We start from the raw sequence: 72089 nt of genomic DNA on the forward strand, positions 1-72089 counted from the left end.
ATTTGCTTAAGGTTTCGAAGTTGGGGGAATAGTTTCGGGGTTCTGTTCGTTTTCGTGGAGAGAGAGCACGATCCACTCATTTGTTGTGTTTTTGAGTCCCTTTGTTTATTCAACAATTTTTTAAAGCCAAATAGCCAATTCCATGTCACCTTGTATTTTACCCTGTCCGTGAGCCTGTGTGAGTAGCACGATTGGTTTATGTTTTGTACGTCAGACTTTCAGAAATTAGGTTTATCAATTTCTCCATTTTCATATAATAAAAAGATCAAATAAATTTAAATTATCTTTAATGTGAATTGTGGAATAGAACATGCTTTATTATTTAAATACTAATAAATGTATGAAATTAATGAAATTATTTTAATAGATACGTGAAAAAGTTTAAAGAAAAATTTGAAAACCATTATTTTGCTGCTTCTCAAAAAAAATTATACAAAATTTTCTGTAATTATTATTATTTAAATATACTAAACGCTTAAAATAATTTCCAATTCTTTGACCACAAGTTGGGCTTCAAAATTAATCCCAGACAAGAGAGAATTAATGAATTATATGCAAATCTTTGACCTTGTATATCGAGCCATCAACAGGGACAGACTCACATGGGGTCATGTGGGGTCAAATGACCCCACAAAATTTGCCCCAGTTCTTTTTTTTAACCCTTTACGATTTACTTTGATACACTCGTTACGAGATACCAAATGAAGTTGAAATATTATATTTTTAATATCATTTCGAAGTGCTTATGACCTAATTTTTTACTCATTAATGGCGTGCGAAGTGGTCAATTATAGCAAAAGTTACGGCGTGTCAAAGTAGACTGTTTGAAATTAGTATTTTGAGAATTTCGATAATATCTGAACTTATAAAATTTGTCGGCAATCATATGCTATCCGAATTCACAAATCGTCTATATCATGTAAAAGCTCGTTTCGAAAACTCTATCATTGTCATATCGAGTGGTTCAAACGAATATCGAAAATAGTTAAATATGTGTCAAACATACGTCTAAAAAAAGACGTCTAACTCATTTTTTTCTCTTAAAAAATTCAATTATTTCATTAATATTTATTATTTTTGCACGATAATTTTTTTAATATAATTTATATTATTTTATTAGAAAATTTTACATAGAATATGACATAAAATTTTTTAGGATCGTTACAAATTAAATGTAATTTAAATTAATTTCAAATTACATTTTCTTTAAATTTGAATTTCATGGATTAAACTTAAAATTTATTTCAATTCATTTACGAAATGGTAAACAAAACTATACAAATAACAAAATTTATTAATAATATTGATAATGATGTAATTATACGACATTTTTATAGTATCAAAATTTGTATTAACTCATTTCCATTAATATTATGTTGTTTTTAAAAAAATTATATTTAAATTTTTGATCCGACAATAGTAAAAGTCTGGGTCCGCCTCTGGCCATCACCATTATATTTAAAGAAAGCTTCGCATAAGATCAGCTAATTTGAGAATAACGTTAATTATCAAGAGTTTATGCTGTGTTTGGTTTGCATTTTCGTTCTCTATTTTGAATTCATTTTCCATTTTCTATTTTAAAGGATTATTTTAAGATTGCACAAAATGCATTTTGTTTGTTATTCTAAAAAACAATTTTTTTTAAAAATTTTAGAACTAGTTCTATGATTTTTATTTCAATTAATTTCATTATTTAGTAAAACATATCAATTTTATACTATATGTGATAAAAAAATAAAAAAATTAAAGTTGGTAAAGATAAGAATAATTGTAACATTGAGAGACAGCACCAGAGAGATGAATTCTCCACTATGGTTCTTGGAAGAGCTGGGGCGAAAGAGACAAAGATGAGTATTTGTATTTTAGTATGTTTCATGTGATTTTATTAATTATTTTTCTTGTTTTGAGTTTTTTTTGAATGTTTTAAAAATACTCAAAACGTTAAAAAGTCATTTTGAATTATATGTTGCAAAATTTTCCTTGTTTTGTAAAACTCATTTTTGAAAATATCATATCAAACACGTTTTTATTTTTTAATTTTGAGTGTTATAAAAAACTAAAACCTAAAAATGTGACAAATTAAACCCACTCTTGACTTTGACAAATCAATTTTAGTAAAATTAAAAATCAAAATTTCTCAATAAATTTTTCATAAAGAAATCGTCACATCTCAGAGACACCACGGTACAAATTAGTGAATCTGATTGATTCATACCCTACTGGGCATTGATATATGCACCAAAACAGGCAGCATTTTCTCTTCCCCAAGAAAAGAACAAAAAGGGCCAAATCTTGAGCTATTCGAGGAGCTCTCGTTGAGCCTATCTAGAGATCGCGAACCGCTCCGTGTTCGTGGATCGATTCATCCATCCAGCTATCGTTTGGATTCTTAGATTCTGCTGTTTGGAATTCCCAATCGGATCCTATTAGGAAAAATGTTCTTGGTGGATTGGTTCTATGGAGTCCTAGCTTCACTAGGGCTGTGGCAAAAAGAGGCCAAAATCCTCTTCTTAGGTCTCGATAATGCCGGCAAGACCACCCTCCTTCATATGCTCAAAGACGAGGTTCCTTCCTTATTTTTTACTGGCTTAGTTTCACACACACGTTTATCGTATTACGGCTTTATATATGTTAGAGTCCATGTCCCTGTTAAATGAATTTTGTGGATCATTTGGTTGTTATTTATTAAATTGTCGATTTGTGAATTGACTTCAGAATAAATCAGTTGTTTGTCATTTTGTAGATTTTTTTTCGGCATGCTATTTATTGACACTTCTGTTTCTGAATAAGTTTATTTCGCGTTTGATAACAAATTCGATTTTTTTTGTTATATATGAAATTGATTAAATCAATGAAATCTAAGTCTAATATAGGGCTTTGTTCTTTATGTTTTCTCTTGTTTTCGGATTGACATCATCAAGTAATACTTTGTCTAATGTATGCATCAGTAACAACAATTATAAAACAGCTGTGACTAGTTATGGGATTTTTGTTCTAATTTTACTTTTTATTCCTGTGAATAGAATGAGTATAAATATTTTATTTGGTATCGTTTAGATATTTATTTTTCCTTGTTCTGTGGAGAGATTTATTTCCTTACTGAGTCAAGAAGTGAATTAAATTATGTAACTGGAGTTTTTTGATTATAAGCTTAATGTGTACCTGATACTGTTAAATTATTGGAAATGAGCAGAGATTGGTGCAGCACCAGCCTACACAGTATCCAACATCAGAGGAGTTGAGCATTGGAAAAATTAAGTTTAAGGCTTTTGATTTGGGAGGCCATCAGATTGCACGAAGAGTTTGGAAAGATTATTATGCCAAGGTATTAAATTTTGTCAACATGTTGTGTTTGATTGTTATAGATCTTCAGTAACCACTGTTCATGTACAAAAATTTCCTTCCCCTGCCCCATAACCAAGAAAAGAAAAGAATTTACCCGGACAATTTTAATTTAAGAGTGAAAATTTCTGAATTAAAGAATTGAATGTGCCACACATTTATTCTGATACAAAGAGGTCATTATATACAAGAGGGCTGAGTGATTTCTGCCCTTATTTCTAGCAATTCAGCTAATTCTTAGGCTGTAATTAGCAGAGAAATCAAGGTGCATAATTCCTGATTTTACTCAATCAACTAATTAAGGAAAAAACAAAATACGGAAAGATTGAATTTAGGAAAACAGTAGCTGTACAACAGCTATATTACTAGTGGATTTTCAACACTTCCCCTTAAGCTGGGCAGTAGATGTTAATCATACATAGCTTGGCGTTTAAATCTTCAAAGTTGGACTTAGGCAAGGCCTTAGTCAGAATGTCAGCTATTTGGTGTTTTGTTGGTGTGTATTGCAGCAGAATTATCACATCTTCTATCTTTTCTTTGATGAAATGATGATCTATCTCAACATGCTTAGTCCTGTCGTGATGAACAGGGTTCTTAGCTATGCTTATTGTAGCTTGATTGTCACAGTACATGTGTAATGGCTCTTCGTCTTGAATTCTGAGTTCCTTCAGTAATCTTTTAAGCCACATTCCCTCGCAAATTCCACGTGTCATAGCTTTGAATTCGGCTTTTGCACTGCTCCTTGAAATCACAATTTGTTTCTTATTTCTCCAAGTGACCAAATTTCCCCATACGAAGGTGCAATACCCTGACGTGGATCTTCGATCAGTAATCGAGCTTGCCCAATTTGCGTTGGTGAAGATTTCTAAGCTCCTCTTTGCATTCTTCTTGAAGTACAGACCTTTGCCTAGAGTCATCTTAAGATACCTAAGAATTCGGTAGACTGCTGCCATATGCTCTTCCATAGGATTGTTCATGAATTGGCTCACAACGCTAACTGAGAAACCAATGTCAGGTCTAGTGTGTGAGAGATAGATAAGCTTTCCGATGAGTCGTTGATATCTCCCTTTGTCAACTGGTGTCATGTTCTTCCCATTTCCTAGTTTTATATTCAGATCCTTGGGCGTATCTGCGGGTTTGCATCCGAGCATTCTTGTTTCTTTTAGGAGATCCAGAACGTACTTTCGCTGAGAGACTGATATGCCATCTTTTGTTCGAGATACTTCCATCCCCAGAAAATATCTGAGTTTCCCTAGGTCTTTGATCTCAAACTCTTTCTCAAGAAAGTTCTTCAGTCTATCCATTTCTTCAAAAAAATCCCCTGTGAGAATGATGTCATCTACATAGACAATGAGAGTGGATGATTTTCCTTGAGTTGATCATTTGATAAACAGGGTATGATCTGATTGACATTGCAAATAGCCAAATTTCTTCATTGCCCTAGAGAAACGATCAAACCAGGCGCGAAGAGATCGTTTTAACCCGTATAATGACTTCCTGAGCCTACAGACTTTATTATTTATAGCTTGATTTTCTAGCCCAGCAGGAATCTCCATGTACATTTCTTCTTCAAGGTCTCCATTAAGGAAGACATTCTTGATATCAAGTTGAAATAATGGCCAATCTAAATTGGCTGCAAGGGATAGGAGCACTCTCATAGTGTTGAGTTTAGCAACTGGGGCAAACGTCTCGTGATAATCAATACCATAGGATTGTGTGAATCCCTTTGCTACTAGTCGGGCTTTGAATCTTTCTACACTTCCATCAGCTTTATGTTTTACAGTGAATATCCATTTGCAGCCCACTGGTCGTTTTCCTTATGGCAAGTCCACTATCTCCCATATATTGTTCTTCTCTAAGGCCCGAATGTCTTCCATAATGGCAGCCTTCCAGTGTGGTATCTCCAGGGCTTCATGAATGTTGTTGGGAACCTGTATCTTGGTCAAGATTGGAGACAAATACACTATATTCTGGAGATAATCTTCTGTAAGATAAGTAGGTATAAATAGGATGATTTGTGCAAGATCTCACTCCTTTTCTTAAGGCAATGGGCCGACTATCAGGTGACTCATGAGGAGAAGAGTCTGAATGAGAGTTATCTTGTGATGTTTCAGATGAACTTGGAGTTGGTTCAGACTCATGGAGTTGCTCAGGAAGTGCTCGTTGTGCCGTCTCCTTTTGGTGCCAATTTCCCTTGGAGTAAACACGAAGCTCACTATTTTTGGCAGAAGGGTCGGGAGGATTTTGAGGTAGAGTTTTGACAGGAGATTCAGGAGACTCGATGACAAGATTTGGAGATTCATCGACATCGTACGAAATTTGAGATTGACTTTCGACAGGAGAAGGTGGTTGTCGGTTTTTAATGATATTCCAAGACTGATGTTCTTTTGATGTACTCTCCCCCTGAACATTGGTTTTGGTGTAATAGGGTTGTTCCTCAAAGAAAGTAACATCTAATGAGTTATAGAATCTTCTTATGATAGGAGAGTAACATTTGTACCCTTTTTGACTTGGTGAGTACCCAAGGAAAATGCATTTGATTGCTTTGGGATCAAGTTTGCTCCTGTTATGAGGATATACATGAACAAAGGCTGAACATCCAAATATTTTTGGTGGAATGGTGGAGATTATGCGATGTTCTGGATGTGTTATAAGAAGAATTTGACTTGGAGTTTGGAATTTTAGGACACGAGATGGCATTCTATTGATAAGATAGGCTGCCGTAAGGACAGCTTCTCCCCAGAAGTGTTTTGGGACATGAGTAGTGAACGTCAACGACCTAACAACTTCAAGGAGGTGCCTATTCTTTCTTTCAACAATCCCATTTTGTTCATGGGAATCAACACAAGAACTCTGGTGAATTATGCCCTGGCTATTCAAATAATCACTCAAAACAGATTTAAAATATTCTTTTGCATTATCTATTTTGAAAAATTGGATTTGTGTTTTGAATTGATTTTGGATCATGGCATTGAAATTTTTGAAAATTTGCCCTACTTCAGATTTTTCTTTCATGAGAAATATCCAAGTAATTCTTGTGTGATCATCAACAAAAGATACAAACCATCGTGCCCCAGTGATATTTTTGATATTAGATGGTCCCCAGATATCACTATGAATCATTGAGAAAGGATGTGTTACTTTATATGAACGACTAGGATAAGAATTACAAATATGTTTTGAAAACTGACACACTTCACACTGAAGATTCATTCCTCTTTTATTTCTGAATAATGAAGGAAACATTTTTTCAAGATAAAAGAAATTAGGATGTCTTAGTCGATAGTGTAATAACATAATCTCACTATCCTTATTTGTGGAAAAACAATTTTTGTGAAACTGACTCAAAGAGACTGCCTTGTGAGTTTGTTCCTCCAAAGGATGGTCATCCTTGAGGAGATAAGAGTCCTGAGTACACCTCAGCACTGCCAATCATCTTCCCTGAATCCGAGTCCTGAAATGCACAAAAATTTTGGAAAAATTGAGCTACACAATTCTTATCCCGGGTGAGTTTACCGATTGACGGTAGATTACAATTAAGGTTTGGTACAGGTAAGACAGAATGAAGTGACAGTCTTAGAAATTGTAACCGAACCATAGCCTTCTACTTTTGAAATAGACCCATCTGCAATCATGTCCGAGTAATTTTCTTTGTAAGGTTTAAACTCAGTAAGTAGAGTCTTATCATCCATCATGTGATCTAATGCTCCCGTGTCAATAATCCAAATATTGTTTCTTTCCCTGTAAACATTTAAGGCTTTTGAGAAATTACCTTTCTGAGCCAGGGATCCCGCAGCAACAGTGGAAGAGCTAATGGATTGGCTAATCATCTTCTGTAGAAGTTCAAGTTGCTCTTTGTTAAAGAGAACTGGTTCAGAAGTGCCATTTTTGATTAGTTGAGGATGTGGCATTGCCGCGACTTTCATGAGATAAGCGTGAGGGCTTCCAATCGGCTGGTTTCCCATGGAGCTTCCAACATGCTTCTCTGGTATGCCCTGGTTTTCGGCAATGATCACATCAGGGCCTCCCCTTTTTTATCCTGCTATCTGGGTTACTTGGTTGAGGGCCGCGTATGGCTAGGGCTATTCCTTCTGTTGTGGGCTGATTGTTTGGAGTTCCCAACATCACCTTTTTTCGGCTTTCTTCTCTTCTTACCTCCGAGAAGGCTTCTCTTAGACTTGGTAGAGGCTTTGTGCCCAAAATCCTTCCACGTACCTCATCCAAATCTTTGTTAAGTCCGATTAGAAACTTGAGCACCCGTTTTTTTCTCAATGATCCGCCTATACTGACTTCCATCAGTTGGACTTTCCCAAGTGTGCTCTTCAAACATATCTAACTGCTGCCAATAACGAGTTAGATTATTATAGTATTGGGTAATAGAAGATTCGCCTTGTCGGAGATCATGAAGGATCGTCTCCACTCCAAACAATTTGGCGGTATTTTCATTATTGGAGTAAGTTTCTTTTATAGCATTCCAAATCTCCTTGGCAGTACCATATAGAAGGAAAATTTCACCTATATCATTGATCATGGAATTGATCAATCAGGACATAACCATGCTGTCCTCGGCTTTCCATGATCTATATTTGGGGTCTTTCTCTCCTGGTGAGGTCGAGAGACCTGTGAGATTATCATCCATGCCTTTTCCTCGGACAAACATGAGAATGGATTGAGACCACTGCAAGAAATTGTGCCCATTCAGCTTGTGATTTGTGATTGAAATAACACCGCTGCTATCTCCACTGTTTCGAGTCACTGGAATTTCCTGACTGGAGTTGGAGCTTTCTCGTTCGATTGTCATACCATATTTCGTCATAGAGAATGATCACGAGATGACAGTGATGAAAGAAGGAAAAAAAGATGAATAGAGCGAGGAAAAAATTGAGAGAATAGGCTGGAGAGGGATGATTAGTTCAGAGAACCTGGCTCTGATACCATGAAAATTTTTGAATTGAAGAATTGAATCTGCCACACATTTATTCTGATACAAAGAGGTCATTATATACAAGAGGGCTGAGTGATTTCTGCCCTTATTTTTAGCAACTCAGCTAATTCTTAGGCTATAATTAGCAGAGAAAATCAAGGTACATAATTCCTGATTTTATTCAATCAACTGATTAAGGAAAAAACAAAATACGGAAAGATTGAATCTAGGAAAACAGTAGCTGTACAACAGCTATATTACTAGTGGATTTTCAACAAAGAGTTATTGAACTCCTGGATTTTTGACCTTTTGACACTTTGTTGCTGGTGAATTTCAATCACTACCCTGACATTCTACTCCTTTTCGTTTTTTGATTTTGTGCTGTGTTTGTCGAAATTGATTCTTTCAGTCACGCTTCTCTACAGAAAGGTAAATGTTCGATCATTTTTGTAATATGGTAATTGCACGCTCAATTTTCATGCATCAGTTTCACTATTTCCTAAAAATCTCTAATTACAGGCAAATGTGTTTATTCTGTGGTGTTTAAGCATTAGAATTTGGCAATGATTTTTCTGTCATAAACTCTTGCCGAATTTATGTTTCCCCCTTTATTTGGAATCTTTACATGAACCATATGAAGTCGTTCTTCGTTGTTGGTGGATATTGTGAGGTTTCCACTACAAAGCTTGTGGATAGTAATTCAGAAGGCGAGTTCTTATTCTCTATTGTAGCTTTTTCTGGAAGAATTCACCCTGACATATAGTTATGTATCGTAGACATGAGTAACAGTAAACTTCTAACTGGAATGTGCTCTGCCCGACAGAGTGCATATTCAATTTTTCTTGCGTGATCTTTTAAAACGTTAGACATTACATGTTTTCACTCTTTTATCATGTTTGATAAAATGGTTAGGTAACATTGGATTTATTATTTTGAAAGAATAAAAAGCTACAAACTCGTTGATTATTTGTTGAGTCATGTTTAATACTATGCCCTTTTTTGGTGGGTATTAAAATAAGATTTTTTGTAAATTTTGATAAAAATTGATGAAATGTGTGATTGAAAAATTGTGGATTTTATAAAATATATAATTAAAATTTATTATTGATTTTAACTTAAATTAAAATTTTAATTTTAATTTGTACCAAGCAGGGGCTATATATCAAATATTCATTTCATGTACACCATCATGCATCACCCGTCACATGGATAGTAATATCTCAAGCTCTTTTACTTCTTCTCATGTTATTCATTAGGATATCGAAATGATTAGCTTTGGACAACTTTTTATATAATCTCTCACGTAGTACTTTATATTATTTTATAGGGAAAATTGCAACAATGGTTCTTAACCTTTCACTTTTTTGTAGATTTTACCTTAATTTTCACTTTGTACTACCCACAGTCCCAAACCTTTTAAAAATATGCATCTGAGGTTCAAATGGATGGTTTACCATTAGTTGATAAAAAAAGTCAAAATTTATTTAATTTTGACTTAAAAATGTCAAAATGGTACTTTTGCTATTAATTCCCATTTATCCCTCATAATAATTAATTAAAACAAAATAAGAATAAAATACAATTATAATATATTTCAAAATATAAACCAGCATCACCCTTCCTCCTTTCCCAACCCACCCACATTATGATCGTCATCGTCATTGCCATCACCCACACAATGTCGGCACCTCCATACCTAGTATGACTCCCCACCCCCACATCCGGCTCCACCACCTGTCAACATCTACGGGAAAATCCCAAAATTACCTAACCCCAAGTTGAGAAGTAAGTTTTGAAATAGGGATAAAATCTTCATCTAAACTAAAATCTCAATCCTCAAATACAAAACCAGGCGGTAATGGAGTCGAGCCTTTTGTAGAGATCAAGAATTGATTTTGAATCGTATGGAGAGGTAATGGAGACAGTGTTGGTCTAGGTGGTCATTTCTAGATCTGGGTTCTTGTTATTTGGGGTAGATGTTCTGTGTACCAAGTACATTGACTGTGTTTCTACATTCCTCCTGCGTTAATTGATGGTTGGTGGCAGTGGTTATGGCAACGACGATGGTGGGTTATTTGCATCTACTGAAAGCGTTCCAAATGAAAAATCAGTGCGGCAACGTGTTGGTGACTAGGTGATTTGATTTTTAGTTTTGATTTGGGTGGGGTAGGATTTGATTTTTTGTTTCAAATTGACGGTGGTGGGCGTGAGCGATGATTTTTCTTGGAATGATTTTCGAGTGTGGGGATGAGTTTTCTTGGTTTGATTTTCGAATGTGCTGTGGGCTGGAAGGTGACAATGGTGAGTGGAAGCGTTGGGGTGGTAGTGGTGGCAATTTCTAATAAGGTATCGCCTGAGAAGAAGAATTGCTATACCGTTTTGATTTGGGGATTGTGTGGGGGCGTGGGGGTGGGGTGGGTTTATATATTTATATTTATTTATATTTTTTGGATTTTTTAATTTTATTTTTTAACATATTTAATATGAGTAAATACAAAGTACCATTTTACCCTTTCTAAATTTGTCAAAATTAATTAAATTTCGACTTTTTAGGTCAACTATCAGTCGAAAGTTTGAGACTGTGGATGATACAAAATGAATGTTAGAGTAAAGTTTGCAAAAAAAAAAAAAACGATTAGGGACCGTTGTTGCATTTTTCCCTATTTTATATAAGATCTAATGTTAAGAAGAACATAAAATTAAATTTTTGACAAGCACGAAATATTTTACACTATAAAAACTACTACCTCCATCCCACAAAGATAGGTTTGGTTTCCTTTTTAATTTGTCCCAAGTTATATGTCACTTTCCTTAACTAAAGTATAGGTATTTTTTAGTTTTTTAATATGCCCCTGTTTAATGTACTTTGTTATCAACAAGTATAAATTGATCATATTTAAACTATTATTTAATGTAGGGGTATTTTAGGAAAAATGTAAGAAAAATTTATATTTTCTTAATCTTCGTGAAAATAGAAACAGGCCTATCTTTATGGGATGGAGGTAGTATATATTTTTAACTCCAACCTTGTTACTTAGTCTTTGACATTTCTTTAATCTGTTTTCTTGGTAAATGGCTCTTATAGCCTCTAGAATTCAATACAATTAAAGCAACTCGCAGAAAATATTAAGTCTTCAAATTTGCAGAAAATTCAATGTTATTAGGTAAGTGATGTGACAAAGCTACTTTTCATGATCTCGTAGGTGTCATTGTCAACTATTTTGTGATTGCAGTTTTGTAAAATTATGACAAGATTATATTTCTGCACTTAATTGTTGTAAAACAAATCTCAGAACATTCAGGGAAAATTTGAACTAAGGAGCTGTGAAAACATATTATCTGTTCTGCATTCTTATCAGCATTCTGTTTTTGTTTTGGGCAACAGTGTTATGAGCCACACTGTCGTGAGGGAAAAAGAATGAGTACTCGAGTCACTAATTTGGAAGATCTCTTGACAACTTGAACTGCACAAGAAATAAATGATTACACGATTGTTGAATTCTCTTGGTGATGATGTGATAGCACATTATATGAAAGGTCCTTAAAAAGATCATTTGAAATCTGAAGTCACACTATTCAATGCGCAGACACTAGCTCCATGCTTTTCCAAGAAGGAAATTCTCTTGCACAAGACAGCATATTCTAATATTTTATTTTCCTCTTTTTATTTTTTTAGTCATTTACGGGCATCGAATAAATGACTTGGACCCCAGGCCTCTCCTCCTCGTGTTGTGGGGAAATAGGAAGAAAAACCAAAAAGTGGCGTAATTAACAAAAAGGTTCGGTACCATGGTATTACGCTCTTTAATTTGTCAGTGACTTTGGGTGCACTTAAATTGTTTTATTATTTTCCTCTTCTATTTCCTTTTTGTGAGAGTAAGTTTACTAGTGGCTATCATTTGTACTGTGAAGCTTTTTTAACTGCATTGCACTAGATGTCATAGCATTATATGGTATTCTTCAAGATTTATGTTCTCTTTCCGATGCCTAATATAGTAATATGCTACTTCTTGGGTGTAAAGGTGGATGCAGTTGTTTACTTGGTGGATGCTTATGACAAGGAGAGGTTTGCGGAATCAAAGAAAGAACTGGATGCTCTCCTTTCTGACGAGTCGTTGGCTACTGTTCCCTTCTTGATTTTGGGCAATAAGATCGACATCCCTTATGCTGCCTCTGAAGACGAATTGCGTTACCACATGGGGTTGACAGGTATCACTACTGGCAAGGGGAAGGTAAACCTTGCAGATTCAAATGTCCGTCCACTTGAGGTTTTCATGTGTAGCATTGTCCGCAAAATGGGCTATGGAGACGGCTTCAAATGGGTCTCTCAGTACATCAAGTAATTGGCATAGGAAGCTACATATTTTGGATGTTTTCGGATTATAATCTTGTGTTATAATGGACCTGTGCCGGAAATGTTGTCTTATTTGAATTTGTTGGATATTTACCCCTTATATTTTTGGTGAAATGATGAAACAGCCTTTTTACAGTATCATTTATTGTTGAGGCATTGATTGTGTTCTCTCTTGATATTAAGGAAAATAATTATTTCTGGCGAAAGGATATGCCTATTTTTATTTCTTTTTAGAATGGATAATTCAACATGCACATTATGGTATTCATAAGGGTGTTCATAATGTACATGTGAAATTTTATGATTGGAGGGTTGAAAAAATTGTTTTTCAACTCTCCAATGATTATGTCATTCGTAAATTATGGACACCATAATGTACTTGTAGCATAACCCTTTTAGAATTATCAGTTTTAGAAACGGATTATTCCCCTTGTACATTGATGGTGTCAAAAGGATGTCCATAATGGACACTCGTCACCCTCCTATGGGAGAGGCGTCAGTGGGGCCCAGGCGCCTCTCCAATAGGGGCTGCCGGGTGTCCATTATGAATACCCTTATGGCACCACCAATGTACTCATAGCATAAGCCGATAGAAACTGGCTTGGTTATTAACCCGAATATGTAGTAGATTATTTTTTCTACCTTTTACGTATAATGGGATTGGTTCTCGCCTATTTTCCAGTTATTCTGACGATCAGGTTCTGACAGTATTGGTTTTGCATCTTGAACCTCGTTACTTGTCTCCCACTCATCTTTCTAGGATGACATTGTGCCAGTGCCTTTGGCAAAGAATTTTGTATGCTCTGAATAAAATGAGAAAATATTCATCTACAGACTTTTTCAAATTTTTCTTGGCCGTTTTCCATTTCAAATTTTAATATACACTACGAAACAATACTATTAGTATAGATTAAATAACTTAGTTTATTGATCGTTGTACAGAATTCAATGTTATCATATATTGATATACGTTAGCCTCTACTTTGCAGGGTTGGTTCTGATGACAAAAAAATCTTTTAAAGAACTGGCACTGGCAGGGCTATCCTTTCCTGTAACCACTCTGGTGTGAGAATTAATAGGAGATGATGATTAAATATTAATCATGAAAATAGTAATGTATTTGACTTTGAGGGCAAAAGCTGAGGGGCCAATTCCTTATCTGAGAGGACTCGTCTCTATTTATAGTAGCTATTTCGGAGGACAGTATCATACCTTGATACCAGGGGTTAAATGTAAGAACGTGGTCACTTGAACAAAATATGTCGACCTAACATGGGGACACGATTATAACTTCATCAAAAGTGGTGGGTGAAAATTTCATGAAGCCATGAAAATTAAGTACAAGCTCGCTTGTCTATTAGTGTCCTATTGTGTGGGCGAGCATCCGGACGGCCATTAGAGTACTTGGGACCAGTTGATGGGCTCTACACCACAAAGATTACGGTGACTACCAATATGCATATAGCTCACATGTTTCTTTTGATACCTGATAGGATAGCGACTGCTACTTCTACAATCATCATAGTTTAAATATCTCATGTGGTCATTTGGATAAGAACAAATACACGTATGCCCTAGACGAATTGCATTGACATAGAGACAGCGGTATACTCCTTCACCACCTATTAGATTAGGTCGACTTTATGGTAGTTGGCTAGGTGGATTTATGCTCAACTATAAAGGGAGGACGCTCCTCTAATTTATTTCATCCTTTCTATCATCATATATATCGAATTTATTTAGATTATTAATTACTCTATTGTGCACAAAAGCAATGTCTTCATTTTCTAATTCTTTTTCTAAAGGTTTTGGGGTTATAGAGTATACACTTGAGTTTTTGCGTTCATATTTCTTTCTTATAATTTTGAAACGTGAACTAGATATGATATCTTTCTTGGTGTGATAGTTAAATGCAAACCCTGGCGTGTGGCTTTAGAAATTTGAACAATGTAAGAATGTGAATGATTGGTTACGAAATTTGTGAAAATTCATTGGGAAGCATTTTGCAGCAAATCAATATGATTTATAGCTGTTCCATATTTGGCAATAACTAAAAAGCCACAAAATGAAAACGTCCTCCCATAAGGATTATTATTATTATTATTATTTTGTAAAAAATAAATGTAAGTTTATTCCTTCATTTCATTAAGCATTCCACCAAAAATTTCACACATTTTCATTTGACAAACTTGTAAGGAACTATGTTAATCTTTAATAAATCATGTTCAATGGAGAAAACAACCAATTTATTCAATATTTATGATCACAAATACAATTTTATCAACCTCAACTTTGAATAACTCCTTTCCATGCAAGCCACTTGTTAACGATAAAAACTAGATCAACAAGTTCCTCTCACATAGTTAGGATTTTCATCTCCTAAAATCAATCGTTTTGATGCTCAAATTGGCGCAAGATGGGAAATGAACTATCTGGGAGGGAGATATTTGAATTTTGCATGGTTTCCTTCTCTTAACTAGGAGTACTTATAGATTTCTCTCAAGATTTTGGGACAATTCGATCATTTAAGGAAATTTGACAGATGATGGCCTCTTATTGGCTAGCTTGTAATTGATTCTGTTATAATATCACGTTTTATTTATTGGCTTACGCGTCTTGCATTTATTAGCTTTGAAATCAAGCTTTACCACTCACCTACGTGCACTTTAATAACGATTTTTAGCTAGCCCGGTTAGAGGAATGACTCGTTTATGTTTTCTGCAAAAACCTTTATTTACCTCGCGTACTACTTATGTGTCGGAAGAATAGGTGAAGTTCACAGAGCTTATTCCTTAGTTTAACAAATAGTTCTTGAATTTCGATTTATTATTTATATTAAATCCAGGACTTAATTGTACAATTGCTATGGACCGCAAACTTATTTTTGATGGCTTTACCTGATCATACTTTTTTCCTACTTTTTTCACTTGCAATTCATGCTTGAGTTAGATGGAAAGCTTTTAAATCACACGACTTTAGGAAATCCATTCCATGCATACGTTATGTATGCTTGCTTATGGCCATTTGTTTGTATGTCTTTTCGTATTCAGCGGCTGAGATTTAGTGTCATTTCAGATGATGAGTTCGGTAGATTTCAATGATTGGGATAGGCTCTTCTTGACACTATATATATGTGTCATGCTATTGCTTGTCTATATTCTTCCTTATTGTAAAAGATGTGTCTTGATATTCTCTTCATTGCCGATTCTATGGGGAAACATTTTATTTCTACCAAAATCCTTTTAAGTGTTCTTATTGGTTCTTTATCTTTATTGATTCTGCTATATTTTCCAAACGAACCTTCTTTAGTTTTCATGCCAATATTTTCTATAATTGAACAAGATCTTGAAATTATCCTAATTTCTCTCTTGTCATGCAATGGTTGCATATCTACGATTTTGATTCTAGTGCATATAATTCAACAGCTGACAGAGAATGATTTAGAAGCTGGAGTTTCTTTTTTCTTTTTCCTTTTTCCTTTTTTTTTTTTCATGCTTATGCATTTTCCACATATATGCATCCACAAGTGATCACTGTGGCATAATTCCAGGTACAGTGATAAGCTCTTATTCATTTCCTTCTTGACAAATGCCTAGTCAACTTCTAGAGGTTGCTTTAGATAAAAGATCAACCTCATTTTCTGGTTCAAGAGATTCTTGTATATCAGAATAACGGATGTGTCGAGTAATTTAGTTCGCAGAATATGCCTTTTGGTTAGGTTACTCTTGTATATAATAGATTTAGTTTGCAATTGTTACTCGCCTTATAACCTTTCTTTATATGATTATATCAATGAGAATTTTCATTCATCATACTCTACTTAGCAACCGTTATGAAGCATCATTTGAGCTTGTACAATAAGAATTTAAATAACCAATCGACTTTGTTAACTTCGCACAACAAGAATTCAACCAACTTGGCCAAGTTCGTATATAATAAAAGAGAAATTAACTTTGTTGAGTTTGCTCGATAAGAATTTGTTCACCATTTTATTGATAATATTTTCTCAAGTAAATTTAATTTCAGGGATATTTAAGGGGTTCGCCATCCTTACTCACGTGTTTATATAGTTCCTAATACTACAACTTCAATTATTGTATATGGTGTGGAAACCGGATCCTATCAAATAAAGATGGGAACCAAATTGATTGTAGAATAATTACGTTCCATAATTGGTGTGATAAGTATTGATTTCTTTCTTATTTAGGAGAGTAGATTTTCTTCCTTATTTGCCAACTCTTGTACACTATAAATTGTAAACCCTTTCATTGTATAATTAATTATGAAATAAAAGCACAATTCATATTTCATAATGGTATCAGAGCCAGCCCAGTTTTAACCTAACCAATACATGGCTGAATCGGCTCCTCACAACAGGAGCTTCATGACTTCTAGACTCAGATGTAGAAGCCACGTCTGCCATGAACACAAGGAGAATTGAAAACTCAGCCTTCCAACTCTCAATTGAGAAACTGAATGGGAAGAATTACAAAGAATGGGCACAGTCGATAAAGCTAATAATCGACGGAAAAGGGAAACTTGGATAATTACTGGAGAAACCAAGGTGCCGGCCTCAACCAACACGGATCTCCTTCAGAAGTAGGAGTCGGAGAACTTGATGGCGACTGCCTAGCTTGTCAATTCCATGAAGCCGAACATCGAAAAATCATATTTATTTCTCCCAACTGCAAAAGAGGTTTGGGAAGCAGTTAAAGAAATGTATTCAGTCACAAAGAATTTTTCTAGAATTTTCGAAATCAAATCGAAGTTATGGCAGACAAAGCAAGGAGATCGAGATGTGATGGATTATTACGTGGGGATGAACGAATTATGGCAAGAATTAGACATGAGTACCGAGGAAGAATGGAAGTGTGCAGAAGATAGCGTGCGGTATACAAAAAAATTGGAAACTGAAAGGGTGTTCGAGTTTCTAGCAGGTCTTCATCTCGACCTAGATGATGTTCGTGGTCGAATACTTGGCCGGCGTCCTCTTCCATTGCCACGTGAAGTGTTTTCAACGGTGAGAAAAGAAGAAGACCGGCGGAAAGTCATGTTGAGCGAGTCTAGTGCGCCGGCACTAGAAGTGTCGGATCTCTGACAAGCTTGGGCCATTTGGATATGGCTTAAAGAATAAAGATAGCAACAGGGCTACTGTTGGGACAACTAATGGGACCAAATAACTTAAATGATAGAATTTAGACGATGGGCTTATATTCTAAGGGAGGCACATCCGGGACAGGTCCAAAACAATGAGGTCGGCTGTGGTGTGAGGATTGTCGAAAGCCAGGACATAAAGAGGATACTTGTTGGGATTTACATGGGAAACCGAGTGATTGGAAGCCAAGACAAAATAATAAAAATAGTGGGTATCAAGTATCTGTTGATTACCAAACGGAAAAGACAGAGTCGACCTGTGCATTCAATGCTGAACAAATAGAGCAACTATACAAAATGTTTTCTAGCCTCCAATTATCAAGTCAAACATCCACAAAAAATCCCTCTAGCTCATTAGCCCATAGAGGTAATTTTTTGAGCACATTAGAGTCTAAATCTAAAATTCCTTGGATTATTGACTCAGGAGTTTCAGACCATATGACGGATTCCTACAATCTGCTCACTACATACTCCACCTGTGCCGGCAATTTGAAAGTTAACATCGCAGATGACTCACGGTAATTGGTTGCAGGGAAAGGGAGTATAAAAATTTCAGACTCTATAACTCTAGAATCTATCATTCACGTTCCAAAACTATCATGTAATTTGCTTTCCATGAGCCAATTTACAAAAACCTCAAATTGTTTTGCTAAATTTTTTTCATCTTACTATATTTTTCAGGACCTATCATCGGGGAAGACGATTGGCAGTACTAAGAAAAATGACAGACTCTACTACTTTAATGAGGCTGATGTGGGTAAACAAAGTCAAGTTACTATCTTTAATTCTACATCTGTTTCTAGCAATAGTGATATTTTTTTATGGTATTATAGAATGGGTCATCCAAACTTTCAGTACCTAAAACGTGTACTCCCATCAATTTTTATGAATAAAAATTCCATTGATATTCATTGCGATATGTGAGTTTGCAAAACATCAGCGTACATCATTCCCAACCTCCACATACAAACCATCCAAACTATTTACTATGATACATAGCGACTTATGGGGTCCCTCACGAATTCCCAATCGAACTCATGAAGGTGGTTTGTGGCATTCATTGACGATTACACCCAAATTTGCTAGGTATACCTCCTAAAAGACAAATCAAATGTTTGCTCTATATTCATCAACTTTTACTCCATGATCCAAACACAATTTAAAACACAGATTCAAATTTTATGTATGGATAATGGCACCGAATACTTCAATACCACCATGGGTAATTTTCTCCAATTACATGGAATAATTGATCAAAGCTTTTGCGTAGATTCCCCCCCAACAAAATAGGATCGCCGAATGCAAGAATAGACACATTCTAGAAGTTGCTCGTGCATTGATGTTCACTTCTAAAACATGTTTTGGAGGAATGCAATTCTGACATCAACCTACTTAATCAACAGAATGTCGAGTTATACCTTAAATTTCGAATCTCCCCTTAAATAACTTCAAACACTGTTTCCTGCCTCTCGCCTCAACTCCAACCTATCCTTACGGGTTTTTGGATGTACTGCCTTTGTTCATATTCATTCTCATCACCGAGGTAAACTGGATCCTTCAGCTATTAAATGTGTTATGTGCCACGTGATTTATGCAACGTGATTTTTAAACCGCAAGTGTATGGTGTCAAGTTTTGTAATATAGTAAAGAAGTTAGGATGTCGAACTCACAAGGATTGATATTCGAGTAAATTGAGTACTATAATTATTTTAGCCCTCACTTTATTTAGACAATCAAATGTTGAAACGATGTTTTATGCTAAATTAAAATAAATGGGATGAACGACGCAAGTAAATGAGGATAAATTATAGAATTTCTTATCAAATTATGAATGCCTATGGAATGATTTCACGGTACATTCGACAATGTTTTTCAACCGTATAACTATTTCTATCGATATTTCCAAAATTTATAGGCAAGAACGCTAAAGTGATTCTATTTCTCTCTCTCGAGCGCCAAGTCAAATCTATTTCTATATTTTAATTCCAATAACTCTATTCCGAATTAATGATATAAAAATTATCAAGCACGTGGTTCTTAATTAAAACAAGCCTCGAAGATTCGCACCTTCTCTCGAAACCTACGAAATCTAGGTAATGTTGTCTTAGATCACGCCTCAATTTGCCTCTCTCGAGCGCCAAATTTTAGAACATCAAATCAATCAATTAGTAGCCAGTTCATTGAAAGCATTGCGCACAAACAACATAAATAAATAAACGAAAAGATTAATTGAAATAATTAAAACGGAATTCAAACATGTCTAAAGCAAGCTACATCAACCCTAGGATTAAAGTTTAGTGCATAATTGAAAGAATTAACACAAGTAAATTAAAATGAAAGCACATGGAAAAGAAAAAGGAATGGAAAAACTCGTTTGTAGCAACTTGATTTCTTCCCCAAAATTAATTCTTTCAATTGTATTTGTATTTCCAAGCGTGCCCCTTTTTCTCCTTTCTTCCTTCTCAATCCCAGAAGTTTGATCCAATGAAAATCCCCTTCAATTGTTTTGTAATTGTCGACTGTTTTCCCTAGAATTCTCTTGCTTGTTCCCCCTATACGTGGCTGGTTTCCACAGATTTGTAACGTGCGGCTCTCCTCTTTTTAGGTTTTTGGGTGGTATTTATAGTTTCTAGGAGTTTTGGACGGGTTGGAGTCGATTTGGACCGAGAAATATATTTTAGAAATCTAAATTTCCCTTTCTCGGAATGCAGTGCCTGGGCGCTACGATTTGGAAGCCTGGGCGCTGAGTTTCTGTTGGAATTACAGCATTGTGGCACCTGGGCGCTGAGGGTATCGCGCCTGGGCGCCCGGTTCGTCGGAAACGGCATTCTGCGCGTATTTCAGTATTTTCAGCATAATTTTCTCGTTCGATATCCAATTAAAGTGATTCAAGATGCATTGAAAAGCTAATTCAAAGTGCTACAATTTTACTTCAGGTATCATTCCCCAATTAGATCGTTTGCTATGTTGAAAATGAGTCTGAATGTGGGACTAAAAATCCGGTGCAAAACTTTTCGATCGGAAAATGATTTATGATCATATCTTGATTAAATTTGATCTTCATTGCAAGTTTTGATACAACTTTTGATTATGTGCACTTTAGTCCTCGAACTTTGGATCTCTTACATTTTGGTCCTTTCATCCAATTTCGCCAACTTTTGCCTATTTCTTTCATTTGGCCTCTTTTAGCACTTGTTTTCTCCACTTCATCCATCCTTCAAAATAGCGTGACAATCTCATGTTAGCACCTCTAAAATACTCTCCAAGATAGCAAAATCATGAAATTAATGGCATAATATAATGAGTATAAATCACTCATCATTATGATCGGTTATTCCCCTACTCAAAAGGGCTACAAATGCTATGATCCTTCCACGAAAAAAAATATTTGTAAGTCTTAATGTCACCTTCTTTGAAACGACCTCGTATTTCAAAAAAAAACCCCCTTTAGGGGGAGACATTACATGAAGATCGGTTCCTAGACATTAACCTCATTTATCTCGAACCTACATTTACCAACAACCCTATACCACCATCTAGTATGCTATTAACAGAGGACAACTTACAGCAAGGGAGAGATGTAGAAAAACAAAGTAATAAAGACTTGCTGGTTTACTCACGAAAGACAAAATCAAAGTACAAAGAAACCATCACATTCGAGGCACCAAAAGAATCAGAACCGATGATGGATCCTCAAGAAGCTTCAGATATTCCTGACTTACCTAATGCTCTCAAAAAACATACTCGGTTCATCCTATTTAATGTTTTATCTACTAGATTTCGTGCTTTTACATCTCATCTTGACAGTATAGAGATCCTGAGAGATGTTGGAAAAGCCTTGGGAAGTCTTAAATGGAGGGAAGCCGTATTGGAAGAGATGAGGGCAATAGAGAAAAATGAGACTTGGAAGGTATTAGACCTACCGAAAGGAAAGAGACCAATTGGGTGTAAATGGATTTTCAATTTGAAATACAAAGCTGATGGGACCATAGAACGGTACAAAGCTTGTTTAGTTACCAAAGGATACACACAAACCTATGGCATCGAATACACAGAAATATTTGCAACAGTAGCGAAATCGAATACAATCCGGGTCCTTCTGTCCTTAGCAGCCAACTTAGATTGACCACTTCAACAACTTGTTATTAAAAATGCTTTCTTGAATGGAGAATTAGAAGAGGAAGTTTTCATGACTTTACCACCTCGGTTCAGTAAAGCTGATGAAGGAAATAAAGTATGCAAACTTAAGAATTCTCTATATGGACTCAAACAGTCACCAAGGGCGTCGTTTGATAGATTCACAAAGGTGTTAAAAGGTCAAGGATATCGACAATGACAGTCAGATCATACTATGTTCTATCAACACTTCGACGATGGAACCAAAACAACTTTAATTGTATATGTTGATGATATTGTTCTAACGGGAGACAATGTAGTGAAAACTGAAAGACTAAAGAAATGCCTTGCCATCGAATTTGAGGTGAAGGATCTGGGACAAATGCGATACTTCTTGGGAATGGAGGTGGTGAGATCAAAAGGTGGAATTAATGTTTCACAACGAAAGTATGTCATTGATCTCTTAACAGAAATAGAGATGTTAGGTTGTAAATCGAGTGATACACCTATCGAAGCAGGAAAAAGACCTGAAGAGGATGGAAAAGAAGTGGAGAGAGATGGTACCAAAGACTGGTTGGAAAGTTAATATACTTATCACACACTAGACCTGATATTGCATTTGTAGTAAGCCGTGTAAGTCAATATATGCACTCACCAAAAGAAAGTTACTTGGAAGCAGTCTATAAGATACTGAGATACCTCAAGGGATCCCCAGGAAGGGGATTTTTTTCAAGAAAAGTGAAAAAAACCGGAGATTGAAATCTTTACAGATGTAGATTGGGCAGGTTCAATAAAAGACAGAAGATCAACTACTGGCTATTGCACCTATGTGTGGGAAAACCTGGAGGAGTAAGAAACAAAATGTGGTTGCCAGAAGTAGCCCTGAAGCTGAATTCAGGGTTGTAGCATAAGGAATATGTGAAGGGCTGTGGTTGAGAAAACTCCTAGAAGAATTGCATGTTAAAGCAAAATTTCCCATCAAAATCTTTTGTGATAACAATGCAGCAATCCATATTTCACTTAACCCAATCCAACATGATCGTACCAAACATATAGAAGTTGACGGACACTTCATAAAGGAGAAAGTTGAGGAAGGAACCATTTGCATGACTTATGTTCCTACACAAGAGCAAGTTGCAGATATCTTTATTAAGGGACTACCTCGTCGAAGCTTCAACGATTTCATATGCAAGTTGGAAATAATTAATATCTATGATCCAACTTGAGGGGGAGTGTGGAAACCGGATCCTATCAAATAAAGATAGGAACCAAATTGATTGTAGAATATTTACATTCCATAATTGGTGATAGGTATTGATTTCTTTCTTATCTTAGGAGAGTATATTTTTTTCCCCCTTATTTGCCAACTCTTGTACACTTTAAATTGTAAACCCTTTCATTGTATAATTAATTATGAAATAAAAGCACAATTCATATTTCATCATATGGTCCTTCCAACTTCAGACCAATGAACTAGAGCTCATTTCTGTATCTGCGACAAATACTTTCTTTATTACGAAGTCTCCTAATTCTTCTTGCAAACTTTGCAATTGAAATATCTTTCCATCATTTTCCAGTATGCAGCGAGCTTAGCTTGAGAGTCATCTCGCCTTTCCTCTAAGAGATCTAGATTAGCGCGTGTAGCTTCCTCATTTTGCTCTTCATCATATTATATTTTTCTTGCCGAACTTACTCTGATTTCAACCGATACTATGGCTACCATAACATAGACTATATAGAAAAGGTATTTTTTCCTTCATATAGTGGTTTTCATGATAGTTTGGTATGACCATAGGATCTGTGGAACTTCATCGACCTATAACCCATTCGCCATATCTTTGTATTCAATCAAATGCTTCATCCTATAGCACATTTTTTGTACTTTCATTATCTACGTATGTGTGGTAAAAACATTCGCCATCTATAACTGCCTAGATCATGAGTAACTCATCTTCAGCGCTTGTGTTTTTTTTTTCATTTTTAGGCTCAATTGATTTGATTGAAAAAGTTAGAGAGTGTGGATTACCTATTTTCCCAATGGTTTTTGAAGCTATAATTCTTTTAGTACATTTTATCTTTCAGGTTTTGTATTTTTACACATAGAGCAACGTATTCTAACGTCAATGCCTTGAGGTCCTCCGCCTTCTTCTTTTGCAAATGACAAAGCTGAGTGAAGAACTAATTTTCTCGTAGTTTCTCTATGATATCCTCTCGATGATGCTTTGAGTTTACCTTTGCATTGGTTAGGACACCACCGATCTTTCGGCTTTTATCCTCTGATGCTTTAGCTACTACTTGATTTTCCTTTGCTTGGCTTATTTTTACAGATATTAAGGAATCCTCCATTTTAATAGACTAATTCTTAATTTTTTTTGGTTTATACTTCTCTCATACGGCGCCAATTTGTCGACGATAAAAATTATATCAACTTGTTCCTCTCACCTTGTCTGGATTTTCACCTCCTTAACTCAACTGTTTTGATGCTCAAACTTGAGTAAGAGGAGAAATGGCTTTTGTGATGTAAATATTTGAATTTTACATGGATTTTTTTATGTTAGGTGGGATTATTTATATATTTTCCTCAAGGTTTTGGGACAATCCAATCATTGAAAGAAATTTGATAGATGACCTCTTATTGGCTAGTTTGTAACCCAGTCTATTATAATATCAAGTTTTAGTTATTAGCTTACGTGTCTTGCATTCATTGACTATGAAGTCATGATTTAAACACTCACCTACATGCACCTTAATAACGATTTTTGGTCAGCTTGGATCGAGGAATGACTCACTTATATTTTGTGTGAGCCTTTCATGCATTTATATCCCGCACATCACTTATGTCTCGCAAGTAGAGGATGAAATTCACGGAGTGTATTCCTTGGTTCAACACCACTGAAACACAATTTGTGAACAATATTCTATAAGCAATATACGCATTTGAAAAAAAAAAAATCTACACTGTTTCAAATTTATATCATTGCAGAATAATACAAATACAAATTAAATAATTTAAAAAAAAAAATTGGAATCCGCACCCCCGCCCCCCAAAAAAAAAAAAGATGGAGGACGAAAATGAATGATTCTTTTTCTTTTTTAATTTTGACTTTTAATTATATATTTGTGATTAATTTGTAATATTTTGAAAATTTAGGACTATTGTTGCAATTAATTATTTATCATTTCATTTTTGTTTTATTTGAATCGGAGGGTAAAATCGTCTTTTTATTAAAAAATGGATGAAAAAGACTTATTGCGCAATGACATTTGAAAATAGGAGCGAAAATACCAAAAAATGAAAAGTAGAGACGTTTTTCATAATGACATTGAAAAGTAAGAATGTTTTATGCTATTTGCCCTATTTCTAAAAGCACTAATTACTAGTGCCATTGTCTTTACCTAACATAGTATGGAAAAAGAGTTACACTACACTGACAAAGGGTGTTAACAAAATTTGATAACAAAATCACATTAATACCAATTATTTCAAAAGTAGATTTTTAAATCGTTTGAAATTAATGGCCTGAATTTTGCCAATACTTTTATAAATCAACTTTGTACAAGTAACTTTATTGATGGAAAATAGATACTGCCCATATCCATGTCCATGTCTTTTTCCTCTTCTTCTCTTATCCAATTATGTTTCTAATTTTTTTTTTTTTTTCATGCATCAAGTAATATAGACAACTATTATGCAAATAACGATCTATCTTGTAACAGCAAATACAAATACAATGTATAGAATTTTGTTGGTGCTACATCAATCAACGATTAAAGATTGAAGTACCATTGATCATACTTAACAAAATCAATGATGAGATTTTCCTTAGTAATTGCTATCGGAGTTCGTCAGTGATCATTGATGGTATTGTTACTTATAATTCCGTCTGAATCTCCCATACATATCGATCTCCGTCATAATCTTTCTTATAATACCGTTGACAATCACTAAGTAAACTTTTTGTAGTGATTATTTACTGCAATGACTTTCTTTTCTATTATTTTTGAAATATCAACTCATCGATTTTGCCTAAGACTACCCCAAGTTTCTCGCTCGCGTTCTATATTATAGTCACAAAATACAATAACTAAATACAACATACACACGAAAGTTGACGGAAAATAATGAAATAGACAATTTATTGAGATAAATTTTAATCATATGGTTTTAGTTTTAATCTTTTTTATATAATAACATATATATCTAGTCAACATTGATTAAAGAATGCTGAGCAGTATAGCAAAGTACCAGAAAATTTCTCATTTTTCAGAGAAAAAATAAGAAAAATCATATAAAAATGAATATGAAATAAAATATAAAGATGTAATTCTACTAAATTGACGAATAATTATTTTTAAAAAGAAATATTAGTTACTAAAGGTAAATTATAAGTTGATTCAAATCTTTGTTCACTCTGTCGTATTTGCATCAATTTGTTGTTGTACTTTTTCGCTGTAAAACGATGCTATTGTACTATTAGTTTGACTTTAACTAGGGATTTGAACAAAGGAATTAATCATTATTATTTGGGGATGCTATGTGTACATAATATTTTGTACATAATGGTGTCCTCCATTCACATGATGGACCCTACAAAATATTATGTACAACAAGATAAATTCTTATTATTTCCCTATAGAACACCAATTTTAGAGATTGAAATGATACATTGAGAGTCATTTTTTTAAACTGGGATTTGTAAATTTAGTATATATATACATTTTTTTATGAGAATGGAAACAGCTTTGAGATTGTTGCATCTCGTGTCTTGATTTTATTTGATACACTTCCATTTTTTCTTTTTGTTACTTTATATATTCGTTAAGAATTCAGGTTGTCACAATTGATATCAGAGCGGGTGTATATATATATATATATATATATATTAGTTGTTTTATTATTAATTACCTATTATTACCCCTACCACTACCGCCACAATTACTACCATTGCCGCAACCGCAGCCGTAACCACAACCACCACTATCACCAGGGGCGAATCTAGGATTTCGATTCAACTAGGGCGGCTTTGATCATTGGCCGTTGACTGTCGATAGTCAACAGCCATATAGCGATATTGTTTATTAATATTAAATTAAATAATATTAAAAATTCTTCGATCTATATATAAATATACTAAAACGTAAAAATCGTATATTTATATTATATTATATTTTCATACAATCCGAAATAATTTAAATTACATGATACATAAGATTTCTTTGTACTATAAATACTTGACAAATCATTTGCTTGACTAAAAATAGTTGAAAGTTTAGATACACCACTACAAGAACTAGATTGAAAATCAGTTGAAAAAATCATCCCATAATCAATATGAGAATTGAACGTTAATCAAAGATTAAGAGTAATTAAAATTAATTTTAAAATATAATTAAAGTTTTAATTTCCAATTCTCAACACCAATTCATCATAAATTATAAATTTCCCAATTTTTCATTATCAATTTTCATGAATCACATATTCATATTTCACGATACTCAAATTAATTTTTAATATCACAATTTACAGTAAACAAATTCTCAAATAAATTAAAACTCAATACTCATAAATAATATCTTATAAATTATTGAAGCATAAAATATTTAAAACGACGGAAAAAAACCCTTTCCTAAAGTCTTAACATATATTATTTTGTTAAATTTAGATTCAAAATTCAACTATTGCCATGATAGTTAAGCTTCCAATTATCCTAATTCTAGAAGTTATAGGTTCGAATCCTCTCCTTAGGGAATTAATTTTTGTAAATATTGTAGAAATAAAAATTTTGCACAATAAAATGGAGGGGTAAAAATCGAACTCAAGACTCACAATATAAAAAAGGAAGCTCTAACCAACCAAATAAAATAAAGGTTTAAAAACAAAATGAATTACTAGTTATATAACCTAAAATTTTTATCTATTATTAAAAAAAAAAATAATAAAATAATTTTCTCCCCGACAAATCCAGTTAGGGCAGCCGCCCTAGCTGGCCACCTACTAAATCTGCCACTGACTATCACTATTATCACTACCACCCAAAACACTACCATCACCCCAACACTACTACTACCAAAACCATGGGCGGATCCAGGGACGGCTGGGTCGTGCTGCAGCAAGTCCCTTCGGTCCAAATGTCCATTAAAATAAAATAAAATTAAGGAAAATATTTATTTTTTTTAATGTGCAATATATATATTTTTTATACTTATTAGCCGGTGTTGAATTTTTTCTTGGATCCGCCACTGACCACAACCACCACTACCACAACTACCACCCCAACACTACCACCACATCCACAACTACCAACCCACCACTACCACAACCACAATCACAACCGTTACCCCCACCACTACTAAACCCACCACCACCATCCCGGCTACCCCCAAAACTACCACAACCACAACCACAACCACCACCACCACCACTACCACAACCAAAACCGCCCCCACCACCACCACTACCACTAGTATCAGTTCCACTACCATCACCACAACTACCACCACCCCCACAACTACTACCCCCACCAGTACCAGTACCACCACAATTACTACCTCTAACCATTATCACAACCACAACCACAACCATCACCACCACCACAACCACTATTACCACGTGTACCACTACTACTCCCACTACCACCCCCACGACTAATACCAATATTTTTGATTAGCAAGCTAATTTATAAAAATTAACAAGATATGTTGGATTATTTATTAATGATCGAGTTCTAAACTAAATGAAATAGCTTCTCAGAGTTCAAACTTTAAGCAATGGCAAGAAACATACGAGCAATGTAAGAGACAATGTTGCAGCAACTAAACAGATAACGAGCAATTCACATCTCAATTCAATACTAAGAAAGAGGGAGTTGAATACCTATTATATTTTATTGATTTAAGATTGGACAACGGAGTCCATTTTTTGATCGACAATATTAAAAAAGATGAAGTGAAAATCCTTCCAAGTTCTGTTCGAATACTTGCGTCTTTCCATTGTCCAGAAATATAACGTAAAATGAATTTAGATAGCACTAAAAATGACTCAGTTTGTCAATTGTCCTGTCTAATACCGTCGATTTCAATACAACAAACATGTCATCATTTTCAATGAATATCGGTTAGCCTTCTTGCATGAAATAAGCTAATAATTGAAAGAGAAACATTAGCAGAAAGAAGAAGCATTTGAAAAGGAAAATGGAATATAGGATTCATCCTCATCAATTTCTTCAAAACATCAAACAAGGCTTGATCTATAATAAGGCATCACATTTCAGAAGCTCTTGCTCTACACTACAGTGTACTCATATTGTATAGATAGTTTGTAGTAATTAGTCAAGAAATGCACCTCTAGATTAATTTTGTCCCCAAGCAGATTCCTGATTAAATCCCGAAAGGATATCTATTGATTCTCTTTTGACTTGTTGGACAGAATGTAGGCGCGCGATTTACTTCACGAGAGTCGGAAGTCGATCAATTGTGGAGTGGGGGATGGGTCTTTGGTGGTAAATAATCCAAGTTAAATCCTGGATCTTTTTGTCCTCTTTTCTTATGAGGCATTCTCCAAGACATAGACTGATCAGTTTGAGTGTCACCTGGTACTATTACTCTCTTCTTAGTACTTGTCTTGAGATTGTATTCCTCTACTTTCTTTTCCTTCAATGTGGTTTCCTTTTTGGCTGTTGATATCGAAGATTTCACGTCAGATTTAATTGAAACCTTAGCGAGATTGAACTTGTCATCGTTCTGCATTAAAACCACGAGTCACAAAATCAGTAATTACGATATTTGAAGAATGTTTGGTACAATAGAGCGAACAAGAGTATACAAGATAGCGAAGAATGGCTCTCTTCTTTAATCATCGTGTCCACTCGTATTCAATCCAATGTACTAAACTAGCCCCGTATGGCTAAATAATTGTCATTAGCAACTTGAACAAACCTCTGTAGTAAAGAAAAATCTATTTGTAGCCTCCTTGTTGATCACACCAAAATTTCTAGCATTGCATGCATGGAGAGAAGAACATAAAAGAACAAGAACAAGAGAGGATATGAAAGACATTTGTACCAAGAAATAAACAAACAAAGAATTAAATAAGATTTTGGAGTACTCAATGGATTCTTTTGCAGAAGAGTAACATTAACAATTTTTCATATCGGCCGAGCTCAAGATCAACGTCATGAAAACCTTATATTTTCCGAGGGGTGTTCTATAATGTATAAACTAAGATGAAAAATGTGGATATGGATAGGGCCTCACATAGATCACCCACAACCGAGAAACTGAAGCAAGCCAATTGCTTAATGTTTAAAGAACCAATGAAAGATTTTAAAAGAGAGATTTTCTTGAATATATATACATATATGTATGTATATGTATTTAAAAGGAACAAAGAGATACAAAAAAGCAAGAGCCTGTCCATTTGTTTCCACCAAGGAACTCTAATTCCTTGTCTTCTGCATGACAAGTTTTTGTGTCCAATAGCATACCCCTACCCCTACCCCTACCCCTACCCCTACTCAACCCCATTCCCCATCCCCACGCCAACACTCCCCACTATGCATGTTTGTTACATTGGGAAAATCTACCTCGACCAGTGATAAAAAGTGAGAAGCCTTTTTAGGATTAAGAAACACCAAGACAATACTTGTATGTCTTGTACCCTACATTCTAAATTTAAGGAGTGATTAATTAGTTTAGTATTCAAAGATTGCATGATTTTATACTTTGAAGTGATCAAAGAGCAATTATTTTAAATTAATTAGTTAGAGTGGAAATCCTGCTAATCAATGCTACTTTCAATTAAATTAACATGGTTAACACAATTAGAGTTCAAAACGCAACAACTAAACCACTTCTTTGAAATTTATCTTTTATCAAACTATAGACAAGTCCATATTCCGAGAGGCCATCAAATGGGCTGACCAATCTGGAGAGCCGGATCATGCGCGACCCAGCCATCAAAAAGAAATATTGTCGGGCCCAGTTTCTCATCGCTACTCGCGAGTCTTATAAAATCTCTAGCCGTGCTGTGTCATGAGTCATGCTAAGTGCAAATGATCTTGTATCACTTTTATGTAAATACGAAAATGGTGCCATGCACTCGTATGTTTCTTGAACTAGTCGAAATTATATCGAATCTCTACAAAAGTGGGCTAACTTGTATAGTTCTACTCACTACAACAAAAGTAGCTTTTGACAGCATTCATTTAAAGCGTGCATATGAAGCATGCTGTAAAAATAGACTATTTGCTGCATGCCTTAAACGTCTGTTGTAATAATTTAATTACTTAAAGTATTTATAGTATACATTTTGGGTATGTCGTAAAATTGAATATTTACGACGTAATTTTCAAGCATGTCGTATAGATTGATAAAGAGAATATATGTAATTTTTAAATTTTTTAAAAGATGAAATATTTCCGACGTGCGATAATATATGCCCTAAAAAAGAATTTCCGATACTGATATTGCACGCTGAAAAATGTAAGATAAAAAATGAGATTTTTATGGCTTGCAATTGTGCATGCCATAAAAAAATAAGATAGAAAAATGAGGTTGCTATGGCATGCATATCTGAATTCCATAACAAAATTTACCCTTTATTATTATTATTTTTTATTTCGCTTTCTTATCTTTCTTTCCTTTTCTTTTTCTTTTCTTTCCTTTTTGTTTTTTCCTTTCTTCCCCAGGATCCGTTTTCCTCCTTTTCTTTCTTTTTACTTTTTGTTTTGTTTTCATTCTTTTCCTCACTGCCTAATCGATCTTATTTACATATTTCATCTTGTAGCATCGTCATCAGTCGGCCATTCATTGCAGTCCAAACCATTATCCCTTTTGCAAAAACCCTTTTCTCTCCCCTTCTCCACCAAATCAACTCCTTTACGATTTTCTCGAAATCAGAATGTACATCTGTGTCTGCTGATTGTGGTGCTAGAGAATCTCGGAGCAAGCTTTAATTATTTACAGATTGTTCGGGTCTAGAGTGTTTTTGGTCTCTGATTGGAATCAATTAATGGCCATGAATGTGATTTTTCATGAAAATATATTTCGATGTAAAATCGTTGCAAGTGTATGGTTCGTTAACAATTAATAAAATGGATTTTAAGTGTGAATATTGTCCCACAATGATTGATTTAGTTCAATTTCTATTACGGTGACTTTAACGAAACAATAGTGAGGGTGTTTGTTGTGATATAAATTATAACTAAACTATATTATGTATGCAATTATAAATGCTTTAACTAACTAAATGCAAGTTGAAATGTTCTAAAGAATAATAAATGTACTAGGATTGCAAATCTACATGCAATAATCCCTTTAAATTTAGTTTTATACTTTGACAACACGGTTGAATTTTGACGAATCAATGCTCCTATTTTATACAACAATCTTTCTCGAGAAATGTTGAACCTATTATCATATATAATTCGACTATATTTCTACGACGGATGTGAACACACAAAAATGCATGAATTTTTATGAACACTTAAAGATTCATATGGAGCATGGCAGTATATTTTTATCCCTTATTGACCCTACGACGATTTTACCATGTTGAGCCTATTCTTCTTCTTTCGAATGCATGAAGCAAGCCACCAAATCTTCACAATCACGTGCACAATAATTGTGGAAAAAATAAATTCATATAAACCAATCAAATTCCAAAAACGTGTTCCTAATATCAACAATGTAAAATTAAAGATTAAAAAGTCATATCATATGGTTCGTTATTCTCTTAGCACAAACAAATCTAACCTAGCATGATGAAAAGAAGAAAACGAACTGAATAATAAAAAAAATACATCACCAATTTCAATCTTGAATTGCATTTGTGCATTTTGGTGTCAATCTTTACGTTCTTGCCTCTTTTCTTATGAACGTCCCTAGGGCTTTAAAAGACATCTTAAAATTTGATTTCATAAGAATTTCAGTAAGATAAAAAAACTAGAATTTTTGGCTTTGACTGCCTAGACAAAACACAAGCAGTTGCCCAATCTAAACTTTTAAGCCTCAGTATTTGTTCTTCGTGATTAGGCGATCGCTCGGCCTATATAACTGGGCAGTCGTCCAGTTATATTAACTTTCAAATGTTGCATTTTAGTCATCGAACTCCGTTTTCTCATTTTTTGACCTTTTTTTTTCTCATATCTTCTTTTTCCAATATTCTATGTCTTCTATGAATTGGCCTTCAAATCTTTCACATCTTCATTTTGTCTTCCAAGTCATCTTTTGGTTATTTGCATTTTGGTTAAAATTTTATTTTCATCCATTTTGGTCCTTTTTTGCTTCTTTTTCCTAGATTCTACTATATTCATCAATGTTTTCTTACAAAATATAATTTATATAGAATTAAACCATGTTTCAACATATTTGTCAACAACTATTCATATTTTGTGGTCAAGATAAAGTGTATAAAATGCACTTATAAAACCTTCCAAACTTGAACTATTGTTTGTTCTCAAACAAAACTGTAGCTTAACTCAATACAAAACATGGTTTGACAAACTGCTGTGTCTTAAAATTGGAATTCAGTAATCAACATAATGGAAAGTTTCAATAGTACCAAATCAAATCAGCCTCCACCTGTTATTTGATAACCTGACGTGTGTGTGTAAACTCATATGAACGTATCAAGCGTATCATTGGTTCAAATCCCAATCTGTAGTGGTCAAGTACTTTCTTTCTTTGCTCGAGAGATACACATCCCAAACTTATTTTTTTCACTCAATTTTCTCAAAGTGGGTTCTAAGGTTGAAATTTAGTTAATTCTATTCCTTATCCTCTCTTAGTTTGAACAGACCTTACTATTACAAGTTCACCATTCAATAAGTGGATGTTCTCCTATTTTTGATTACTTCAACCTTTAAGAATAAAACTAAGCTACTTGCTCTCATTTAAGGTATAGTTTTATCAACCAAATGTCTTGGGGCTTAATTAATGCAATTGTGTCTTTTCTCACTTATACTTATTTTCTCTCTTTTTTTGTTCTTTTTTGGCATCTTCTTATTTGCTTTCTATATAACTCATGTTGCGACTCCTAAGTCAGTTGACCTTAGGGCACTAGGTTTTAAATCCTTCCCCTTATTAACTTGAGTTGTAAAGGCTTGAGAAGATGATTTTTTTATTAGTTTCTCCACCTCGTGCTTTCTATATGACCCTCTTTAGTGAGCTTTAGGCCGGTGACTTCCAAGCCAGTTGACCTTAGGGCACCAGAGTTTCAATTACCTTTAGAGGCTTACTTCCTCGAGTCATAAAGGCTTTAAGAAAAATATTATTCACACACAGATTAATGTTAGGCCCCTTTTCTTTTAGACAATTAGTTTCCATAATCAACCCCTAACTTAAGACTTTTACGTCATCTTCACTTCGCTGGTTTTTGACAATCTACACAAGATAATTTCTTGCACGAAAACTCTACTCACCTCAATGTTCCCTTGTAACAGCTCAACCATCTCCAAATTACTGAAACAATGGATTATGGATAAGTACAATAGAAGTTTTTTAGGGTTAACCTATTATGTTCAACTCTTTTCTAAATAATGAATCAAATCACCAACTTAACAAGTAAAACATGAGTGTTGTGCAGAGAGAATGTCAAATTTCACATAAATAAGTATTGGCTACTCTAATCATGCACTTTTTTCACTATCCCTAGTCCATACCTATTCCAACATTCAACATTATTGGCGGCAAGACTATCAAACCCACACAAGCACACAAAATAACAAATAAGAATAAGTAAAATTTACTATTTTTTTATTTTCATTTTTTCATACAGAAAGCAGTAAATTATACACAAATATCAATGAATGCTAATGCTGTTGTAAATATTATGTCATTCCAAACTTATATAAAACACTGTCCTTAATGTAAACGCAAAATTAATCAAAACAAAGTAGTAAAGATCATAAACTCCTTGGGGTAGATGCGGATAGGTAGAAGGATCAGGTTGGTCCAATTAGTAGATATCATGACAACCACCATTTTTTTTTGTTACTAGGCTACAATTTTTTGTTTCAAGAATTCAAAATAAATACTAATGATAGCAAATAAGGTTATTCATACCAAAAAGAATTATAATCTTCTGATATTAAGTAGATTGAAATCTAGGTACAACTTTAAAAATGCATATCATACCAATGTAAGCTCAATGTAATACTAGGATGTTAATGATGAGCCTAAGTAAATTGAATTCAATAAGTAAACATGCCAAGTGACTAATACCAGTCTTAAAATGCTACTTAATTTTTGTTAAAAATCATTAAATGCATAAGTTTCTAACCATGACCCTAAATATTAATGCAATCTCTAAACATACGTGTAATACAATAGCGAATCAAAATAAGTGGAAAGTGATAGAAAAATGGGTTGCCTCCTATTAAAAGCTCGATTTATAGTCTAGAGCTCAACTTTTGATACATGTTATGGCACTTTGAATATATCCTTGAAGGCCCTGCTTAGTTTGCTCAATATGACTTTTTTCTATACTACAACATTCATCCATATTTTAACCTTACCATTCTTCAAGTAGTATGACTCTCCCTTATCACATGTTTCAAACTCAACAATGTAGACCTTAATCTCCTCATAATTTCATTTTTGCACGTATGGCGGATTTGTCTCCATATATATTGCACAAACCTTAATCTCACTGGAGTCAGTGTGAGTGGATTGAAAATATACAATACAGGCCTCGTAAGCGTCTAATGAATTTTACAACTGAAATGTTTCATGAATTACTCTGTCAACCACCTCAATCTGGAAATTGCTGTCTAACTCAAAAGGATATTTCATCACTTTGAACACGTTAAAAGAGACAAGCTCCTAGCCCAACTTTATAATTAATTGATCTCGCTGTACGTTTCTAGTAGCCAAAAATTGTCGACCCAAAATAAGTGACACATCCTTGTCTTTCTCCATATCCAGAATGAGAAAAATCCGTTGGAAATATAAGGATGTGCTAGCTATAGAGTTACCTTAGTTGTCTTAGCTTCCTCCAATCCTAGTTTTCTGAAAACAAAAAGTGGCATCAAATTAATACTAGTACTCAAATCATAAAAAAGCTTTTTCAAAATAGCAATTTCCTATAGTACAAGGTACAGCAAAACTCCCTAGATCGTTTACCTTTGGAGGCAGCTTTTTTTGAATTCTAGTGCTGCATTCCTTTGTCAACATAATAGGAAAGTTAATGCACGGTTTGGGGGACAACGAGGCATATGAAGAAATTGGGGGCCAGAGGCTTGGAACGGGCCAATTTATTTTGTGCTCGTCCAGCTTGCGTTTGTTGGATAGGATGTTCTTCAAGAATTTGGCATAGTTGGGTATTTGGGTAATTGTCTCAACCAACGGAATGTTTGTGTGAAGTTTCTTAAAAACCTCCAAAAATTTTATGTATTGTTGATCCATCTTATGCTTCTTCAATCTCTGAGAGAATGAAATTAGTGGCTTGTATGGTTTGACATGAGTGATTGCTTTTGCTCGCGATGTATTTGAATTCTCACTAGTAGTTGTCTCTTTGGTTTGGTCAGTCTGCTCTTCATCAGAAGAAAGTATTGTTTCTTTATCTGCACTTGGTCTCTTCGCATTTATCTTTGGTAATTGAACCCCAACTCTCATAGTAATTGCTTGAACGCGCTTACTGGGATTCACTTCAGTATTACTTAGCAGAGTAAATGGTGTCTTTCCTATCATAGAAAGTGCTATTTGTCCCATGGCATCTCCTGGTTCTTAATTGTAGTACCTTGATTTTAGAGAGTTGTTTGGGTCTTACTCAATAATTGGTTATTTGGTTCCATGCACTTATTGGTCTTTTCAATGAATTTCACAAATATCTCTTCCAACTGAATTTTCTGCTCCGGCTGAAATTGTTCCTAAAGTCTATCCTGATTTTGAAATTGATTTTGGTTACCACCTTACAAGAAATTTGGATGCTCTCTCCAATAAAGATTGTAAGTGTTTGAATTTGGATTGATTTGTTGACATTGTCCCCATTGAGTATACTCTACCTGTTCCATTCCCCGTGATAAATTGGGAATTCTGCTGTATTGTGATCTGCTCCACATTCTTTAAAACTTGGTTTCTGTAGTTGTATTGCATTTGCCGAATGTGACATGATTTCTATCTTATGAAATAGGGAGTTTATTTTAGAAAATAATGCCGAGTAAGTGTCTACCTATAAACCCCTGACGATTTCTTCTAAACTACTCGCTCAGAGAACCATATGGTTGAAGTAGTAGCCATTTTCTTAAACAATTATAATGTTCCATCGACTGTTCTCGTAAATATAGAGCCATTAGATGATGAATCCACCATAATTTTGGAAGATGGAAGTAATCCTATATTAGAAAAATCGAATTTAGGTTTTCTTGTCGAAACCATGTCGTGGACACTTTCGTAGCATGTTCTTGGACCTATTCCAAGCCTCATCAAATGCTTTAGATTCACCTTGACTAAATACAGATATGTCATGCCTCAGTTTCACTACCTTGGCTGGTAGGAAAAACTTCGTACATAATTTATGAGCTAACTCATTCCAAATAGTTATGCTTGCAACGGGAAGTGAATTCAGCCATTCGAGTGCTTTATCTCATAGGGTACGTGAAACTTCCTCAATCTAGTATCATTGTCTGAAATTCCTTGATACTTGAAGTGTTGACACATATCCAAAAATCAAGATATATCTGTGTGTAGATTCTTATTAGCCATTCCGTAGAATTGATGCACATTCTGAAAATAGTTGGATGAATTAATTTTCAATTGGAAGTGTGGCTACCCAAATGGGGAATGCAAATGCTAGATTGGCTTTGGACAACTAATGATGCTATGAAGTTAATCACTTGCTCGATTTGCTTATTAGCCATTGGTACTTGCTGTTTTTGTTGTGCTGCTCTTGCCTCCCTTTGCCTAAGATGAAAGGATCGTTCAATTTCTGGATCAACAGGAATCAAGTCACTGTCAAGCGACCTTCGTGTACAAGACCCAAATGAAGAGCAATAGTAGCACTTAGATAAACTTGAGTAGAAAAACTAAATAAAATAAAAGTTCTGATTAGTGTCAAAGTAAATAAAATCAAACTAAAACTCAATCTCTAGCTATGGCACCAAAAACTTGGTCATGAAAAATATATTTCTATGTAAAATCACTATAAGTATATGGTTCGTTAACAAGTAATAAAGTAGATTTTAAATTTGAATATCGTTCCACAAGGATTGATTTAGTTCAATTTCCATTACCGTGACCTTAATTGAAACAATACAAAATGAGGGTGTTTGTTGTGATGCAAATTATAACTAAACTAAATCACGTATGCAATCATAAGTGATTTAACTAACTAAATGCAAGTTCTGTTTAAATGCAAGTTGAAGTGTTCTAAAGAATGATAAACATACTAGGATTGCGAATCCCCATGCAATCATCCATGTTAAATTTAGTTTTACACTTTGACAACACGGTTGAATTTTGACGAATCAATGCTCCCATTTTATTCAACATCTCTCTCAAGTATGTTGAACCTATTCTCATATATGACCCGACTATATTTCTATAACAGATGCGAATACACAAGAATGCATGAATTTTTATGAACACTAGAAGATTCACATAGAGTGTAGTGGTATATTCTATCCCCTCTCAAACCCTTGGACGATTTATACCATGTCGAGCATATTCTCCTTCTTTCGAATGCATGAAACAAGCCACCAAATTCAGACAATCACGTGCACAATAATTGTGGAGAAAATAAATTCATATAAATCATTCAAATTTCAAAAACGTTTTTTAATGTTAAGAATGTAAAACTAAAGATTAAAAAGTCATATCACATGGTTTGTCGTTCTCCTAGCATACATAAATCTAGCCTAGCATGGTAGAAAGAAGAAACCAAACTGATTAATAAAGAAAAGACATTATCAATTTAAATCTTGATTTGAATCCTTGTGTCTTGATGCCAATCTTCACATTCTTGCCTCTTTCCTTATGGACATCCCTAGGCTTTAAAAGACATTCTAAAATTTGTTTCCATAAGAATTTCAGCCAGGTAAGGAAATCAGTATTTTTTCGTCATGATATGCAAAACTCGTGCAATTGCCCAGGCTAAACTTTAAGCTTCGGTATTTGTTCTTCATGGTTTGGCGATCGCCTGGGTATTTGTTCTTCGTGTCAAAAACTTTAAGCCTCAATATTTGTCATTGAAAATATTCACTTAGTTACATGCCCTCAGCATGGATCTCATGTAAGATCACTTGGAGCTCTTGAAATTGACCGATCATAGTTTTGGAGTCGGCAATTGGAAATTTAGGAAACGGCCTATCACAAATTTCTTAGCACTAGCATCCTCAGTTTTGTATTTTTGATCGAGAGACTTCCAAAGCTTCTTTCCACTATAGACATTGTGTAAAGAGTCAGTGAGTCCATTCATAACATAATCCCGACATAAATATCTGAAATATTTCAACCCATCTATTACAATGATGACTAAGTTGTCAGTCTCATCCTCTTTCATGCTCACTCAAGAACTTTGCAAGGCCAAGTGTGGTCGGATAATATAATATATTTTGCAATTACCTCCTGAAGTTCAACTCATTGAATATTTCCATTTTTCTCCGAGAATAATAGATGTCAATATCGTGGGTTCACAATAGTAGGCCAACAGGCCACAACATTGGTTGTGTCAGCAACGATGGCTTTACCTGCCATTGTTTTGAAATACCTAATAAATTTTTTAATTTCAAAAAGAGGAAAATATGCTAATCTTCTACTTGAAAAATATGTTGTTTTTTCAAAATCATTTGAAAATTATGCTTATTTTCAAACACTAAAAATTAATTAGCTTTTCCAGCTACTGATTAACATTCTACAGATAATCTTTAAAGAGGATTAGAGGGGTCTAAGCCCGGCCTCAATAAGTCCAGCTTTCTTTAAAAATATTCAGTTCCCAAAGTGGTTGGAAGGGTCACAAATGGTCCCACTTAATATGCAGCCTTCTAAATAGAACTGTTTTGAATCAAAACTTCTAGTTTTCAAAATTTTATAAATTTTGTGGGAGAATATTATTTTCACCATAATATTTCTTTGAAATTTAGCAACTCCTTTGTCATTTGAGAAGAATTTCTTTAAGATATTAGGAAAAAAAAGAAAAATAGGAATACTACTGGAATTATAAAATAATTGAAAGAAATGTTACAGTAAATAGAGTAACAATAAAATATGAGAAAGCTTATTGTTGATGTAGTAGCAGTATTAGATGGAATCAAGAACCGTATTACACATAATTTTCTTAAAATAGATTAATCTCCCACTGTAGTACAAGATGACTGATAACTTCTGTTTCTTAGGATACAAGGTTGAACGTGACTAATTAGCATCTCGTCACTATTTTAATTGAACTAAGAATGCTCACAATTCTGTCACCAAGTTAGTTTTCTAAGCTATTTAGAATAAGACTCTTGAAAATAAAGAGAGAATAGAGAAACTTACAGAGAACTTAAAGAGTTCTCAAAATTTGATATGTGAAATAAGGATGAGAATACCTCCTTATATAACATTTGGATGGGAGATGTTTCAAAATTATTTATTTATTTATTAATTTTACATTAACACAAAAAGTGTTACAATAGCCATTAGGGCTTTGTAACTACTAATTTAATTGAAAAATTACCTCATAATTTATTCCAATTCAATGGAAAATTAACTAGAGTGAATTTGAAATCAAAATTGTAGTTATCACTCATTCACTTTTTTCCAACAATGATTTGCTTTTATAGGCCCTGGAAAAACCTTAGTTTTTGCATTGTTGTCATGATATTTTTTGCGGCCATAATCTATAATCATTTCTTGAATGATCAAAAGAAGTCATATTGTTTAGAGTTAATTGTTCCAATGATCTCTGAACTTACGTTCATGTCTTCAGTTATTCACTGAAGTTCAAAATGTCGAGTTTTGACCATTAAATTTGAGAAAATGTATGTTACTATTATAAATGTTAAACTTTGAAAAATGTAGAGTTTACAGTGAGTAATGTACAACATTTTTCAACATTCAGCTGTCAAAACTCCACATTTTAAACTTTAGTAAGCAATCGAAGATATGGACCTAAATTCAATAATCAAAACTCGACATTTTAAATTTAAACGACCAATTAAAGACATGGATTTAAGTTCAGCGACCATTAGAACAAATAACTCGTCTAGTTCTTCTTTAACTTTCCTTTGGGGTAAACCCAAGAATTGCTGACAAAATGGGGTTTGTCACATCGCGGAACATCTTTTAAAGTGATTGTCTTGATGTAAAATTGGCTAAGTTGATGGTTTCAAATAATGAAGCAACTAGAAAGTCCTATAGACTCTTCCCAATCAAAATTTTAGCCCCTGTTTGGTATTGATTTGAATCGAATTTTAATTTAAGTCAAAATCAAATGATTAATATTAACCACATATTTCACAGGTTCTACAACTTTTCAATAACATATTTCAAATTTTTTATTTTTATTTTTATTTTTACCAAAATCCACTACAAATCTAATTTTAATCCCCACCAAATAGGGGACATCAAATGTGATATCATCATTGAATGTCATGTTGTAAGCCCCGAGATCCAATTCTCACATTTGCTTGTTTTCCCGGTTTCCCTCTTGATCATTTGCTATAAAGTTGAACCCCAAAATTTTAGTAAGATAAAAGATTAGTTGTTGGAATCATATGCAATAGTTTATAAGATGTTCTTGATTTGTGTTCATTTTTAGTACATTACTTCAGAATAATTTCTTAGCAATTTTATTACAATAAATCCGAAAATCTCCAAGATTTGTACATTTTTTTATTATTGTTTATCATGGATTCAAAAAACATTAAGAAAATTTACTAGAGTCGAGAAGGGAAAGGAAGAAGAGGAGTCGGAATCACCATGAATGGCAAAGAAACACCTTTGCCAAAAAGCACATGAACTTGATCAAGAAACGATTAATTTGTACTGTTTTTGTTATAATATTGCTATAATTTTTTTTTGACCAGACTAATTATGTTCTTGATAACTATTTAGATTAACATTACATTTTGAAATATTGTAATGGACCGCATTCAATACTTTTGTTTATTGAAATTATGTATAACATGATTATATGTATTGATACAAATAATTTTCTTCTTTAATTATTATGAATTTGCTCGTAATCAAATACATATATTTTTATAAAAAAAATTAAATTGATATTTACGACATGCACTAAATGAATGTTCTAAAAAGATATTATCTTTTTACAGCATGCGGGTGCATTTTGTAATATTGGCACCCTTTTATATATTGGGAAAATTACATGTAACACTAGTAAAACAATAATATTTCCTATTATATATGGCATCTTATTTTTATTCTATATATATTACATTTTGAATAGAATAAATTAAAACTGAAAAGGAACATAATACAATAGGTGGATTAATTTGGAAAGCATCAATTACGGTCAAGATAGTTTACCCAAAATCTTGACCTTACCTCCAAAAACCCATATAATTTCTCTCTTACCTTTTTGCAAAATCTTTTAATGCTCTCATCTTTCCTACAAATTTAGTATTCTCAAATCAATTAATCAACAAAAAGGAAAGAAATGAGACCACAAATCGATCTCCTTACCTTGCACGCATAATTAAAAAACACAAATAATTTGTTTTTGTTTTTTTACGAAACAGGAGATGTTTACTGTGATGTGAAAATACTTTTATTTTGGTATTGAATAATTGTTGTGCACCAGACATGTTGGGAATGAAATATTTGGACGAAAACCGCGACGGTTAGAATACGCCACCTTTTAGAGTAGCGCCAACATGATATCTTAATGCTTGATGTCAACTATCAAGGCTTGTGACTGCAACGGCTACAAAAGCAAATTTGATGAGTTGGTTGAAGACAAAGGTGTGAAGATATTGATTGATCCGAAGGCCCTCATGCATGTCATAGGAACCAAGATGGATTTTGTTGTCAACAAACTCAGATCGGAGTTCATATTCATCAACCCAACTTCTAAAAGCCAGTGTGGCTGCGGAGAATCTTTTTATGATAGTGAGCAACTCGGATGCAGCTAAGAGCAGTGCTGAATCAGGAACATTTCTAATTTATAAGGATTTCAGTCTTTGAAAATGCTAGAAAAACAATTTAGTTCGTATTTTGGGAGTTTTAATTTGGTCTTATTACAATAAAGTGTATGTCAGATGTTCTTATTTGCTTTGGTGATGTAAATTTTGTTGGTGAATTCGCTTCAATACATGAATGATGTAGATAAATGAAACAAGAAATTTCCTCATTTTATTTCTGTTGACTAATTTTTCCTGAGGATGTTTTTGGTCATATTTTACATTAGCTTTTCTTAAAAAAGGAAAAAAAAATTGTATGATGCCTTTCTTCATTAAGATTTAGTATAACATAAATCCTACATTTTCACATCCCGAACGATATTATTGAATGTAATGTATATGTTTACTATGGAATCTGATATATATATATATATCAGATTCCGTAGTTTGCATTGATCATATTCTTAGATGAAATTAAGTATACATATTGCACACATAGGTGGCGCTCATGTTTGCGATCTGGTACATTGCATTGAACTCCTGTAGTATTCTTATTTCACGTAATGTAATGAGTTGTTGAAGATGCAACATTGAGCATGGTTGTTGGAGAAAGTTGTAAACAACTAACAAGCTCCTAACATGACAGAAGTGCGCAAAATTATGTCTCTCAATATTTCATTTCAATAGCCCAAAATTTCCCATCCGAAAGAATACATATCTATACATTCTAATTATATATCAGGTCAGAAAATGGACAAGTTATACTTCTGCTTCTTATGAGGGAGAATGTATGCAGCATGTTATGTGAACAAATCTTTCCTGAAGCAACAACCTATGAGGGAAAATTGGGGATATTCACCACATCTGGGAACCCTTGTGTCTCTAAACAACCCACTACATGTTGAATATAAATAAAAGCCATCTTTTCCCTTCACTTGGTTCATATAGTTCGTAGAATACAACTACACAGTAGGAACATTAGATGATAATTGCATTACTCGTCCAAACTTCTTGCTATAACCACGGCTACCCTCTAGTAGCTTCGTCTTTTACTCCATGGGACCATCAAGGACATAATTGATATCATAACCACCTTTAATTTCCATTATTCGGCCTCCAATTTTGCAGGATTTGAGGAAATAATATGGTGTACTTTTAACCGATATCTTTCACACAGTGAGGATGCTTTTGTTTACACTTTACAGGCGTGATATAAGTCGTAAATATTTGAAGTTCATCATAAATGATAGTGCCACTGTTATGACAACCAAGATTCCAGTAGATGTGTTGAGCAAGGTTAACCGGAATGGCCCTGTTCAAAGCTTCTACCTTCATTGCTACACTAATTACAACAAGAATGTAATTCAGCCCCATCATAATTTATTTCCAGTTCATCCGTATCATTGCTAGTATCCAATTCCAGTGACGGCATGTCTAGTAGATCTTGGTAAGTGCTAATCATTAGCACGAGAATGCCAAAAGTGTTTGACTCGCTTGTGACCAATATGCGGATGGATTCCATTGTCTGAAACAATACAAGACAAAACAAAAATAAATAAATAAAAAAGATGTAGCAAATGTCATGAACATATTACGTAACATGCCACATATGTGATCATTACATATCATGCCCACGTATGTGATTAGGTCGCATTCATTTTCAAAAAATATTGGTTTCAATAGTTATATATCCAGAAAAATTGTCGACCTACGAATGTGGTTTCGATCCTTCCGACCGTGGGGTTTGAGCTAACCGTGATGGATGGAGAAATTCAGTTGTCCCTTCGGGTTATGGGTGCTGAAATTTTCTCATTCATCTACGAATCGCTCGAGAGTGTACAATAACCAATATACACATTTTGTACTAGATCACACGACTTCGAGAATAGATTTATAATTCACAGAACAATAATCTGACTTGTGTAAATCAAAAAAAAAAATTTGATTATGTTTTTCAGTGTTATCATAATGAGAAGGATGACATTACCCAGTTGTTCATTCTGTAAATGCTCTTTTCAGCGTTACAAAACTAAGAGGAAATCAGCAGTGTTTTCAGAAAGTGTAGATCCCCGGTGAGCAGTAAATCACTGTAATGAGAGATTTATGAAGCAACGTACTCATTATTCCATGTCTCGAATTTAGATTTAATTCCCAGTAAGGCAACCAGTTGTAATTTCGTTCCCATAAAATCAGCCATCTACTATTTTTGTCTGTTACATTTTTGTGTATATGGAAGGTTTTAGTGGCAGTAGTTTTAGTGATTTTATGTGGCAATTGCAGTATATTTTAAATTTCTGAGTATTTTAGGTAATTTCAGATTTATTACAAATTTCTAAGGCATTTGCGATTTTTTTCCTTTTATATTCTAAATCTATAGGCCCGAATTTTTATGCATGAAAGAAGAACAAATATTCAATCATCAATGCTACAAGTTTTACTAAAGAAAATATTGGACTAAGTTATATAATATTGAGGAGCCTCACACACGATGCAATTTAAACTCCAACCACCGTCGCTCACTCAATTACTAGTAAATATTGTGTCTCAAGTTTAACAAATAGATGAGACATGCAATAAATATGATGAGACGTGCAATATATAATTCATGGATTTATATGATTTTTGAATTTCTTCAGGAGAATTGAAGACTGCCAGTTAAACAACTCAAAGATGTCAATTTCTAACTTTATAAAATATAAGCCAAACATTGTATTTGGAAAAAATATATCATATGTTTATCTTTTTGTTCCTTCTTGAGATGGGAATTGACAAAGTTTGGCTGAATGATTTTCTCGTTTGGGGTTCGTTTCATTAAATAGATAGATATATATTACAGACATACATGGTAATATGATACAATTTTAGGTAAACTATAATTACTACCTAAAATACAACACGCACATATAAATATGATAATAAACTGTAATCTTTGTGATTATCTCATTGACATCCCCATTCAAATTGATGCTGGACGATGAGAAGCATCAATTTGCTGACAATGAATTGATGACGCTGTCGAGTCGTGGCCTTGGTAAACACATCAGTGATTTGAACATCAGTGGTGATATTTCGAAGGGAAATAATGTGACCATCATAAGCCTCACGAATAGAGTGACAATTCACCTCAATGTGTTTAGTACGCTCATGAAACACAGGATTTGTAGCAATTTAAATAGCACTATTGTTATCAGCATGAAGTGGAGTGGGCATAAGCTAAGAACAACCAAGCTCTGCTAGAAGACCTTGTAGCCAAACAATCTCAGAACAAGCAGAAGACATAGCACGATACTCAGATTCAGTGAAAGATTTAGAGACACGATCTCATTTCTTGCTGCGTCATGAAATTAGTGCATTCCCAAGAAACATGCACCAACCTGTAATCGAGCGGCGAGTATCCGCGCATCCAACCCAACCCAACCCGCATCACTATATCCTCTCAACTTAATAGAGGAATTTGTAGGAAAGAAAAGGCCTCTATCAGGTGTACCCAGCAAGCATCGAATGATACACCGCAATCAGATGAAGATGTCGTGGAGCATGCATAAACTGAAAGACCTGTTGCACAGCGAAAAGATATCTGGTCTAGTAATAGTGAGATAATTCAAACTACCTACCAACTGGCGATATAAAGAAGGATCAGGAAGGAGATCACCTTCATCCTTATGGTACTTTACATTCATGTCCAAAGGAGTATCAACCGATCGACCATCCCGATGTCCAGCTAAAGTAATCAACTCTTTCAAATACTTGTGCTGATGCAAACAAGTTACGGTTGGACTTGAAACCACCTCAGGACCTAAGAAAAACTGCAAGGGGCCCAAATTCTTTATATGAAAAGAATCATTCAGTTGATTTTGTAGTTGAGATATGAAGCCAGAGTTAGTTCCTCTTAAAACAATATCATCAACATAGACCAAAAGAAGCACAGTGCCCGCTTTGGTGATAGAGATGAAGAGAGGCGAATCATATTTGCTTTGAGTAAATGAGAAACCCAAAAGAGTATAACGAAATTTGTCAAACCAAGCATAAGGAGCCTGCTTCAACCCATAAAGGGAACACTTTAGCTTACACTCATCGGAAGATGGCAACGAAAAGGGACCCGCAAGGAGGTGTTACATAAATATTTTCCTTGAGATCACCATGTAAAAAGGCATTTTTGACATCCATCTGTTGCAAAGACCAACCCTTGGAGGGAGCTATTACCAAAATAGTTTGAATCATTGTCATTTTGGTAACAAGAGCAAAGGTCTCTTCATAATCCACCCCATAATCTTCGCGATTTCCAAGAGCTACTAATCAAGCTTTATAACGTTCTAGGGATCCATCGGATCGGAGCTTAACAGAATACACCCATTTGCACCCAATGAGTTGAATACCAAGAGGTAAGGAACAATATCCCATGTGTGATTCTCCTGAAGAGCTTGAAGTTCCTCTTGCATAGCTTTCTCCAACAGGGTTGACTAGCAGCCTGAGAATAAGAAGTAGGAACTGTAAACTGAGATAAGGTTACATAGAAGCCATATTGAGTAGGAGGATGAGTAACACGAGTGGATCACCAAAGACTAGTAGGTTCTGAGATTGAATCAGGATTGGGAACGAGAAGGGATAGTCGACCTGGAGGCCATCATTGTTGATATACCATACCAGGTTTAAAATGCTCTACAGAACTAGAGTCATTCTCAAAGCTAATAAGTGGAGCCAAATCAGGAGATGAAGCAACATGTTGAAAGTAATACTAATTCTCTAAAAAGACCACATTGTGAGATATAGGAAAACGATTAGCAATACCATCATAACAGAGGAAACCTTTCTGAGCAATGATGTAACCCATGAAACACATTTTAGGGATCGAGCACCAAGCTTATGACGTTCATAATGAGGTAAATGAACAAAACAAATACAACCAAAAGTGTGCAATATGTCATAGCCAGGATGTGTACCGTACATGCGAAAATAAGGTGATTCAAAATTCAAATGTTGAATAGGAAGTTGATGAATCAGATATACAGCTGTAGAAAGGGCTTCGACCCAAAATTTGGATGGAACCGAAGATTCCAAGAGTAAAATTCTGACAACATCTAATAGGTGACGATTTTTTCTTTCTGCCACTCCATTTTGCTGAGGATATATGGGCAAGAACGTTGAGATAGAATACTTTTTTGTCGTAAAAAGGTTTAACACTTATGAGACATATATTCCCCACTGTTGTTAGACCTAAATATATGAATACTGGAGAAGAATTGTGTCTCAATGTAAGCTATAAAGGTTTGAAGAATGGTACCGACTTCATTTTTCGAGCACAAAAAAATATCCAAGTGTAATGACTACAATCATCAATAAATGTCACAAAGTACTTATAATGGGCATGCAAAGTCACAGGTGCACGCCCCAAACATCACTATGTATAATCTCAAAGCATTTATCAGCACGATTCCCATGAGTGGGAAATGGAAGAGTCTTACTTTTTCCAAACTTACAAGTATCACAATCGAAAGAAAAATTGGAAAATTGAACTTATCTTTATTACCCAAAGAACCACACTTCGACAAATGAGACAAAATTAAAGTATTGGGATGACCCAATCGTTTATGCCAAATTTCATGTTGAAATCTATCACTAATACAAGCCAAAGATGTAGCCGGAGGAATAGTAAACTATAGTGGAAACAATCTTTCGACTTTAGGCCCCTTCGCGATCACCTTCCCCGATCCCTGATCCTGCACAAGACAACTTGTAACAACCCGGGTCTCTGTACCCAAGCCATTAGCTTACGTATTGTCAGCTTTGGGTCGGCCTTACACCCACTTACCCCTTACGACTTTCTGTCGCATCCCCTATGATTCGAATTCATAACATATCCCTTAAGTAAGACTTAAGTTGAATCCTGGTGCCAAGTACGTAAGCTAATAGTTTGGGTACAGAGACCCGGGTCATTACACAACCAGCACGAGAAAAACAAATAGCACAGTTATTATCAACCAATTGACCAACCGAAATCAAGTTAGTAGATAATCTCGGAGATACAAAAACATTATCGAAAGAAGGTCCAATATCACCAACAGTGGTAATAGGAGGAGTACTGCCACTAGCAATCTAAATACATTGTGTGCCATCATATCGTCGAATGTTATGCAATGAATCAGAACTATTTGTCATATGATTCGATGTCCCTAAATCAACAAACCAAGGAGAAGAAACAATTTTACCCTTACCTTGTAAGCCCAAAGCAGAGAAGGTAGAAACAATCATCTGTTGAACCACTTTTGGGGTAAGAACAGGTTGGCTGGTGCTAGCTGGTGAAGACGTTGAATCAGTACCTTGTGCAACAGCGTGGAATGCATTAGCTTGTCGATGTGGGGATCGCATGGGACAGTCTTTGATGATACGCCCCAATTGTTTACAGTAATTGCAAATTTTCTGCGGACAATTATGAGCAATATACCCGTATCCTTTGCAGCGAAAACACTATAATTTACCCCTCTCCCATCCTTGGGCAGCATATGCAACGGTGGTCACATTAGTTGAGAAAAAATCAGTTCCAATGGCGGTTTGGGTTGCCAATCATTGTTCCTCGTGTAAAAGTTCACACAAACATACATCCAAAGAAGGAATTGGATCACGATTCAGTAAACCAGCTCGGACCACTTCAAATTGGAGTCGTAATTTCGTAAGAAACTGATCCCTTTTGCTAACCTCTTGGATATCTCGTAGTGCTGATAACGCTATCGCAGGAACTTTAGCATGAATTATTCCGGCGTACTCTCTCCATAAGTTCAGGAAACCAGAATAATATTGTTCGATAGTAAGATCACTTTGAGTATAGTTAGCAATTTCTAACTCCAGCTGAAAATGTCGTGCATTATTGTCTTGACAATAAATTCGCTTCAAGTATTCACACATCTCTTTTGCCCTAGTGAAAGAGCATAAATTATTCACCACGTGGGACTCCATGGATCCCAAAATCCAAGAAATAATACGGGCGTCATTTGTTTCCCATGCACTGAGATCCTTAGTATCTTCGGGTGCCTTAGAAGACCCATCAATATGACCCCAAAGTTCCATTCCTTTAAAAAACATCCTGAATTGAAATTCTCATATTGAATAATTTTTCCCAATAAACTTAACGCAGAAGGCGTCAATCGACATAACTTTGTAAAATAAAATACAAAATATAATCCAAACAAATGCAGTCCACACACAAAAACAGTTTGAAGCCCAATAGGTTGTCACCCAAGGTTGGCCCACAACAAAATGATTGCAAGTCCATGCCAAACAAACACAGCCCACCTGTTAAAACACACGGTCCACACTTGAGGCCCAAACCACCGAAACTATGAACTCCAGAGATGCTCAGACACCCAGACGCTTGATTCCACACAATTTGCGTCAACTAGCAAAGAAATGCTCGAAGTCTTGTCGAGCCCACACACATGATGCTAAAATCCTGTTGAATACACACAGAGAGACGCTGGAAAAAGGAACCCCATTGCTCAACCGGGGGACGTCGAGAGTCACGTCGATCACAGGATAGAGATCACCCACAGAGATGCCGGAGAGTCTCTCAATCACCCAGAACCGAGTTACGCTAAAATAGTGACTTCAACTAGAGACCTATCGCCCTAGAAATCTGCAAGATGCCGCCGGAAAATCTATTGAACCAAATTGTCGATCCCTAAGACAGAGAACAACTGAACGACAGTAGAAAATTTAGCAATTTCATCTACAAGTATGGCTCTAATACCATGAAAATGTTTGGTAGAATGATTTTCCCGTTTGGGGTTCATTACATTACATAGATGGATATTACAGACGTAAATGGTAATATGATACAATTTTAGATAAACTGTAATTACTACCTAAAATACAATACACACATATAAATATGGTAATAAACTGTAACATTTGTGATTATCTCATTGACAGGAATGCTCAACTCATTAATTTATGTTTATCTTTTTCTTTCCAGTTTAGCATGGGGGATCAAACAAGCCTATTAATAAAGGAAAAAAGTTATTTATTTTAATATTTCATTCTTGAAGAAAAATTTATAATGAAAATTATCAAATGCAAAATATTGTGAAAGTCACGACTCATATACGGTATCCAAATCTACAAGCGCTTACAAATTATGACATCATTATGTTTCTTGTAATATTATAAAATGTAACTTTAAACATGAATTCTATCAGAAATTGGTAAAATTGTTCTATTAGAACAACCTCGACCCCCTAAAATGCATGCATCCGGACTGATTTATTTATTTTTCATATTATTCTAAATTTTATTGATCTATTATCATTCTATGAGTAGATATTTTCGACAATTAGGATATTATATTTGCTACAAAAATGTGATTCATCTTAAATAATTAAGAAGATTAAGCGCAAAAAGAAGAAATAGAAATATGGAATCAGATCACCAATTTATAAGGAGGGTATATGGATCGAGAGATAAGATGGTATTACCACCTTAAGAAACTCTTGACCATCAAATCCGTTACAATAATGCAATGCCATAAATCGACAACAACTAGTTATACTCGAGCGGCATATCCGTTACAGTAACGTGCCACCATATCTTCACAGCATGCTGTCATGCAATCGTCTAAATTAAAATCACTTTCCCCCCGCCGTGCCGTATTACTGCAATGCTCCTCACACTCATCTTCGCAATTAGGTAAACAAGATGCGCTTGGAGGAATTTCAAAATAGCACATGACTAAGCTACAGTCTAGAATTATAACCATAGTCAGTATTACACCAAGTAGAACTTTTCTCTCTCCACCCATCTCTCTTTGTTTGATGTTATAATTATACGCCTTGTCTGCCTAATGTGTTTATTTCTTCAGATATATATAGAAGAATGTACTTATAGCGTTGAATGTAGATAACTGTTAGGTTCGGTTAGTTATGCGTATGGAATTTATATGGAAAGAAAATAAAGGGGTGGATGAGAGAGAGTAAAGTACTTGAAAAATAAAAATCACTTCTTCCTAAAGAAAATATTTTCCCTGTTTTTGAAAAAATATGATCACATGACCAAAAGTTGGAAAATATTTTTCATGAAAAAAATTGATAATCAAACATTTCAAAAGTGAAAATTTGGGTGGAAAAATGACACTTTTTTTCATGGAAAATAAAGCTAATCAAAACAATTATTGAGATTATAGTTGGATTTATATAATTTGCATATTTAAAAGAATTTATTACAACTCGTAAATAAGAAATATTAATTGATTCTTTCAATGCATACCAAAAGATTACGTTAAGACGGACATGAGGTATAAATATCGTAACTGATTTTAAATTTTGAGTTATCTTTAATAAGAGCATTGATTATAATTTATTTCATAGTGGTAATATTTTAATAGTGTGAAAAAGACTTTGGAGGATTGAAGTCGGGGACATTTAAAAAAATTAAATTTAAAAAGTATGTGGACTTGGCCTGTTTTAAAGTCAAATGTCCTTGTCTAAATTTGGCTCATGTTATGCTCTTAAAATCCATTTTTATTCACAAAGTTTGAATAATTCAGAAATACTATACTTTTATGTTTGACTCGTTTCTATTTCTTAATAATTTAAACCGTTTATAAACACTTCGTGAGCATGCTTCGTATTTTTCTAAACCCGTTTAAATCAAAATCAAATAAAATCAATTAAAAATTGGTTGGTTACAAGATTTCTCAGAGAAATTTCATCATAAGAAGTCTAAGAAAAATAATAAGTCAAGACCACGAAAAATAGAAGTCCAGGTGAAACATGTCAAGGAGAAGATTCAAGGTCCGGAAGAAAGAGTAGAAAATCTCTCTGAAGTTCAAGTTCTAGAATTTCGAGAAGATTATGTCAAATTCAAATTCAAGGACATCAAGTCTTCAACAAATCAAAGCTAAATTCGAGCTTGGACGTTCAAGAATCTAAATCTAATATAATAGTGGCACGAGAATATTCGCTATGGAGGCAGATGCAGAGGTCGAGATCAGATTGGTTCAATGATGGGGACCGAAATACTAAGTATTATCATGCCAATGTCTAAAATAGACGCACGAATAACATAAAAATTTGAAATTAACGGTTTTTTATGGTGCATGGTAGGTAGGATGGAGATAACAATGTGGTCTAGGTGCTAGAGAATTAGTTTGGTGGTATTTTTAGCAGCAGCAATCTTTCTGTAGTAGGTGGAGATGAGAACAAAAGTAGGATGGCTTGAATTGAATGGAGTAGCCGAGTAGGGTGTGTTATTGTGCCTCAAGTGCATAACAATTGAACCATTTGCATATTTGAGCCCAATGATTGATGACCTAATATGGTTAATCCAATTTCATAATATACTTGTTTCATCGCGTTTCCAAAGTGCAACTTTATTATACTTTTGAAAATGGCAAAGATGATAAATGGTTGGAAATAGGAATGGTGACAATTGATGGTAGGTTAATTGGATGTCTTCTAAATGTCTTCTCTCCCATTTGATAGCAAGCATTTAGGTTTGAGCCATTTGTTCTCTCTGATTTTGAACTAGTTTGTTTGCTCTCCGATTTTATCTTTTCCGTTTAAGTTGATGTAAACAGAGAGTGTGAGGATTTGTATACTGTTCTTGGTAATTGGTTAGACGAGAGTGAGAAAATACTGTAATATGTGGGCTTCTTGGTTTGATACATGGTATATTCCATTGTAATCTTGAATGTTTTGATATTGATAATGGATTTAGAGTGTTAACCACATACGTGGCTGCTCAACATGGTGAGTAGGTCTTTTGACTAACATCGAGCCTCGATCAGCAAATCGAGGCCTATGTAAACACAGTATCTTTAACACATATTCGCTCACTCATCGTAAGTATTTAAGGTTTCATTGAGCGTCTGTCTCTCAGGATATAACGGATGAACTTATGGTAGTTGAGCATTGTACTTCTGCATCGGCGAACTGGATTTGTACTAGAATTATAACACCAAGACTTCGACAGGTAGACAAAATCGTGTAAAAGATAAAAAGGAAGAAACTATGTAAAATACAGAAGAAATTTGTATTTCTTAATTAAAGAAAATTACAACCCAGGAGTTACAGCCATTATGCATAATTAATCCGACTGTCATCGTTCCATTAACACAGACATAACCTATGAGTTTCAGTTAGAGAATTCAGAAGGTTATACAAAAATTATAGAAAATAAAGGCAATATTGACCCTCTTAAGGAGTTAATATTCGCTCCATTCGATCTGACATTTGTGTACGTAGGTCACGTTCACATACAAGTTTAAGATTCGAAGTTCAATTTCAGTCCATGATTTGCACTCCTTGCTCACATATGTAGAGGAAGCCTCTATGTTACATATCATTACACATTTCTAAAGTGTAATCATATACAAAGTAGTCATGGCCTTCATCATTTTTCTACGTGGGACAACTTGAATTAGTTTCCCTCCAACACAACAAAACTGCTTCCAATTTATCACTTTGAGCTTCAATTGAACATTCAACCAATTATCATTTTTGGCAAGTAGATATATGATTTTGATGCTCTCATGGAGAAGAACACGATCAACTTTGATCTTTCAAAATGAACGAATGGATCCCACTCAAAAATATGTTAAAAGCAGCCTATTAAGTCCATTTTTCCAACAACCCCCACATGAATGAAATTGGGAACAACATAGAAACGGGAGACACATATTTGGTGATATAGTTCAATGGTTGAAACTTGCTTAAAATAGATAGATATTACCATTTGAACCTTTCATTATGAAGGTATATTTACTTTACTAATTGAACAGTGGACATGATGTCTTTGAACTATTTTGTCATTTACGTAAATGATGATATACTCCACACATGATTCTTTCTAATATAATTCAGTTCTCATTATTATGTTCATTTATGGTCATGAACATAAGCCTAGTTCTATGAGAATTTATAAGAATTGAGCCCATACAATTTTCTTAGAAGTGGCGCCACTTCTATTTCACATAGGTGATTTCTTATTCCAAGTAACTCGCATTGTTTCGCTCGATTTTTTATGTATAATAATCATTAAAAGCCTATTGTTTATCCTTCATTTTTACAGGCATCACTATTACATCATAAGAATAGACAGGAGATAATATACTCTACAATAATTCAATTAGGTCTTTATAATTAGATTGTCCATTTGAATTTAGATCTTAGGATCTCCAATCAACTAGGTTGGATTTTCTTCATATTAACCATACGTTCAAGGGCTTAAGTATCATTCATTTCTATGACTTTTCAACTAACTCTTTATTTAACCCTTTAGTTAGTGGATCCAATCTGTTATCCTTTCACCTTACATGGTCAATAGAGATAACTCTAGTTGAAAGTAGTTGCCCCATGGTATTACGTCAATGACATATATGTTTTAAACTTACCATTATACATTCTACTCTGTACCCTACCAATCAGAGGTTGACTATCATAATATATGCAAATTGTTGGTATAGGTTTTGACCATTTTGGTATATCCTCTAAGAAATTCCATAGTCACTCGGCCTCTTCATCATATTTGTCAAGAGATATAAACTCAAATTCCATGATAGATCTGGCTATAACTATTTGTTTAAAGGATTTCCAGGACATAGCTGCACCTCCCAATATGAACACAAATTCACTAGTAGACTTTTAGTCTTTTATATCAGATATCCAATTGGTATCATTACACCCTTCAATGACTTTTGGATATCTGTTATAGTGTACTCCTTAGGTAAGAGTATATCTTAAGTACATTAGTACTTTTACTATACATTTCAAGTGGTCAGCTCTTGAATTAATCATGTATCTACTCCATTTACTAATTGTGTAAGTTATGTCTAGTCTTGTACAACTCATCAAGTGCATCAGACTTTCAATGATCCTAGAATATTTTATTTGAGAGACATTTTCTCCTTTGTTTCTAAATAGATGCTGACTTATATCTATTGGTGTTCTAGCCACACCAGAATCATCTTCGTTAAATTTTTCCAAAATTTTGACTACATAATGTGACTGACTTAGAACAAATCAATATGATCTTGAGATTTTAACTCTAAGTATTACATCAGCTAAACCTATATCTTTCATTTCAAATCTTGAAATCAACATATTTTTAATGGATTTAATTATATTATTATTACTACCAACAATAAGCATTTATCTATGTTAAGACATAAAATGACATAAACCATTTTTAGTGTTTTTGACGGAAACACATTTTGTTACACTCGTTGATCTTAAATTCACATTACATCATAACATTATCAAACTTTTCATACTGCTGTTTGGGTGCTTATCTCAAGTCATACAATGATTTCGCCAATTTACAAATTTTATTTTCTTACACTAGTGATGAAAGCCCATCGGGGTAACAATATTTAGGTCACAATCAAGCATAATGGTGATATAGAACTAGTTCACAACCGTCAAAATCCTACAAAATAATCAGATCGCAAGAAAATCAGATGTCAAGTCAAACTGACAAAATAAATGGAGAAAAATTGATCACAATGAGGAGGGAAAAAAAAAAAGCAAGGCACAATTGGAAGAAATGAAAATGTTTGGCAATTAAATTAGCACTATGAAAATCATAGTTGATGAGTGATTTACACTCATTATATTATGCCATTAATTTCATAATTTTGCTATTTTGGAGAGCATTTTAGAAGTGCTAATAAGTGATTTTGGTGTTGTTTTGTAGATTGATGTAAGTGGAGAAAACAAGAGCTAAAAGAGGTCAAAGAAAGGAAATAGGCAAAAGCTAGCGAAATTGGATGAAATGACCAAAACGTAAGAGATCCAAAGTTCGAGGATTAAAATGCAATTAATCAAAAGTCGTGTCAAAACTTGAAATGAAGATCCGAGAGTTCTAGAAGCCAATTGGACAAAGTAAGGTGTCAAAGGGATCAAATTTAGTCAAGATATGATCATAAATCATTTTCCAACCAAAAAGTTTTGCGTCAGAGTTTTCGTCTCACATTTAGACTCATTTTTGACATGGAAAAAGATCGAATTGGAGAATGATTCCTGAAGCAAAATTGTAGTCCTTCGAATTTTCTTCCCAACGCATCTTGAATCACTTCAATCGGATATCGAACGTAAAAGTTATAACAAAAATACTGAAAGCTGTCCAGTACAACCGAAGTAGTCATCAGCGCCTAGGCGCTATCCATCAGCGCCCAGGCGCCATAATGCTGAAATTTGGACAGAAAGTCAGCGCCTAGGCGCCCAAATCGCAGCGCCCAAGCGCCGCCGTGCGAGAGTAATTTTTTTAGGTTTTTACCATTCTTTTTTGGCCCAACTCATCTCCAAATCTTTCCCTAAACTTCAAGACATTATAAACACAGAAAGGAGACCTAAATGAGGGGGGGAGCTGCACACTAAAAATCCTTGGGATCAAGCCACGCGTTCTGGACATATTGGAGAGAAAAACAACAACAAGGGAGATTCAAGGGAGAAATTTAAGAAGATTAACACCAAGAATTGAAGATTGGAAGCACTCATTGGAAGAGGAAGGAGATCTTGGTGTAAGAATTCCATTTTTTCTTCCACATCTTTATTTCAAACTCGGTGATGTATTCTAAGACAATCTCCTATTTTTCTTCCATTATTATGAGTAGTTAAATTTCATGTTAGGGCGAACAATGTAATCTTTTGGAACCGTTTATTTCATGCAATTGAGATTCTAGTACTTTTTTATTTCATGTGTTGATTTTAATATTGTTCTTAATACATTTAATTACTTGATCACTAATTAGATGATTTGTGAAAATTGATTGCGTAGAGATGCGGATTATTTGTTTAGACCACATGTTAAAATCCGGTAAATTGATATAATGTGTAGAGATACCTATATTGATTGCTGCGGTCGAGTGTGAATTCTTAGAACCAATGTTTCGTTTAATTAAATTTAATTTGCATATAGATATGGAATTAAACTAATTAAGTATGCTCAATGAGAACTCGAGAGGGGTAAGTTGAATACAATAGAAGAATTCGACCGAACACTACCTTAGGTTTTATGAGTCTTGATTTATGAAGTAAAGGTGACCAATAGGTGAAGTTGTTCCGCCCTATCGTCCATTTATTGTTTGAATTCTCAATCACTTTTCATTGAATCCAATCACATTTTAAGTCTTTAGAGTAAAAATCACATTTAATCATTGTTTTTAATTTACATTTGTCAAATAGTAGTAAAAGAAAGATTAAATTAAGTGCTACAAAATAGTCCTCGTGGGATCGATAACCGGACTCTTAAGTCCACTATTACTTGTTACGGATCGTACACTTGCGAAACAAAATTTTACAACAAGTTTTTGGCGCCGTTGTCGGGGACTATTTCTTTTAGTCTTAATTTATTTTTTTAATTTTGGCTGTTATTTGATTTGTTTATTTTTCTTTTAATTACAGAAAATTGTGTTCGTTGTATGCTCCGTGCCCAAGGCGACGATCTTGAACCGTTTGATTCAGAGATAGAACGTACCTTCAGACGAAGACGCAAGGAACACAAACAAAAACAACAACATCAAATGGCTGACAATCAACAAATCCATATCCCTATTCAGCCGATTGGGCAAATGGCCGCAAGAGTGGTGGCACCACCGGAACAACAACATGAACGAAGGGAAATAAATGAAGGGGATTTGCCAGTATCAATGTTCCTGACACCTATAGCAGCACCCATGCGCTCCAGTATCGTGTATCCAGATTTTGGGGTGAATAACTTTCAGATCAGGCCAGATTGGATTAACTTAATGAGCAACACTCTCTAATTCTACGGGTTACAATAGATTTAATGAGCTGATGAGAAAATGTCCAAACCATGGAATCACTCAAGGAAATCAAGTGCAGTACTTCTACACTGGACTCACACCACTGTCAAAATCCCAAGTCGATGCCTCAGCTGGAGGATCAATTATAGGAAAATATGTGCAGCAAACCATGGAACTGTTTGAGTTGATTGCCACTACACATTCAATGTTCTCGTCGGAAAGAGTGGCGCCACCGAAGACAGGAGGAATGTATGAATTAGACAGCACAATATCTACCAATGCACAGATAGCAGCTTTAACAAAACAGGTAGAGTTACTTGTAAAATTGCAAACACATGGAGCAAATGCAATGATGGTCAGTTCAATATGTGAGAATTGTGAGAGAAGTCACCCTACAGAGAGATGCATGATGCTCACGTCTTTAGAGGAACAAGTAAACTTTATTCAAAATAGCTCCCGTAATTTCAACTCATATGGTAACAATTTCCAGCAAGAGAGAAGACCAAGTTTGGGGGAGATGTTTCAACAATATGTGCAGAAGACAGACAAGGTGTTCCAACAAATAGACACGAACTTTCAAAATCAACAGGCATCCATCAAGAAACTGGAGATACAAATTGGTCAGATAGCACAACAACTTGCAGAACGTCCACAAGGCACATTGCCAAGCAATACAATGATAAATCCTAAGGAACAGTCGATGGCAATTGAAGTAGTCCAGAATGATCCGCCCAGGGCCCCCGTAAAAGTTAAAGCATATGTACCTCCACTTCCGTTTTCCCAAAGACTTCAAAAGAAGTCGATGGAGCAAAATATTCATGTCATAAATACAAAGAGCGAGGTAAAATCACCAGAGATCACTACAGAGAGACCCAAAAGAAAAGATGACCAAGAAGTGATTGATGAAGCTACAAGGGTAGAAAAATCTGCACCAAATGCAACTGAAAATAGAGAAGGTACAGAAACATCAGCTGCCAAAGCACCAAGTCTAAACAAAGCTTACATGCCTCCCATTCCCTTTCCTCAAAAGCTCAAGAAGAACAAACAAGACACAAACTATGAAAAATTCCTCGATGTTCTCAAGAAGCTCCAGATCAATGTTCCGTTCATAGATGCGATACTACAAATTCCAAGCTATAAGAAATTTTTGAGAGAGATGTTGACAAAGAAAAGAAAGCTTCCAGAGTTTGAAACTGTGGCATTAACTGAGGAAAGTAGTGCAAGAGTCCAGAGAAAATTGCCTCCTAAATTGAAGGATCCAGGGAGTTTTACTTTACCAGTTTCAATTGGAAATTCCTATTCAACTAATGCATTGTGTGACACTGGTGCTAGTATCAATCTAATGTCGTATTCTACTTACAGGAAATTGGGACTAGGTGAAGTCAACTCAACATCAATAACGCTACAACTCGCTGATAGAACAATCACAAGGCCACGTGGCAAAGTTGAGAATATACTCGTCAAAGTAGGAAATTTAATATTTCCTGTGGATTTCATTGTATTGGACATACCAGAAGATCGAGACATTCCAATTATATTGGGTCGACCATTCTTAGCAACGGGACGGACCCTTATTGACATGGAGAAGGGAGAACTAATCTTGAGGGTGGAGGACAAGCAGGAGATATTCAATATTTACATCCAATATGAGAAACCTGAGAAACCTCCCAATTGCTGTAGAATTGATGAAGAAGAGCCACCTGATCAACGAAATTGTCAAAATAAAAAAACAAATTTTGGAGAACTTCTTGGTAGAGATAAGAATGGACAAATCAAAATTTGGAGAGCAAAAAAGGACTGCATCAATGAAAATTGCACAGAGTCCAATGATGGAATAACTTGGTTTGAGCCACCATGATAAACCAGCGGCACAAGTCAAGCTAATGACTTAAAAGAAGCGCTTCTTGGGAGGCAATCCAAGCTTTTATTTTGTTTTATTTATTTTGTTTTCAAAGTTCTAAGATAGTTTAATTTATAGTTTATTTAGGAATCATCACCCATACACCTTCTACCCATAGGTCTTTGAGTAATTAAGTTGGTTATTAGATGTTTGAGCTAAATAATCTTTATCCCATGAGTTTAATTTTTCAAATTTAATTTTTTAGGAACATGACGTCACGGAACACTCAAAACAACATGGACATGGAGAAAATGGGACAAATCTCAAGTTTGGGGGAAAATGTAGAAGAAGAGTCAATCAAATGCAACACCAAGACACCACAACATCATGGGCAATACTGATATTTCAGGAAAGTCTTCCTTCTTTTTCTTTAAATTTCAAATTGAGGACAATGTTTCAGTTAAGTTTGGGGGAGTGACATCATTTGCTTACATTGTTAAGTTTCTCGAATGCTTATGTGTGATTTGCTTGTTTTATGTGTTTGTGTTTTTATTCAAAAAAAAAAAAATCATTTCGTATTTTTGCATACTTGTGTGTGTTAGATAACCTTGCCGATATTGACATGTGTAATTAAAAACAAGCGTTGATTTATGAATTGTGGACGAGTTATTTGTTTGAGTTAGATTTTTGCTTATTCATGTGAAACGAAAATTATTTCTTGCACGTGAATTGATTGTAGCGTTGTGCATGAGTATGTTGATTCACGTTTATAGGTTGAAATAGAAAACTTAGATGCTAAACCCAAACAACCATTAAACATCACAATACCCTTAAACCAAACTTAGGACGTTTGGATGATTGCACTGTTGTACGGAAGTTTGGAGATAAATGTGGATTTCATGTGTGTTAATTTTTCTGTGGACTATCTGAGACTAATGCGATGAAAATTGGGTGAAAATCTTAAGTTAGAGGTTGATTTTCGAGGATAGGTGTTTAATAAGGGGCATTGCACTAATCACCGCATAAAAAAAAAAAGATCCCAATGAGGACAACTTTAATAATCTCATTGTGAATCGTCTCTTCGTAGCCTTATGACTCGAGTGATTAAGCCTATAAGGGTTTAAAACCTGGTGCCCTAAAGTCATCTGATTTGGGAGTCATCGGCCTAAAACTCGCTACATGGGTTATTTAGAAAGCTTAAGGGAGAGACATCCGCACAAAGAGTGATTAAATAATAAAAATATATATAAAAAAAAGAAAAAGAAAAAAATAGATATTAAATGCCTTGATTAAGCCCCAAACACTTGTTTTAGAGGATTAGACCTTTGATAAGGAGTAAGTAACTTGGTTGATTCCTAGATGTTGAAGCAGTCAAAAATAAGGAGAATCCTCATTTATTGACATGTGGAACTACAATCAGTAAAATCTAACCAAACTTGAGTGGTGTAAGAAATTAGTATTGAAAATTTAACCTTAGGTTACACCCTTGGAAAGAGAAAAGAAAATAAGTTTGGGGGTGTGTGAATCCCACGAGCAAAGTAAGGAAAAATTTGACTTCTAAGGTTGGGAATTGGGTCAACTTATTATTGTACAGCGTTGCACTTGACTCTCCACACACACACACACGTTTTGCATGGAATAAGTGAGAATTTAACTTTTGCATTATAGCTTTGAAGTGGTTGATGGAATCGAAGTTATGTTTTTAATTCTAAGACATGAAGGCAAGTTATCTAGCGAAATTTATTTTTTGTGATTTTGTTTGTCTTAGTTGTGCTGTGCTTGTATGTCCATTAATTATTTTTATGGGTTTTGATGTTTGCTCGAGGACAAGCAAAAGATTAAGTTTGGGGGTATTTGATGAGTGATTTACACTCATTATATTATGCCATTAATTTCATAATTTTGCTATTTTGGAGAGCATTTTAGAAGTGCTAACAAATGATTTTGGTGTTGTTTTGTAGATTGATGTAAGTGGAGAAAACAAGAGCTAAAAGAGGTCAAAGGAAGGAAATAGGCAAAAACTAGCGAAATTGGATGAAATGACCAAAACGTAAGAGATCCAAAGTTCGAGGATTAAAATGCAATTAATCAAAAGTCGTGTCGAGACTTGAAATGAAGATCCGAGAGTTCTAGAAGCCAATTGGACAAAGTAAGGTGTCAAAGGGATCAAATTTAGTCAAGATATGATCATAAATCATTTTCCAACCAAAAAGTTTTGCGTTGGAGTTTTTGTCTCACATTTAGACTCATTTTTGACATGGAAAACGATCGAATTGGAGAATGATTCCTGAAGCAAAATTGTAGTCCTTCGAATTTTCTTTCCAACGCATCTTGAATCACTTCAATCGGATATCGAACGGAAAAGTTATAACAAAAATACTAAAAGCTGTCCAGTGCAACCGAAGTAGTCATCAGCGCCTAGGCGCTATCCATCAGTGCCCAGGCGCCATAATGCTGAAATTTGGACAGAAAGTCAGCGCCTAGGCGCCCAAATCGCAGCGCCCAAGCGCCGCCGTGCGAGAGTAATTTTTTTAGGTTTTTACCATTCTTTTTCGGCCCAACTCATTTCCAAATCTTTCCCTAAACTCCAAGACATTATAAACACAGAAAGGAGACCTAAATGAGGGGGGGAGCTGCACACTAAAAATCCTTGGGATCAAGCCACGCGTTCTGGACATATTGGAGAGAAAAACAACAACAAGGGAGATTCCAGGGAGAAATTTAAGAAGATTAACACCAAGAATTGAAGATTGGAAGCACTCATTGGAAGAGGAAGGAAATCTTGGTGCAAGAATTCCATTTTTTCTTCCACATCTTTATTTCAAACTCGGTGATGTATTCTAAGACAATCTCCTATTTTTCTTCCATTATTATGAGTAGTTAAATTTCATGTTAGGGCAAACAATGTAATCTTTTGGTACCCTTTATTTCATGCAATTGAGATTCTAGTACTTTTTTATTTCATGTGTTGATTTTAATATTGTTCTTAATACATTTAATTACTTGATCACTAATTAGATGATTTGTGAACATTGATTGCGTAGAGATGCGGATTATTTGTTTAGACCACATGTTAAAATTCGGTAAATTGATATAATGTGTAGAGATACCTATATTGATTGCTGCGGTCGAGTGTGAATTCTTAGAACCAATGTTTCGTTTAATTAAATTTAATTTGCATAGAGATATGAAATTAAACTAATTAAGTAGGCTCAATGAGAACTCGAGAGGGGTAAGTTGAATACAATAGAAGAATTCGACCGAACACTACCTTAGGTTTTATGAGTCTTGATTTATGAAGTAAAGGTGACCAATAGGTGAAATTGTTCCGCCCTAACGTCCATTTATTGTTTGAATTCTCAATCACTTTTCCTTGAATCCAATCACATTTTAAGACTTTAGAGTAAAAATCACATTTAATCATTGTTTTTGATTTACATTTGTCAAATAGTAGTAAAAGAAAGATTAAATTAAGTGCTACAAAATAGTCCTCGTGGGATCGATAACCGGACTCTTAAGTCCACTATTACTTGTTATGGATCGTACACTTGCGAAACAAAATTTTACAACAATAATCAACAATAAAATTCGAATACAACATATCCACGGACTCAAAGTAAATAAACATTGTACTAAACAACAAAGAATAAAATCAAATTGATGTGCCCTCTTCAAACTAGATTTTCGATAGGAATCAAATTCCTTCGGGAATTTTTATCTGAACATCTTTATATACTTTGGGTCTTTATTTGTTATCCTGTGTTTTTCTAGTCTCTTGATCATCCTTCGAATGAGATTTTCAGTCTACACTAATGGTTAATACCATTTTCAATTTAGGAATGTAAGGAGTTAGGGTTCAACAAAATTTGAACTACAATAAAAGGTATATAAAAGAATGAAGTAAAACAGATTCAGCAAAAACTTCAGTGATAAAGGCTTGAAAATATATACCTTTCAACGAATGTGGTATCGTGGGAGTTAGGCTTCTCTTGGTTGAATGTCAAAGGACGGATGATGAAATTGAGCTTGAAATTTTTCTCTCTTCCGCTATTAACTTAAATGAAGGTGTAATATAGATTAGTAATATATATTTATAAATGTTAAATCAATTTGTATCACCTCATTTATGAAAGATTGAACTTAAAATTTGATTAACGAAATGTGAACTTAAAAAGAAGGCCTAGGTGTAATATCCTTCAATTCTGCATATATCTTTTTTCCCTTAAGCATAAGGGGATCAAGCCTATAAATAAGAACATGCTATTTATTTATTAAAGTCTAAATAATTATCTGGCTAAATGACGGTGAAGTTACTGTCACATTATTCAATATCTGAAAAGGCATTTACAAAACATCTCAATACATTTCATAAATTGCAGTTTACATTGTAATCAAATAGACGAACCTCTAGTCTATTTGACGGTAATGTTGAAGAAATAAATACAAAAGTTCAAAATTGGTTTCAAATGGTTCTTTCTATTTCCCAATTCTTATCCAGGTGAATTTAAAAAATACTTTCTTTCTTCTCATTAGAAGTGAGAAAAAAAAAAAAATTATTTTTTGCTCTCTTTTACTTTCTTTCTAATCGTTGTTCTGTCTCCCTAGTTTCTCTCTACAATTAAGTCTTTGTTTGCTCTCCATTTATTTTAAAATACATTTTTATCTTTTATTTTCAAACACACGTTCTTCAATCAAATAATATTACATGTAAATCTAAATTTTTTTCTTATTTTAACCACACATTCTCCATCAAAATACTATTCTTAAATGCAATATTTCCTAAAAAAATGAAGGCTCTCGATTAGGCTCTTAATAAGTCACCTTGTGAGATAGTACTTCTAAAATATAGACATCACATTGACATTGTCAACTTAATATGTGTCACCTCACATTGAAATTGTTCACCTCATCGTCCATTGGAGAACAAGCGAATTTTGATTTTCATTTCTTAGAACTTTTTGTTTTAATTATACATTTCATGAAATTCACAATTTTTCGACTATGCGTTTCATTAATTTTTATCAAAATCTACTAAAAAATTGATTTTTCATCAAAATCAAACAGGGGTGAAATTTTATGAATAATATTAGTTTTGGTGTTCTATAATTTTTTTTTTTTAAATACAATTGGCGGCTACATTAGAGCTATTCTTATGCATTCAAAATTGATTGAATAATTTAATGGTGACTCCTTGTCACATAGACCGATTAACATCTAGATTCTAGCTGAATGTCATCACTCAATGAATAAAGATTTAGAAAATTGTAGAATTAAGGTTTCTTTTCCTTGCATTTTTTCTTCAATCGTGCTATGTGTATAGACAATTTTTGCCAAATTAGTTTACAAGGAGACGCATGACATTATTCCATTGGACAATGATAAAAAGAAAAAAATCGAACCACACAATTGCTGCTAATGTAGAGCACTTGTACACCCCCATGTACACTATTCCCCTGTACAAGGTGAATTACCCTTTTTCTTCGGGTTGGTCTATGGGTACATAAGGGTTGGTACACAATGGTGTCCACACTCTCATATGGCGGGGGCCCGTCTGAATATTTATATTCAGGTGGGCCCCCCTCATGTGAGGGTGTGAACACCATTGTGTATTAACCCTTATATACCACAAAGATTTTCCTTTTTCTTCTACCTATTGAAAATTGGAATGCATAATTTTAGAAGTAAATAATCTAGTAGTCTATAATTTTAGATACCTGATTCTTCTCAGGTAACTGCATGAATGATGGGAGCATCTTTTATTAATATATTAAGTGGAGGAATTCACGGATATTGGAAGTATATTTTATTGGCATGCTTATTTGAAAATTTCGTGTCAGTAGATTGGATTAATGATAAAATCAAAAGTTGTCTGTGTTGACATACAAAAAGTTCAGTCCAAGTTGAATAGTCTAAGGAATGAAGCCCAATTAGAATCCCCAAAATCAAATAGCCTAAAGAACGACTCAGTCAGGCAATGCAGGATAAAGGCTCAAATAAGGAAGCCCATGAACGCGGAAATACCATCGCCCAAGGTTGCAAGTCGCCCAAGATTTGAGCGAATGAATTGCTATGCAGTCGCCCAGAGCTGTGACTCTGCTATCGTCCAAACATTCAAGTCGCCTAGCATCTTAGCAAATATAAGAAGTTATGGTTACCCAAAAGTGCAGTTAATGAAGCAGTTATTGGGCAGTCCTATCACGTTCCACGATTCAAGGAATTCAATTGAAGACGGCTAAACGACAAAAGTAATGGCAGCAGTTAGAAAATGCAGTTCCATGACAAGTTGGCCATTACAAGGAAAGTGGGCAGTTATAGAGCGATTAAGCAGTTTCTGAAGCGGTTGATCACGAAGAAATCATCCAGGGAGTATAAAAGGAAGAAAATACATAGAGCAAAAGGGCCCCAAATCAAACACTCTCAAACAGAGAATATGTAACTTTCAATTTCTTAGTTTAAATTTAAACACTTCTTTTACAGTAACTCGTGTGCTTGCGCCCGTTAGAGGCATTCTGTTTTTATTTTCCAATTGTAAAGTCATCGCCAATAAAAATGCCCCTTTTTGGGACTTTGTCTCAAGAGGTTTGTCCCTTACACAATCGTCTGATCCCTTTTTAATTGTTAGAGACCAACCCGCGTGAAACAATTTGGCACGCCCGATGGGACAGTGGTGTTTGGTGTTGAAGATACAAAAGGTGAAACAATATGCCTCAGAGATCCGACAAGAAAGTAGCAAGTCAGGGAGGAGTTCAGTCTGTGATCGAGCGATATGAGGAGCAGCATAACTCTCCACGAACAGATGGACAGAATCAAAGCAGTAACAGTCGTTACGAATCAATGGCAGAGTTGAGTCCTCGAACTATGCGTGCACTACTTGGAGAACTCACACAAGATGTCATTGAACAGATAAATTTTCGAAATATTCATAATATGGAAAGACTTACCCAGAATGGGAATGCACATTATGACAACATGGCCAAACAACTGAATACTTTGAATGAAATAATGAATAAGTTAGTAGGCCAAATTTGTCAACCAGTTACACCTCTTGCAAACCACTTTCAAACTAGGGCAGTTGTGGGACATAATCCCCCAGTCCTAAATCCAAGTCAAGGGGTAGAACCACATTTCAGTCACTCTACTTCAAACCAAGGGGATGGTGTAATGCTAAATCAGAATAATGGTAATAGTACGCCTAACTTGGTGGGTAATCCAAATGTAAGAGATAATGTCCTAAATAACGGGCAGAATACTCCAAGTGTTAATGAGGGAATAAATGTTCAGACTAATGGTAACAATGGTCCAAATCATGGTAACTTTATTCCTAATCAAGGAACCCATATCAGGCCTCAAACAAATCAACCAGTCAACCAACCTGTAGGGATTCCATATGACCCCAACTTCATGTTGAGGAATCAAATTATGGAAATCGTACAGGACCAGATGGCTTTTAGGGTACGTCCTGTCATTAGGCCGACTTACATAAAGCCATATCCTGATTGGATAGACCAAGCATATCCATGGTCTAGAGGGTATAAAGTGCCAGAATTCTCACTGTTTACAGGTTTAGGAGAGGTGTCCACTCTAGAACACATAGTACGATTCACACTGCAAAGTGGTGACGTAACTGATTATCATAAAATGAGGCTTTTCCCTAGTTCATTGACAGGACTAGCTTTCTCCTAGTTCATAAATTTGCCGTCGAATTCTGTTCAAACATGGTAACAATTGGAACAATTATTCCACGCTCAGTTTTATAAGACTGAGTCTGAAGTTATTTTGGCCGATTTGGCGAACCTATGTCAAATGCCAAACGAATGGACAAAAGGTTTCCTCCAAAGGTTCAAGACAGCAAGAAGTAAATGTTTTGTATCTCTGCCCGAAAAAGAATTGTCAAAATCGTTCAAGGTTGTTTGAGTTTTGATTTAAAAAAGAAATTTCAAGACAAGGAATTTCCTGACCTTTTCCAATTGAGCGCGAACGTGATTAGGTATGAACGATTGATAAGAGAAGAAGAGCGGATAAAAAATTCTAGCAAGGGGACTTATTATAGAGACCCAAATTTTGATGTTCATACCATCAATAACAAGTCATACGATCAGACCGAAATGTGTTTGGCTAATTAGTCAAAGGAGACACGTATACTTGTCCTATAATGGCTAAACCTAGACCATCGAGTAAGGATGAGCCTATGAAAGATGAAAACGTAAAAGTTAGGACGTTCTCGTTCGATGTAACCAAAGCTGACCTTATATTTGATAAATTATATAAGGATAAGCAGATAAAGTTGAGCGATAAGCATAAATTGCCAAACCCTGAACAAATAAAGGGTAAAAAATATTGCAAGTGGCATAATGCATGGTCACATTTGACTAACAATTGCTTGGTTTTTCGCCATGTGTTGCAGGATGCCATTGAATCAGGACGAATTACGTTCGATGATAAGAAGAAAATGGCAGTGGATGAAAATCCTTTTCCACAGCCACTTGGAGTGAATATGGTGACGTCTGGTTTCAAAAACAAGTTGCCAAAATTCAAATTGGTTATAGATGATGGAGAAGAAGACCCTGGACCACATCCCAGTGTCTTCGAGCGTATTAAAGGGAAGGAGACAAAGAAGGATGAAGACGTCTTGTGTGCAAGATGTAAAAGAGAAGTGAGTGGAAATACGGAGAAGCCAGGGATATGGCGGCATCCCCATCGCCCTACTCTCCTCCCAAATGCTCAGCCTGGTAGAGGGCGAGGTACATCGTTCTACAAGGGACCGCCTTTTGAAAGGCAGTTCAGGCCAATAGATAATGGGAGAACATTCAGGCCGCAACCTCGCCGACCAAATGTATGGCATTCGTTCTAGTATAATGTAGGAAAGGCAATACCCTTCGACGAGATGACTAGAACCCAACAAAGGCGTTTCCAACGAAATTATGGACGAATGATGAGGCAACAATAGGGAGTGCCACATCCTAAAGCGCCTAAACTACTCAAGGTAGCCAATCAAAATGTTCTCAAAGATAGTGAAGAGACCGGTACAGATGAATCAATGAAAGAGTTGCCAGAAATTTCTTCTGGGAGATCAAAGTTTGAACGAGACAGAAAGGATGGAGAAGATCCAGATCAGCCCTTACTATTCAGTTCGGTACGTTACCTCCTGTTGTGGCTAATAACTATTTACTAGCCAATGAGTTCAAGAATAAAGAGAAAGAAGAAGAAGAAAGAGAGGATAACGAAGGAGAAGTATGCGTGCTGGAATATGAAGAAGACCAGACTTCTAGAGAGGCCTACAATGGTTAGGAAGATGATGGAATGACAGACATTGAAGAGGAAATCGACCTGGAAGCAGAAAGGAGAAGAAGAGGAGTGTCGCACAATACTCTGTTGAAGCAACTATATCGAGAGGGAGTTCGTGAAGTAGACTTAGTGGGAGAACCATCTGGGCGTTCTTTCGATTTTTACATGCTGTACGGGATGCCCAAAAGGAAGAAGAGAGTGCCTCGTTCTGAAAAGTATGGATCGCCTCCAAGAATAATGCCTCCTCCCACAGGTTGGGTAACTGAAGATGAAGCATCAGAAAACAGTAAAAGGGGAATTCAGGAGACAGAGGCTCAATGTGATATGCTGTATGTTGACTTATCACAAAAGGATAACTTAACAGAGGACAAGCAGGAAGTAGAAATAAAGACTGTCGAAAAGGTTATTTTTAAACGGCCAGCCATGAAATTGACTAAACACTTGAGGTCGTTGTACATTAAAACTCTAGTTAACGGCATACCTGTGGCAAAAGTGTTTGTCGATAATGGAACAGCTATAAACACCATTCCATCTAGGATGATGAGGAAATTTGCAAAGATAGAAGAGGATATGATTCCAATAGAAGTCATCCTTACAAGTTTCAATGGAGGAGCAACTGCTGCTAAGGGAGTTATGCCATTGGACATAACTATAGGTACAACTACTAGGACCACGGTCTTCTTTGTAATAGATGGTCCTACTAGTTACAATGTGTTACTAGGAAGAGATTGGATACACGGAAGTCGCTGTATACCCTCATCGCTCCATCAATGCCTGATTTTTTGGAATAACAAGGGTGAAGCAGGGGTGGTATAGGCCGATCATAGGCCTTTTGTTGCATAAGAAAACTCAGTGGAAAAGTTCATGTACGAAGGAAACTATAGACCTGTCAGGATAGTACAAGATGGGGAAGAAACTCAAATTGTCGCGCAAAGCGAAGAGCCATTTTCAGTGGACGCACTCACTGAAATGTTCAGATAGATGAGGCCAAATATAGTGGCCCTAGAAGAGCCAGTAATTGGCAAAAGAATAATTAAGGAGTCTTGAATGAGTTTTAAGCAACAAGAGCAAATGGCCGATATTCAGGCCTACAAAGCCAAATTAATGACTTTCAATAAAGAATGCAAGGACAAGGCGAAAGAAGTGGCAGCCCTAAAAGCTCTGAAAGACAAATTAGCAGTATTCGAATGGGAACGAAGTATTGGCCGAGAAGTCAACAAGGTGGATTGTTTAGAAGAAAAAGTGCTTACAAGGGAGCTGGACGATGAAGTAATGCGGATCATCAAGCCTGAATATGCCCAAGCACAAAACCCTCTTATTAAAGTAAATATTGGCAATGAAGGAGAAGATCGTCCAACATTCATTAGCCAGATGCTCGATCAAGAAGTTAGTGATAAATTAGTCGCTTTCTTAAAGGAGTATAAAGATTGTTTTGCTTGGGAATACGAACAAATATCTGGTTTAGATAGAGACTTGGTGGAATATAGATTACCAACTAAGCCTAATTTCAAACCTCATAGGCAACCTCCCAGACGTTTTGCTCATAATGTACTCCCTGAGATTAAGAAAGAGATAGAGCGATTATTAAAAACAGGCTTTAGTAGAACAGCCAGGTATGTCGAATGGTTGTCCAATATCGTGCCAGTGTTAAAAAAGAATGGTAAACTAAGGCTGTGCATAGACTTTAGAAATTTAAACATAGCCACGCCCAAAGATGAGTATCCAATGCCCACGGTAGATTCTTTAGTAGACTCAACTGCCTGACACGTCATGTATTCTTTCATGGATGGGTATTCAGGATACAATCAAATTTATATAGTTGAGGAAGACATACACAAAACTGCCTTTAGATGCTCTGGGTCTCTAGGATGTTTCGAATGCGTAGTTATGCCTTTCGGCCTAAAAAATGCAGGAGCAACTTATCAAAGGGCAATGAATTTAATTTTTCATGATATGATAGGCAAGTTTGTTGAAGTGTATGTAGACGATATAGTGGTCAAATCCATTAAAGAAGAGGACCATTTCGAACAGTTAAGATGTTCATTTGAGCAAATGAAGCAATATAAGCTAAAGTTGAATCCCTTGAAATGTGCGTTTGGTGTTAATGCAGGAAATTTTCTTGGTTTCTTGGTACACAAAAGAGGGATTGAAATTGATAAAAATAAAGCGAAGACCATTCTAGAGACCAAACCACCTAACAACAAAAAAGAATTGCAAAAATTTCTAGGCCAAGTAAACTTTTTAAGATGCTTTATTTCTAACTG

The 72089-nt window shown here is 34.9% G+C and overlaps 4 protein-coding genes across 4 annotated transcripts; 2 read left to right on the top strand and 2 right to left on the bottom strand.

Annotated features, from left to right (window-relative positions):
• The first annotated feature begins 2163 nt into the window (after positions 1–2163).
• On the top strand, positions 2164–12826 carry LOC111387235 (GTP-binding protein SAR1A). The gene is made up of 3 exons (XM_023011777.1): positions 2164–2564; positions 3194–3325; positions 12289–12826. Exons 1-3 carry the CDS (start codon positions 2436–2438, stop codon positions 12607–12609), a joined length of 582 nt encoding a protein of 193 aa, XP_022867545.1. The 5' UTR covers positions 2164–2435; the 3' UTR covers positions 12610–12826.
• Positions 12827–26899: 14073 nt separating this feature from the next.
• LOC111378969 (loricrin-like) lies at positions 26900–28473 on the bottom strand. The gene is made up of 3 exons (XM_023002277.1): positions 28160–28473; positions 27936–28008; positions 26900–26932 (listed from the first exon to the last, which is right to left on the bottom strand). Exons 1-3 carry the CDS (start codon positions 28471–28473, stop codon positions 26900–26902), a joined length of 420 nt encoding a protein of 139 aa, XP_022858045.1.
• Positions 28474–29229: 756 nt separating this feature from the next.
• Positions 29230–30029, bottom strand: LOC111391693. Its single transcript, XM_023016944.1, has 2 exons — positions 29826–30029; positions 29230–29630 (listed from the first exon to the last, which is right to left on the bottom strand). Exons 1-2 carry the CDS (start codon positions 29943–29945, stop codon positions 29358–29360), a joined length of 393 nt encoding a protein of 130 aa, XP_022872712.1. The 5' UTR covers positions 29946–30029; the 3' UTR covers positions 29230–29357.
• A 28476-nt stretch (positions 30030–58505) lies between these two features.
• LOC111378977 lies at positions 58506–60941 on the top strand. Its single transcript, XM_023002288.1, has 4 exons — positions 58506–58663; positions 58719–59250; positions 59326–60542; positions 60806–60941. The coding sequence occupies exons 1-4, from the start codon at positions 58506–58508 to the stop codon at positions 60939–60941; spliced, it is 2043 nt and encodes a 680-aa protein (XP_022858056.1).
• Positions 60942–72089: the final 11148 nt, after the last annotated feature.

The sequence above is a fragment of the Olea europaea genome, chromosome 3, assembly GCF_002742605.1.
Source record: "Olea europaea var. sylvestris chromosome 3, O_europaea_v1, whole genome shotgun sequence".
Classification (NCBI taxonomy): Eukaryota; Viridiplantae; Streptophyta; class Magnoliopsida; order Lamiales; family Oleaceae; genus Olea; species Olea europaea.

Bases quoted from the DNA above. Each gene is read 5' to 3' on its own strand.
- LOC111378977 (XM_023002288.1), top strand. From the start codon at position 58,506: ATGGCCGCAAGAGTGGTGGCACCACCGGAACAACAACATGAACGAAGG. The intron at 58,664-58,718 runs GCCAGATTGGAT...GGGTTACAATAG, and splicing joins GTGAATAACTTTCAGATCAG to ATTTAATGAGCTGATGAGAA. The intron at 59,251-59,325 runs GTGTTCCAACAA...CAAATTGGTCAG, and splicing joins ATGTGCAGAAGACAGACAAG to ATAGCACAACAACTTGCAGA.
- LOC111387235 (XM_023011777.1), top strand. From the start codon at position 2,436: ATGTTCTTGGTGGATTGGTTCTATGGAGTCCTAGCTTCACTAGGGCTG. The intron at 2,565-3,193 runs GTTCCTTCCTTA...GGAAATGAGCAG, and splicing joins TTCATATGCTCAAAGACGAG to AGATTGGTGCAGCACCAGCC. The intron at 3,326-12,288 runs GTATTAAATTTT...TTGGGTGTAAAG, and splicing joins GGAAAGATTATTATGCCAAG to GTGGATGCAGTTGTTTACTT.
- LOC111391693 (XM_023016944.1), bottom strand. From the start codon at position 29,945: ATGTCTTTCATATCCTCTCTTGTTCTTGTTCTTTTATGTTCTTCTCTC. The intron at 29,631-29,825 runs GTTTGTTCAAGT...GTTTTAATGCAG, and splicing joins GATTTTTCTTTACTACAGAG to AACGATGACAAGTTCAATCT.
- LOC111378969 (XM_023002277.1), bottom strand. From the start codon at position 28,473: ATGGTTGTGGTTGTGGTTGTGATAATGGTTAGAGGTAGTAATTGTGGT. The intron at 28,009-28,159 runs GTAGTTGTGGTA...TTTGGACCGAAG, and splicing joins GTGGTGGTAGTGTTGGGGTG to GGACTTGCTGCAGCACGACC. The intron at 26,933-27,935 runs GTAGTGTTTTGG...GACTATCGACAG, and splicing joins GTAGTAGTGTTGGGGTGATG to TCAACGGCCAATGATCAAAG.